This window comes from Amia ocellicauda, chromosome 2 (assembly GCF_036373705.1).
Source record: "Amia ocellicauda isolate fAmiCal2 chromosome 2, fAmiCal2.hap1, whole genome shotgun sequence".
NCBI lineage: Eukaryota > Metazoa > Chordata > Actinopteri > Amiiformes > Amiidae > Amia > Amia ocellicauda.
Window position 1 is genome coordinate 44,057,864 of NC_089851.1, and position 72,089 is coordinate 44,129,952.

At 39.6% G+C, this 72,089-nt stretch overlaps 3 protein-coding genes across 3 annotated transcripts in view; all 3 read right to left on the reverse strand.

The window, feature by feature from the left end:
- Positions 1–10,617: 10,617 nt before the first annotated feature.
- LOC136771608 (protein disulfide-isomerase TMX3) lies at positions 10,618–58,380 on the reverse strand. The gene is made up of 16 exons (XM_066724021.1): positions 58,290–58,380; positions 57,980–58,034; positions 56,920–56,959; positions 54,978–55,101; positions 49,414–49,459; positions 46,784–46,864; positions 40,177–40,276; positions 37,839–37,916; positions 34,993–35,059; positions 25,225–25,323; positions 22,614–22,671; positions 22,381–22,434; positions 20,504–20,560; positions 15,423–15,552; positions 12,829–12,897; positions 10,618–11,722 (listed from the first exon to the last, which is right to left on the reverse strand). Exons 1-16 carry the CDS (start codon positions 58,321–58,323, stop codon positions 11,456–11,458), a joined length of 1,359 nt encoding a protein of 452 aa, XP_066580118.1. The 5' UTR covers positions 58,324–58,380; the 3' UTR covers positions 10,618–11,455.
- A 3,241-nt stretch (positions 58,381–61,621) lies between these two features.
- On the reverse strand, positions 61,622–65,608 carry LOC136771617 (melanopsin-A). Its single transcript, XM_066724032.1, has one exon. The coding sequence runs from the start codon at positions 64,669–64,671 to the stop codon at positions 63,214–63,216; it is 1,458 nt and encodes a 485-aa protein (XP_066580129.1). The 5' UTR covers positions 64,672–65,608; the 3' UTR covers positions 61,622–63,213.
- A 2,176-nt stretch (positions 65,609–67,784) lies between these two features.
- LOC136771624 (PX domain-containing protein 1) overlaps positions 67,785–72,089 on the reverse strand; it is a 22,870-nt gene continuing 18,565 nt past the window's right edge. The window contains exon 5 of the mRNA XM_066724044.1: positions 67,785–71,764. Within this exon, the coding sequence (XP_066580141.1) occupies positions 71,644–71,764 (121 nt within the window). The 3' untranslated portion in view covers positions 67,785–71,643. The remainder of the gene's footprint in view (positions 71,765–72,089) is intronic.

Genomic DNA, 72,089 nt, shown 5'->3' on the forward strand with positions numbered 1-72,089 from the left:
TCTCAGTATCTATATCACAATAAAGAACTATGTGAAGCCACATCAAGATCCTGATATTGTTCAGAACCTTTTATCTTCTTTTCTCACAAGTTGGTAGTGATTGAAGATACCTTCTGGATTTTCAGCTGTTACACAGGGCAAGATGAAAGCACGATAATTTAGGATGATTTTATTTGCAATTTGTTAATCAAGATCGATCTCAAAATAGTAAAGGTTCCATGTGCAGGGATTGATATTCACGTCTTTGCAGGTTTACAGCAGCAGTTGTTCTGCTATGGCTTCCTCTTGAGAATCTGCATTCGGATATAATGATCTGGACCTGCTCCCAAACCTCAGCTGGGATTCATTCACCTGCAGATAGTACTGATGGGATTGATATCGATCTTAATTTCTTTCACTGGTGGTCATTCCCCTGGATTTTCTTGGCTAGTCTTTTGGTCCCTTCTGTGAATCACATAGGGAATTGGGCATATTTTCCCACTTTGTAAATCTTCAAAGGACTTCTGCCAATCTTTGTTGATCAAGATTTCTATGTCTTTAAACTTTTTCCCCTGGTATCTCTGATATCTCATAATTGCTTAGGCCAAACTTCAGTGTCTTCCAGTATCAATATGTACATGAATAAATATGAATTGATCTGATTTCAATTCCACTAATGACTCCAGCTTTAAAACATTATGATGACTTATTGAGCTTGCTGTGCCTGCCCTGCTACTTCAGACTGTCCTGTTTTCTCTTTGAATATTTGCACAATTTAAATCATTTGTAGATGCTTTTTGTTGTTGTTAATTGTGTACAATATTCATGGGATTTTTTTATGATCTTGTTTCCTATGGCAAGCTCATGTTTTGCACACTTTGATCAGGGGAATTCTTTACTGATTGACTAATTTCTTTGGCATGTACCTCCCCCACACACACAACTTCGTGATAAGTTATCCTGATAAGTCGGCAAGAGGTGGACACATGCCTCGATGCTCAATCAATCATATTTTCCCTAAAAGTTTCTGATCCTACAAAGCTCATAGAGCACCGAGCATACTGTGTGTAATAGAAGGAAAAATATATGCCATTTGTTGTAATAAAATAAATGCCAAATGTAGCGTGCTTAAATCTCTGAAGCTACAGCTGTGACTGATGCCAGTGGTTTTCTCTGGGGAAGGCCTTGAGGTCATTAGGATCTTCTGAAATACTGCCTTTCAAGTATTTGTCACTTAACAATCTCTGACATACTAAGGGGTGTGGATAAATAACCAGTGGAGGTATCTGTAAGGGGCATCCCATCACAATAGACTGTACTGACAGCACTGCAATGTCAAAAGACTGTAGGGCTGCACTTTCGCCCTCTTTCTTTTTCTCTTGTAAAGCTGCAATAAAAGGTATGAAGAGTTTTGACAGGGAGTGGGAACAGAGGAACCTGATGAGCTGTTTGTTCTCTGTATGCTATTTATGTCATTTATTTAGTGGTGTGGGGGAAAACACAACCAATCAAACAAGGAATCCTGCAGATACAAGAAAACAGTGTGCTTGGAGAGAAACAATCCCATTGGGGATGATCAAACAACCTATGGATAAACCTTCAAAGGCCACTTGGAGGTGTCAGAACCACCACACAGTTAGAGCATCAGTGTATCCCGGAGGTGCGACTTCTGACAAAACTTCCCTTCTTTGGAAACTGCCTTTCACATGCTCATCCTGTTCTGTTGTGGCGAGCATTTCATGCCATCACAGATTAACAATGCGCCGTTTCAAACTGGCTGCTTTCTGGAAAGCAAATCAAAGGCTGGGGATGATCTGTCAGTGCTCACTTCAAAAGACCAGGAGGCAGTGTGCATTATTAGAAGAGTGCCTGTGTGTGGATTGTGACCGACGATCAGGAATTACCAACCCACTGGACACTGCGGTAGTGCTGAATGCAGAAACACAATGTGTAAATTAAAAAAGGTTACATGAAGGGCAGCTCATATACAGCTTGTGTTCTATAACTAGCTTTTTAATAACCTATGCCATAAACCGTTTTCACAGTTATCTTCATGACATTCATATCTGTAGCACTTTTAACCTCTTACATGCATATCTCCTGGGTACCTTTAGTAAAAATAAAGTAGCACCCGCCCACATTTTTGCTCCAAAAAAAGTTTAATTAAACCAGAGACAAATCAGATGTGTCTCTGGAGTAATAAATGGAGCGTAAGTGCGGGCACTACTCTTTTTTTACTTTGGACTTTTTTAAGCATCTTGTAAGATTTTGCATGTGTGTGTTTCCTCTTTATATCCCTGTATTTTACCAGGAATTGATCAGTTTCATACAATAACCCAACAGCTTCCGTTGCTGTGCTTCGATGTTCAAATACACTAGCCTGTGTTCAATACTTCAATTCCAGTTCATCAATTCAATCGCCTCCATTGTTTCACAATTGCACAAATATTTCCAGGCAATTTCCAAAAAACTGACTTTAGCTGCTTGGTGGCTGTGTTGAAGGATGGGATAACATATAATTCCAACCAAGACATGAATCCTGTGCTCTGGGGTGCTTTTGCATACCTGGGTGAGATTATTTATTTAACCTTTATTTAGCCAGGTTAGTCAATTGAGAACCAATTCTCAATAACTGAGAGTGACAAGCAGTTCAGAAAATCAGTTGGTTTTGACTTATTTACACCTCCACCAGCCAGTGATTTACAGAAAATAATGATGTAACCATAGAATATTAAGGTCACTAATCCGTCCCACTGTTCTAAATGCAGTGACCTCATCAGCAAGTTGAGGGGGGGAGGTGGGAATAAAATAAGTGAACATTCACAGAAACAGAATTGCCAACCAGGGAGACCCTCACTTACTGTGTTTCTGAATCTATGAGTCACAAGTTTCAAAATGGCTACTCTCCTGCCAATTGCCCACCAATGATGTGGTAGTTAGAGGGGTAAATCATGAACTAAATGTTGTTGGTGTTTTATTTGTTGAATGCACAGATCGGCAAACCAGAGGTGATACAAAGGCCAAATCAAAACTGGCTGCTGGTAATGCTTGGACAATGATAAACTTCAGGCAGGGAGATTATGTTGTCTGGCACTCCCTCAATACTGTCTATTGTGATGGGATGCCCCTTATAGATAATTCCACTCCCAAAATATATTTGCAAGCAATAAGAAGGCGGTAACTTTTAAAAGTGTAGCATCTTCTTGTTTTTGTTTTCGCAGTGGCATTAGGAGGATGAATGCTAGAAGCTCTGTGTTTTAGTTCGCAGTACGTTTCAGGAGAGTAATCCTGAATTCAGTGCACTGACTTTGCCAATTTTAGTGTTTTTGTTTGTTCTTTTAAGTTGCGTCTTAAAATTTATGCCACAGGATGTTTGGAATTTATTTTCAGGACGAGGCCCTTAAGGCAATGAAATAAACAAGTGCAAATTAATAATTTATTCTAATGTGAGAAAATAACGTTCCCCCCCCCCCACCCCACACAAAATAGATCAATTTCCTGATGCCATTATGATAGGAAACTGCTCTGCAAACATGGATTGGGTGGCTTGGCAAAGGCTCAGAACTCTTTGGCAGAGGGCATTTGGGTCAATAGTGTGTAAGTGCCTTGAAAAGTATGAGGGAGCTTGGAAGACATGAAGAATTCACTGTGATGATTGGATAGTGTATTTTACATCTAAGAGCCAGGCCCCCCCTTCAAAGCATAAAACCAATATATTTTTAAATATATATATACATATACAGCTCTGGAAAAAATTACCTCTTAACATCGATTTCTGAACTTGGAGTGGTCTCTTAATTTTTTCCAGAGCTGTATATATATATATATACACATACACACATACACATACACATATCTTCTGTGGCCTCGCTCTCCCACAATACAAGGTTATGTCTATTAGCAGCCTCTCTTTGGTTTTAAACGGCACATTCTGACTCAATTATCTTTATTTATTTATTTTCCATCCTGTTACTCCAGCCCATTTGAGCTAAGTCAATAACTGGGATGTATACTGTGCTAAATGGCGAGAGCAGTTTTAGTGGATTGGTTTCATAGTCAGGCTTGGAATACAAATCCAGTTCTATTTGCCACCCTTAGTCCACACTACTGGGAGAAATCGTGTTCTCTTTTATGCAGTTTAAATTGCAAGAGCAGTGTGGAAATTCTGCCAATTGTCGGAATGTTGTCGAATGTGTATGATGGGGAATCGGCTCAGGAAGATGGTAATTTTCTTATGGTCCCATAACCTGGCTCCCCTGGAAGCCTTGCATGTCAGCATTGGTCTGAACCACCGTTAACTCTGGAGGCAATCTTCCACAGTTTGGGCATGCTTAAGCTTGCCTGACCACGGTGGATAACATTGGTGCCCCAGAGTGTATAAGCAATGGGCTTTTGAGATTTGTAGCATGGTGGTGCCTCCTGTGCTCTGAGATCTTCTGCCGCTCTCTGCAGTTGTTGTTGCGTCCTGCTGTGAACTGTGTACCCCAGGGGCTTCCCTCTCCAAAGTGTCTTCACGCAGACGTCACACTGTTGCCAAAGTGACAGGATGCATGTCTTTGCTATGCTCTCAAACAGTTTGGAGTTCATTGACTTGTCAATTAAAAAATAAAAATAAAATAAAAATAAAACACTTCCCACATCACGGTTCTGTAAAACTAACACATTATTTATATAAATTCCACCGGTTTTCCCTCAGGTGCCGTTTGTGTGTCATTTTTACATGTTTTCTTTTAAAGCATGTTCCTGTGTGAAATCCATTTGAAAAAATACAAATATACCATGTTTTTATTTTTCTTCCTTTTTTCTAAAAGCAGCATCAACATCAAGTTACACGACCAAAATGTTGATTAAACACATTTTACAAAGTCAGCAGCACTCCCCCAAACTGTCCTCCATGAACCGTAATAATCTCCTGAGAAACAAGGCCACCTCTGTTTATTTTTATTAAGGGCAGTGTTAACAGAACTACAAAGCAAGAAAAAAGCATCAGTGCAAAGTACATCTGTAGGGAAAACAAATGTCCATTTTTACCAAACTAGTGCGCTGTCACAGTATTGTTTATGATTAAAATATCATGACTCGGAAGTGTTCCTATGTCATTATCACAGGTTCAATAACTTCAAAACTAAAATCATCCCTGCTGCTATGGTTTAAAAAACACAGTCGACTTTGGTATAGCTGGATCATTATTCAATGCCACACTTTGGTATGACCTACAGAAGGGAACGAGACTCTACGAGTGTTCACCAGAATGTCCTTTCGGGTGGTTAGAGTCCGGGACACCATTACACTACTAAAGGAAGCATTTAGCAGTTGAGATAAAGCAGATTAAGCAGGAGCTGACAGATAATTTCCCAACATAGAAATTCCATTTCCAGTTAGGAAAATGCCCAGTTGAATTAAAAAAAAAAAAAGCACAAACCCCATACAAATACAATAACCCCACACCTGCCAAAAAACAAATCAAAGCTGCAAGCATGCTAAACCACAGCCATCTACTATTTTTTAGTTTTTTCTCTCCTCTAAACTTCAAATTACATACAGTTGTACATGTAAAGCATGGCTGCTATGTGCTTGAAGACCTCCTGGCAAACAAATGCTTTGTAAGCTATTGCACTGTATTATTGCACTTTGTATTGCTTCTGGACAAGGGTGTATGCTAATAAATAAATAAATAAATAAATAAATAAATAAATAAATAGAATGCTAGTACTATGTTCAAGTCTGTACCAAATATGTATGGTAATGCATACAAATAAAAAACTGCACAATTGCCCCATACAGTCTGTATTATTAGTTAGAAATTAGGACTGTCTAACTGCTGACTAAGGGCAGTGTATATTAACACTGCTGCTAACCATGAAGCTTCCCAGCCCTTCCTAATCAGTTTTACATTTTTTAATCCCTTGTAAATGAAGCCTCAGATACTTATGTAAAGTTTTGTCACCTCAATGTCCTTTTCTTCTTCACATCCCCAGATCAATGTATGCCGCTGCATTTAACTCAAAGGAGGCTTTTAAGGCCCATTAAGTCTTTAGACTTGTTGCTGCATGTTTTGTCGTGTGTGTGTGTGTGTGTGTGTGTGTGTGTGTGTGTGTGTGCGCGCTTGAAAATCTTCTTGTAAAAAGCAATCTGGGCTCTCAGCATGACAGCATATGCATTAAAGATACCACCTTATTGAGACATGGTGGGTTAACAGGCAGTGCATACAGATTTTTACCTGGAGTGGAAAAGAAGACTGGAACTGAAAATTATGATAGGATAACATCCTATCTAGGCTGAAAACCCTCCACCCAGGAATCCCCGCAAATGATATACAGGAATGGATGTTTTTTTTTATTTTTTTATTTACAGTGTAGCAACCGTTAAAAAAGTAATCCTAAACCACAGTAAAAGTAAACCACACAGGTTTCTGTCCTCTTAAATACTGCCTCCCAGACTGGAAAGGATATAATTCATGTTTTTGCTATCGATGAAACAGAAGCATCTCCGCTGCATCAGATTGCAGGAGGACTGAAAATCTGTCCACTTGTCCGATTAAGAAAAATACTTGGAAGGAAAAAAAAAATCAATATATGGAGGGAAAAAAATCATTTAATTATAACTGTGACTTCAGGAACACGTTTAAAACCATTCATGACTTTATTGGGAAACACATGGCAATTTTTTCACAATCTTTCCTAGTCACATGGGAGAAAAATGATACTGCATGTAAAACTAAGGAAATCTGTCCAGAGGAACTCAATGTTCTGACCACTGAATACTTCAACAGCCCGTCCAAATTCCTTGTTGTCTTGATATTTGTGGCCGGAGCCAAAAAAGCAACAAAAGCAAACATCTGAGGTTAAATTCAGTGCCCATGAAACATGTATCCAGATTACTAGAGTTTCTTCTTTACTGACATTCGTTCATCATATTTTTTTTCCACAGAACCACATGTGCCCAAACGTTTTGGCTTTGATATTTCACCATGATGGTGTTTAAGGGGGAACTGCAATCAAGGTCACAATTTAGAGAAAAAAAAAAAATGCTCACACACACAAGCAAGAAAGGAAAAATCTTGTATAGGACAGCTCTTTGGCGAGCTCCAGGAACTCCAAGTAAAGGCTTTGCACACTGGATCTGAGGATGCATCCTATTTTTGTACATGCATGAAAAGATTTAAAAAAGCAAACAAAAAAACAAACAAACGACATTGATGCGTCAATTCTGGAATCCGATTTTACATAGCTTGGTACCTATTGTTGCTAGAATTCTTCTGGAATCTGGTTAAGCAACGATAAACACAAAGTTTGTGTGCAGTAAGTTTTTCTTTTAATCATTTAGTTGAGGAGGTAAATAAACTGTAGCGTAACTTAAGACACACACCAGCCCAAGAACAGGGAAATGCTGTGTACCTGGTGCAGTTTTAACGGATGCAATGTGCAATTTCTTTGACGGACAACTTTTCAGATGACGGACTACAAATGACATCTCGGATCCAGTGTGCAACGCCCTTGAGAGAGAGCCGGCAGCCCAAAGTCAGTTTTCTGATCTCATTTAGTCTAATGAAGCTCATCGGCTACAGGCACATCAACTATCCTATCTTTCAGGGGTTCCACACCTCTGAAGAAAAGAGCAAGCCACCAGACTTTTAGATGTCAGATAATATTGTTGTTGTAGAGCATCTTCAGCAACCAAGAAACAACATAGTTCTTTTGTTTTGTTCTCTGCATTCAAGGGACTTTTTATTCTCTTCTTTACACCTATAACATTGTAGGTGTCATTAATACATTTCTATATGATTGTCACAGGAGAAAAAGAAAGAAAGGAAGGGGGGGGAGGAAGGAAAATTTCAAAGGCATTTGGAGGTTATGAGAAATAATATTTAAAAAAATAATAAAACCTTCCATTATAGCAAGATTTATTATGGGATTCTCTTTGCACTTAACTGATTAAATAATTCACCCAATCAATACAAGAAATCAGTGCATTATTTTTGTTCAGCAATCTGTCAATTAAAAAAAAAAAAAAATATATATATATATACACTCACCTAAAGGATTATTAGGAACACCATACTAATACTGTGTTTGACCCCCTTTCGCCTTCAGAACTGCCTTAATTCTATGTGGCATTGATTCAACAAGGTGCTGAAAGCATTCTTTAGAAATGTTGGCCCATATTGATAGGATAGCATCTTGCAGTTGATGGAGATTTGTGGGATGCACATCCAGGGCACGAAGCTCCCGTTCCACCACATCCCAAAGATGCTCTATTGGGTTGAGATCTGGTGACTGTGGGGGCCAGTTTAGTACAGTGAACTCATTGTCATGTTCAAGAAACCAATTTGAAATGATTCGACCTTTGTGACATGGTGCATTATCCTGCTGGAAGTAGCCATCAGAGGATGGGTACATGGTGGTCTTAAAGGGATGGACATGGTCAGAAACAATGCTCAGGTAGGCCGTGGCATTTAAACGATGCCCAATTGGCACTAAGGGGCCTAAAGTGTGCCAAGAAAACATCCCCCACACCATTACACCACCACCACCAGCCTGCACAGTGGTAACAAGGCATGATGGATCCATGTTCTCATTCTGTTTACGCCAAATTCTGACTCTACCATCTGAATGTCTCAACAGAAATCGAGACTCATCAGACCAGGCAACATTTTTCCAGTCTTCAACTGTCCAATTTTGGTGAGCTTGTGCAAATTGTAGCCTCTTTTTCCTATTTGTAGTGGAGATGAGTGGTACCCGGTGGGGTCTTCTGCTGTTGTAGCCCATCCGCCTCAAGGTTGTACGTGTTGTGGCTTCACAAATGCTTTGCTGCATACCTCGGTTGTAACGAGTGGTTATTTCAGTCAAAGTTGCTCTTCTATCAGCTTGAATCAGTCGGCCCATTCTCCTCTGACCTCTAGCATCAACAAGGCATTTTCGCCCACAGGACTGCAGCATACTGGATGTTTTTCCCTTTTCACACCATTCTTTGTAAACCCTAGAAATGGTTGTGCGTGAAAATCCCAGTAACTGAGCAGATTGTGAAATACTCAGACCGGCCCGTCTGACACCAACAACCATGCCACGCTCAAAATTGCTTAAATCACCTTTCTTTCCCATTCAGACATTCAGTTTGGAGTTCAGGAGATTGTCTTGACCAGGACCACACCCCTAAATGCATTGAAGCAACTGCCATGTGATTGGTTGGTTAGATAATTGCATTCATGAGAAATTGAACAGGTGTTCCTAATAATCCTTTAGGTGAGTGTATATTGAAGTAATTATTGCTCTACGTGAACCGTTCTTCATCCTCCAAAGCAATATATGACCAATTTCTTTTTTGAATGGAAAAACTGGATGAATTGCTTTGTGAGGGAACACAGCAGTGTGCAGAAATGTTTTTTTTTCTAACTTGAGTGATTTCTTAAATAAATTAATACAATCATTCAATGTATATAGTATTTCTACTGTCAAATGACCTCCAAAAGGATTTTAACAGCATCCATACATCACCTGATGAAATTGTATTTTCCTCTTATTCTATTGACAGATCTGCGAATAGACTGGCCTTTTTGGAAAAAAAAAAAACATTTACATTTAATTCCATTCTTTAGTTAGCTTCCAATTTGGATGAAACCACATTCAGTGCCTCTGGTTAAGACTGCTGTCCATTTCAAAAACACCAAACATACTTTGTACTCCCACCCCCCTCCCCAAGCCACATAAAAAAAAAACCTGCTTAGGCACAGTAGCTTCATAAATATAAAGCAATGTTCAATGTGAAAATCTAAAATCAATAGTCATGCAATTATCCCCCCCCCCAAACAAAATGCAATTTTAAGAACCAAAAAAATGAGACTAATTTTACACTTGTCTGCACTGATCCATAGACTTTCTGCTGAATACATTATGCTAGAGATCATCAGTGTAGGAGTGCAGTGAATATCATACCTGTTTCTATTATTATTATTATTTATGATACTTTACTCTAAAAAAGCAGTCTCTGGTCTCAATCAGTACCCTGTCCAGGTTATACTTTCTTGAGCTACTTATGTCCCCATGTCTGAACTCTCCACATCCTACAGCTCAGTGGAGCACAGTTGCGAGAGCGAGATCAGATTCATCATCAGACCCTTTTGGTGTCTTCAATCTTCAGTGAGGGAGGGAGAACAGGAACGTGTGGGAGATGCGTCACCTCAGCCACCATCTCTTGGACACTTCTGTGCTCTTGCTGTCATGCACTCTGATGCACTCCCTTCGGCTCCTGATTAATTATGTATCTTTAGCTCTTTCAATCTTCTTGCTGTAATGGTTTCTGGAACATCAATACTCATGCCTACCTGCTTTGCCCCGTGGCACACAGGGATGGAGCTCTACTGCATTTTGTACTTGTTTTAGCCTGAGGACATGTGCTTATCTTATTGTATTTTGCACTTATTGTATTTATTGTGGATTGCTTTGAAAAATGTTCCCAATGACAACTAAGTCGCCCTGGGAAAGGGCCACTGCTAAGAAATTATTAATAATAATAATAATAATAATAACAGCCACATACGCTAGCAAAAGGATAACATGCTGTACAAAATGACATTTGGGGCTTTTGTTTATGGAACGGGAGATTCAACCAAAAGTGAAATTACACAGACAAAAAAACAAATACTTATTTATATTTTTATTTTATTTTCGTCATTTTCTTTATAGCCTCATGAAATCCGGGATGGGAAAGCCCCTCAGAGCCAACACCGAGCACTTCTCCGGGACACTGAGGGCAGTCCCAATGCCATCAAAGACACGTCGATTATTGACAGCGAAGTAAGTAACAGACAACGTTGTGCACAGCCTTTCAGAGCTTGCAATACCCAGTGCTCATAGCATACTTAAAATATCAGTCATTGATTTTGCGGTGCCAATGTCTTTTTCACAGTCAAAAGTGTAGCTTATCTACCTTTTCACAATTGAGTGAAGGGGTTCCCTGGACGATACAGAGGCAGTCATAGGGATGTTCTCTTCCAATTTCACTGAAGCTGAAGGCAGTTCTGCAAGAACCGCAGCACAGCAAACAGTCAGCTACCGGAAATAAACTGGGGCCGGCAAAACGTCTTTGGCGTTCATACACAAGAGCCAACGGGACCGTAGTCCCATCTCTAAACATGAGTTACAATCATTTTTGGAGAGAGGCCACCTCCTGGCTTCTCACACACACACCACCGTATAGGGATGAGCACACCGCCCTTCACATCACTGCACTCTTGATCATCCAAACAGCTGTGACAGAAATCCCCCCACAATCCCCCCAGTCCCGCATATTTTGTAGAAAAGAGTCCAATCGAGCGATGTCATGACAGCCCACTGACTGCCAAACAATTTTTTTTTTTGAAAATGCCAAAAATAAACAACAACAATAACAACAACAAAAAAATAAATCCTAGAGGGAGGGGAAAGGGGAAAAAAAAAAGGTTTATATTCAAGTATGTTGTTTTGAAGCTAGGCTGGTGTTAATCAACCTTCTTGTCAGTGGAGCTCTTCTCCTGGAGGTCTTCTTCGCTCTGCTCAAGCTGGGTGTCTCCCTCTTCCTCCTCCTCCTCCTCCTCTTCCTCGCTGCCTTCATCCGTTAGCTCCCTGTCTTCCTTCTTCAGGAGCTCCATGTCCTCCGATCCGTCGTCAGACTCCGCCGTGCAAATACCGTAACACATGATGCTGATGACCCCCAGGGGCAGGCCAAACAGGAAGCAGCCCAGGATAGGGGAGCTCTTGAAGACGGACTGCAGTGGGGGGGGGGACACAAGTTTTTACAACTTCAGCAATTTCTGTTCGAATTGCTTGTGTAGTAGGGAGCTGGCAAAAAATATTTTCTGTACTGCACTGTTCAGAATGATTCTCCTGGAGTAAAAGTGACTGTGGTAATAGGATACATCTGAATTTTCTGTGGGGGACGGGGGATAGGCATAAAGTAGGATTGAACCAAAGCCCAACAGAAGGCAGCATACAGACAGACTGCCAGGAACACAAGGAAAGGCATTTTCAAGGCTAAGCAGTTTATATTAGAATGCGATGTTTAGTAAGGAACTGCCAGCCAATATATTCTATTGCCAAGACTCATGCGCACTTTCAAAGAGAGATTCTACCAAAGACAAATCTAGCCCCAGTAACGGGACATTGCTGAAGTAAACCGGGATTCAGCTACATAATAGCAGAAACAGAAGAGGAATAGCTGTCAGCATCAAGGCACGGGGGATACTCTTAAAGCCAGGCCGTGTGGTGAAAAGCAGGGGTGTTTCACAGCTAGGCCGAAAGACTTTCTGAGAATTTAATTGGTCAGTAACACTGAGATAATCAAACATATTCATGAAGCATTTACGACCACACTTAGTTGACTCCAATTAGGTTTTTTCACCCCCAACAATTAAAAAAAAAATATTCAATTAAAAGTCACAAGTGTTTCAAGAGGTCAAACTAAGAGACATTATAGTCAGTTCAATCCTTAAACAGTTTGTTTTCCACTACATAAATAAGAACTGACCAGTCTCATTTTGTGGGTTTGGCAAAAGCAGGAAATGTAATAATAAATACATGTATTCGTGTATATATTTGTAGGGCTGTCTCCAATACAGGTGATAATACTATCCACTTGGCCCCGAAAGCAGAGTGGCAGTGTGGCATCTCTCCTTTAGATCCATTAGATTATTAAACTGTTCATTAAAGGTGAAAACGCTCTGTAGCTCTTATTTATCTCAAATTAAATTTGTATTTATATCCATGCACGTTTCTAAATCAATACCATAAAACAACATGTTTTGACAGTCCAGTGTCTTCCATCAGCCCAAAAACTTAGGAAAGAGTGTAAATATACACATATATTTATACTTACGACTACAGTAGACTTTGCATCATAGGCCACTCTCTTGACTCGCTGGAAGATCCCATCACCTCCCTGTGCCTGGGAAATAGAGAGCAGGAGAGAGCTGGCTACATGATCAGACTCCAGCACCCAAAAATAAGAGGTTTAAACTCAGATGTGCCCAGAGTCAGTCACGTTGCTTCTAATTTGTCGCACCGCAGACAGTGTCATACCGCGTCTCCCAAGTGTCAAGGCAACAATCCCATTTTGTGGAAACAATACAATTACAGAACTATATTTTACAGTTAAAAATAAAACTACTTGTCTGTTTTGGGAAGACTCCACGGAATCATCAACAGATGAGGAGGAGGTGGAGAAGAAGAAGAGATTTTGAAGTCAGTGAATCCCTTGCCTAATAGAGAGGAAATTAAAGTGTGCAGCATTTGCACTTCATGAAGGATACAATATCTATAGGATACATATTTTTGTATGCATGTGCTTATGTTCTGTTTTGATCAGGACCCACCTACCAGTTAAAACAAATCTCCTGGCCGATCTGCGATTATAGAGTTTGCTAAGGTATAAACTCTGATGGGTGAGGAGATGGGAGATATTAATTATAGGCTATATAGGGATCAACTTCCTTTCCTAATATGAAGGAGACACTGGATACAAAACCCACAGGCAACTATGAAAAAACTGTGATTATAATAATTATTATTATTATTATAAACCACTTAATACATCTGGACCATAATGTTCAACATGATAGTGCTGATGTCACTTCAAAAATTGCTCTGGTAGAAATCTTGACGCAACGCCCCACAAATTGATGCGAAGCGAGTCCATAGACATCCATTACATAAAAAATGTACGCTAGGTGACGCGACGCACTGGTGTGTCCTAGGCTTTAAGCATTTTCCATTTACCTGCCAGTTTCCAATATGCAAGGCGATTAATTAAATGCTATATATAATGTGTTAAATACATACATACATAAATACATGTATAAAGTGTGGGACAGGAGTTCACAGGCCTTTTTAATTTCTTGTAAGTTTGATGTTAATGGCTTCACCACTTCACTGGAGAGAATTGTGCGATACACTTACAAACCCACAAAATCACAAAAGCATTCTATCGCAAATCTACACACGAAGTTACACACTTAAATTAAGGGACACATGCTTAGAAAGCGATAAGCAGCACACGATGAGAAGGATGCCCTCATTTGGACCAAGACCAAGGTTTGCAACTTTGTGTTTATTCTAACTGGGGAGAAAAGCTGGAAGGCCTGTACAGGGGATGTCATTTGTGGTTGATTGAATTTTAGCGAGCGTTTCATGCAGAGAGAAAAGCTTTATAGAAGTGGCGACAGGCCTGGAGCCATCCCACTCTTCAACACAGAGAGCGGTCTGGTGTTCCAGATGCACTAAACGACTCCATGACAGCTTGAGTGAGTGATCCAATTTCAAATACGAGTGAGTGGACAGGCGTGCATCCGGAGTGTCACTTATGCAGGTGCTGGGAAGTGAGAATTAAAACTGCACCCGATTCGGAAAGGTGGAATAGAGGAGGAGGGAATTTCTGGAATGTGGTCCATTAGAGAAATGGACAGCACCCTCCATGGAAGATGAAAACCCCGAACAACCACTCCAGCTGTTTACATAAGAATTGAAGTGACATAAAATTCAGAGAAATGGAAAACAGGCAAGAGATAATTCTTCTCTTTCAATAAAGCAATCCACATCACAGACAAAAGACAACTAGAGTACAGCTATAAACCTATAGGGCGGGCTGATCAAAGCCAGAATCTGAAGACAATAGTAACATAGAATGAGGCATCTAGTGTAGGTGTTACAATGCAAAGAAATTAGGCTTCAAAGTCAATACAGGCAGTAACATGAGAAAATAATGCAGTTGTTTAAAAATATTAATAATACGAGAACAGGTTGAGGGTAATCCAGGGAGAACAGATGTATTTTAAGTCTAAGGAGAGGTTCGGGCCGGTTTAACAGCAACTGCCAGAGTGTTTCAGTGATGGTGTGAAACCAGTAAAAGGAGGGAAGTCCACCCGATACCGAGGGACCCAGTGAATTGAGCGTTGGCATGACTGCATATCTGACACTCAAATGAAGGTTAGATTAATAACCTTTAACAGACTAATGACAAGAAATTAATCAAATAAATAACAAAATGGCCAATAAAAACCTAATTTATTAGGAGAGGCTGTTTTTTCATCCCTCAAAAAACAATGTTATAACCTGACACTAAAACTGTGGATTTAAACTTGGGGCACTTTGTAGTTCGACATAACGGAAAAGGAGCATTAGGTTTATAATTTTTATAACTACAGGGATTTAAAGGGAAGGTGTCAGGTTTTATTTAAATGAGCTTAATAAAGTCCCATTGAAAAATCCCCCTCTGGTGAAAATACAAAGCAAAGTAATTTGAATTGATTAATTATAGGTAAGGCATCAGATTCATAGCAGTCCATAATCGCCTGTATTTGGATCTAAGGCATCCCCTGAGTGTTCATGCGAACAGGACTCTCTGTTTTCAGCAATGGGGCATTCCCTTCCCAATCAGACTTGCTTTGCCACTTTCGCCTTATGGTAAAAACTCACCTCTGCTGTGCCATCCAGGACTTCATTGATAAACTGGACAAGATCTTCAATGCTGTCTATATCTTTATTTGGGAGGAAGTACTGCTGGTTTGAGGTGTTCAGCACAATGATTGTGGGAACGACCACTTCACTGTAAAATAAAGAGATAAATGTAAAAATGCTTAAAATATAGATATAACCTCCTCATATATGTAGATACTTTTAACATTGAAAATAAAAATTCAGTATTCCATTATGATCACAGCCATTCAAAACTTACAAAATTATTAATTAATTAATTAAATTACTAATTCAGTAGTGTAAAAACAGAAAAGATTTCTCAAAACTTTCCACAGTACTTTCCTTTTGAAATTACAAACTTTGAACAAATTATATACGAGTCTTATATAGGACAGGAAACAATATTGCAGAAACTAAATGTAGATAAACAAAAATGATAATTCCCTGAAAAACCTATCCTCCTAGATTTAAAATAAATCAAATTTTTTAAGTGCACTGAAAATAGATTTGTTCTCAGGGGATATAACCTTGCTGTACATAACTCGTTTCCAAATCCTACTTAGTAATTAGTACTGACAGCTGCCCGTCTACAAGGGTTATTTTGGTACATGAAAATATGCCCTTGCCCAAGGAGAAACAAACATTTTATTAGATGACTGCTATCTACTGTACAAAAATTCAGCACCATGACCTAACTTTCCAGAACTAAACCATCCTGTGCATGCCATTTCAAAGTAAAGTTTTCTATACTGACATAATCCCACCATCACCCAGATTGTACTGCAGGGTGCTTATAAAGTTGGTTGGCCCATTCAAATAATAGATTGAAACTGAAATTTGGTACACAAAGAGAAGCAACTAAGGGGGGCATGCCATCTGACAAAATACTGGCTTTTCGAACACTCTGAACAGCTTTACACGCCCGAACCACTGCAGCTGCAGAGGGTCACAAACTTTTATATCACGTTAAATTAACACCTGTTAATGGGGGGCACGGGGACAGACAAGAAATAAGTAGTGTGTGAGTGCTAATCTGATTTAACAAAAGCAAACAAAAAGCTTAAGTCTGTACCACAGGGTGTCTGTGCAATAATTTGAAAAAGGCAGTCAATGTCACATGATATTAAAAGCAGAATGTGGCTCAAGAGGTACTTGGCGGTGTATAATAACATGTTCCTGGGCAGCCCGTCTGTGCGAGTGCCACACTGCAGACGGCGCTCTCGAGTCACTCAGACTGATCAACGCAAAGTGGTCTGCTACATTCCATTCCAAACCGCGCTCCTCAGCTGCAAGATCCTGGGCACGTGACAGGTGTGGTTAAAAGATAGGCTCTTTATTACACCGACCAATGCAAATTTAGCTCTCTGACACTATTAAAATATGCAAACACTCAGTAATGATCCCTCTCTTGTCTTTGCCTCTGATCTGATAATAAAGGAGAGTTGATTTTTCTTGTCCAACACTTGCCTTTTGTCCAAAGGGTCTATTTAACTAGTAAAGAGGCACTTGAATTCGGAGCAGTGAGAAGAAGGTTTCCTTTGGCGTACCAAGAAGGCCTCCTTTAACCTTCTCGCTCTCTTCAGATAAAAGATCAATTCGAAAGCAAACAAGGTCAAAGTGCCAGTGTTTTTCAGCAGTAGGTCGACGCTTTCCATTCAGAAACACAGCGCTGATGTCGATTAATAGCCACCCAGGTTTGAAAGAGCAGCATCTCCTTCATTTTGGAAGAGAACTTAGCTCAGGCTTTTCCAGAACTGTGTAAGTGGCCCGTGGGCAGGTTCTTTGTCTCACGCTGTGATCGTAACGGACAAACACTCACTTCAGAATAACGAGCTGGCTGGCTGGCTCGCATATCTCTGTGAGGCTTTTAGTTTCATAGGAACAATATTCTTGAATTGGATTATTCAACATCTGTTTGTACTGGAAAGAGAAGGATGATAATGATGAGAGTGTATAAGTCAGGCAGGGACTGGCACTCAGGGGACAACAAACTACCCCAAAAAAACAAACAAATCTCAGACAAAAACAGTAATGATGTTATGAAAGAGCCCATCAGAGAGGTATTATGGAACATTACTAACATAAGAGGAGGCTGGATCTTCCTTACAGAGACCAATGTTGCTGATATATAGAGTTGCTGTGACTATCTTGGGAGCCGTGCAAATGAAGTGCATTATTTGAATGAATTGTAGCAATTAGGCCTACATAAAGATAGTGAAAAATGTTTGTTTGTTTGTTTTTTTCCCCAGATAATAGAAAGATATACTGTTTTCTCCACTCCCATTTCAAACAGTTGGTTTGCACAAAACACTAGGTCTCCCCACTTAAACAGTAGGTGGATAGACAGATTGACGTTTACCAGAAAAAACATTCACTTCCCATTAACAATGCAGTGCATGCAAAATACCAACCAAGCATGTCTTTTTTTTTTTAGGACCATGCTATTTTCTAATTATATTGACATCAATGTTTTATTGTCTGCAAAAACTCAAACAATCCCTCTGAAGTATTACCCTATGTTTGAAATATTCTAATTCTGACCAAATGGCCCAAATGGGGTAAAAAGGCTAACTGTTTCAAATAATAAAAATACAATAGTGAGAAGAAAACATGAAGGTACTGGTTCTCTTTTGTCCTCATCTTTACTTTCTGCTTCTTCTCAGATTTACTATCAATAATGAAAGCTAGCTCTCATGCTCCTAAAGCTGAAACATATGCCAGATGAAAATAATCTGTGAACAGACTTTAATTCACAGTTTTTACAATATCTGGTCAAAACTGCTCCAATTTTCCCATTTCCAAACCATCATGCAGTCTAATTGTCCCATGTTCTGCATGGCTGAGGCCCACGTCTTCATTTTAAGGCCATGGTTTGAAAACTGAAGACACTTAAAATACTTTCTTCAGAAGGAAATTCTGTAACTTATCCAGGAGGCATTGGCAACTGCCAAAAAATATCACTAGCAATAAAAAATAAATAAATTATGGTAAATAAGAGGTGGCCCATTTTGTAACAAAGAGAAATACAATGCATATGTTTATACAAAACAAGGGCTGGAACAGAGAAAATAGGAGATAAATACATAGATGCCACTCTCTGCTCCCGACTGAGTGTGCAAGGATGTAATTTCACATGCTGATGTATTATATACTCCCGTTCTATTACCCTGCGTATCCTCAGATCAGGTTAGCAAACATACTATTTCGCTACCGTTAGGGATGTTGATTGTGCATCTAAAAAGCACACTTATATTGCAGAAACACAGAGACTCTCAACACATTATGGATCCTAAAGTGAAATCGCAGCACCGCCTCCCGTTTTTAACAACCCAGCTGCTGCTTTGGACGCCAGAACAATAATTAGTCTGCATCAGCATGTCCCAGATGAGAGCGGAGCAGTAGCAGCTGGAGAGCGGAGACCGGTAGAAAGCAGGCCCGGACCAGTATGAATCGAACCCACGTTGGGAAATAAGACGTTTCACAGTGTCAGGTTGGTTTGAATAAGAAATTGAGACCAATAATGCATCTGTGGTTAGAAGAATGGAAAGATTAACATTGTAAATTTCAATTGTCGCAGGATTTTAGTTTATAAAAATAAATAAAAAGATGGCAGGTCACACGCAATGTTAATCCGCTCTGGGATAGGGCTTTTTGGACAAGGGTAATAATGGCTGAAACAATGATAATTTAGTAACTGTAAGGAAATTTGGCTTATGCCGTAAAAGTCTCAGCTGTTGTTTTTTTTACTGTAAAGAAAAAGTTAAACAAATAAACATAAAACAAGTATAAAACCCCAGGGCACATGGTCAAAACCTTCTTGAAAACAGCTCCAGGTAAAAACCTTGGTTTACAAAGTGTCTGCTTGTGAAAATTGTGGGGGACATCAGCTGTACTGCTTTTTAAGTAGTGGCCCTCACACGAGTTTCCTTGAAATGGACATAGGACTGAAAATTAAGTGGCCACAGAATTTCCAAAGCAGAGTCATTTTGATAGCTCAACAGCAGGAACAACCTCGATTTCTCCCAGCAGGCCTAGTGTACAGTGCTGAGCCACAATCAGGCTTTATTTTTAGACAGATCATAAGCAGTCTGAAACGTTCAATTTTTTTTTACTTTTAATTTGATATTGAAGTGTCCTTAATTCCGCCACCTGTGGATTCCGATTTCAAATTGCTACTTAACCAAGCAATAGTCACACACCAGGGCAACGGGCAGACAAGCTCCATTTCAATATGCCATGACTTCTGCGTCTCCTGGAACACTGTTACCACCCTGACTCCTGGCCTGTGGGCTGCACAGTGTAAGGACTACATACACTGTGGAGCAGCCACTGTGCCAGGCAAACATTTCTGGGAGACCTGAGCTGATAAGATGAACATTCCCAAAGTAGGTGGAAGTGTCCAGTTTCAATACAGTACTATCACATTCTGGTGTCTGCTTCTGCTCTGTTGCATCTGTATTATTTGTTGCAAGGTCATCTTATTATTTATAATTAAAATAACATCAACAATAATAATAGTCATTTAGCAGACGCCTTTATCCAAGATGACTGGCACAATTTAACAAACACTGAGACAGAATGCTCCAACTTCACACAGCCATACACGGGCAACACACATGCTGATTTCAAGAGTAACACAATCACTACCAAAAACTAAATTCAATTCTGAGTGCATCAGAGTTATCAGAGAAGATCAGAGTGGTCTACAAGTGTAATCTAAACAGGGGCATCTTAAGGAGGCGCTGAAAGGTGGACCGACACTGCAGTCCTGCCATGCATGGGCGGCTCACTCCACCACAGATGCGGACAAAGCGCCCCTGCAGTTGGACAAGTCAGGGCAGGCATAAATAATCAACTTCATTTTTGTATACATTTACATTCTGATAGGTGATGCTTGAAATCCTAACACTATTTTCATGGACTGTAGAGGCTGATACAAGATGTGTTAAAGATTCCACGTACTTCTTAAAGTGACCTACGACAGAACGGGCAGAATACATTTGATTTGATTCGCATGTACAGACTCTGATAGGGGAGACAGATATATAAATAAAAACATAAAAGAAGCAAATGCAACTTACTCCATAATCAGGCTGTTAATGTAATCGTTTCCATCCATGTGACCAAACTGAAAATCTCTGCAAAGACAAGAGCCAAAACTTAAAACACAAACCTAGCAAAACATTTATTCAGACCAAGCTTTTCTTCACAACACAGAACTTCACAGCAATATCTTCTCAGGGAAAAAAAAGGGAAAACTTAAAATGTTGGGAGCTGTGACACAAATACTGAAAACAAATCTGTAAAAATAAAGAAATCAAGGCAATAGGCATTGATTTATAAAGCTTTTGAATGTGTTCTGAGCTGTAAGAAAAAAAAAATCATAAACACAGCCCTTTAAAGGGCTTTTTTGCAAATCCAAAACTGGTGAGTTTAGCCGCATTAAAACGAGACCACCCCCCACCCCCCAAAAAATAAAATAAATAAATAGCAGCAAATAACTACTTCAGTCTTAATCATATTCATACTTAAAGCACATGGCAGCACTAGCAGCCAGGCAAGCATGGGCTGTCTTTGTTTTGCTTTTTGTTGTTTTATTTTTTACAACAATGTCATGTGCCATGGCACTTTCAGTATGAGTTATGCATATAATAGGCGTAAGGGAAACAACATCTAAACAGGAAAACGGTGTCACAGAATTCCCCTCTAGCAGGACATCTCTGATCCTGTCCAGCAATTTTAATTTCCCTTCAATAAACTCGGACAGCATCAGGACTCAGAGTCCGCAGTGAAAAGCATGCTGTCAGTCACACATGCAGTAAGTCTACATTAAGAAAAGCCTCCAGTCTCTCTCTTTAGAAAACAAAACTGAAGGCTTTATTTAATTTTCCCCAATATATTTTTCTCTACGGCCTTGGAAACCATTTCTATTTGTGAAGCGTCTTGAGATGTCTTGGCACGATAACGTGCTTTAAAAATTCAATTTGTATTGTATTGTGAAGAGAGCTGGAGCAGGGGCTGAGGTTCTGCAGGAAAGCTGCAGCTTAAAATTACACAGCATTTATTTATTTATTTATTCTAGATGTGCAGATATTATAAAACACTGGCCTATTCAACCAAAGTGTTTTCTCTCGAGCAGTTCATTTAAAACCATTGACTATGCAACACATCTGAGCGCTTAGTTATCTCAATGCATTTCCCACCTGCAGAAAGCCGCCATGGGTTAAGAACTGCAAAAGAAGTGAATTCAGCGAAAGCCACGGGTCAGATTTAATAAGCCTCCCCTTCCCAAACTGATGTAACGCAGTGAAACAAAGAGGGAAAACACATCCCTCTCCAAATCCCCCTGGAAAAGTGACAGCTGTGGGAGAGTTAGGACTGATGCCGTTTCATTTAGGAGAAAAAGAGACAACACAACGACAAGAACCCTCAATCCCTAGATGTGTTCTAGGAGACATTGGGGGAGAAATCTGATTATACTTCAAAAAGCAGAGACCCACAAGGCTGGGGAAAGCTGCAGTTGTGTCCCACAGGACTTCCATACAGATAAGTTGCCTGCACTGCTTGATACTGCTGTGTATGTGTCGGCTCCATTTTGTGACTAGGATTGTGCCATAGCAATATCAACTCTATGTTAAGCTCGTTCACTTTAACTTGGCAAGGCCCTGTTCGCAGATGCTGAAATGGCTTGTCAGAAATCCAAGGATCAGAAGTGTGACGTGCTGTACTGAGCCCTTGCATACCCTTAATCCCGAAAGGTCTTTTCAACACGCCGTCGCCGCCTCTCCATTGTAACGCATGATTTAGAGCAATCAAGTCTGGCAACAAGTCATATTGCAGCTAGTTAGTGACAAGTTGTTATTTAGATAAGAGGAGGAGGAAGAGGAAAACACTGCAGTAATCCTCTAATACCACATCTGACTCCTCAATGCGAGCTCGTCTCTGCAGCCATTCTTACCTGTTAAAATGATCCCTGTATTCTTTTGCCACTCTTTGAATGAGAGACTTCAATCTGTAAGAAGAGAGAACCAACTGTAATTACTTCTCTTATCAAGCCAAAACACTATTATAAAGGTGGATGAAATAAGGTAGGGTTTTATGCAGGGTACATAATAGAATTATGATTAATATGAAGATATGAAGTACATCTATAGGATGGACTGGGGAATAATTTATAGCAAAGACTGTTACCTGATGCTGTCCTCAGAGGGATTTTTCTCATCCACCACGGCAATGGCCACCAATTTGCCTACCAGTTAAAAGGAAAAGGCATTACAAACAGCTCCATTATAAACAGGACAGCAAAGAAATACAATAGAGAAAACGATAAACGGTTTCTTGTACTAATAACTTGCATATCAAGTGAGGTGGGACAAAGAAGAGAGCCCCCAAAGGAAACTGCTGGACACCCCATTAATCCTTATCGTCTCCCAGAACAAACAAAACAGGAAAACAAAACAGAGGACTTCTATCTGTACATCCAACCACATTAACGATGTGAATGCCAACAAAGGCATTCTTGGTAACTGTGCATGAGGAGAAGAACTCTGTGGATGCAATAGCCATTGAATGCCACCTACAGGTGAAACAGTACATTTCTCATTCTTTTCACACAAACTGATACGCAAGGCACAGAGAGCACTTGTTCATTTTCTTCATAACAGCATCAGGGGTTCCAGACGGTCACATTTGCATTTCAGTAGTTGTTAAATCAGTGTGATTTAGACTTGGGGACGTTTTGGCTTTTAAGGCTACTACACAATGCTTTCCTTAACTGATAAAGAAAGCAACAGTAAGGAAACCAGCTGTGTGCAATTCCTGTGTCAAAATTACAGTTCTGCGCTGTCCTCTTGATTCAGCAAGGAGAGTATAATTTACATTTTCTCTCTTCTGAACTGACTAAGAACAGAACAAAATACATTAATGGTCAGTTTAAATGTTTATCTATCCTAAAATAAACTATTTTCATTTCACAGTTAGTCATTGTTGTTTGTATAGAAACTACTCTGCTAAAGAAATAATAATTAATATTTAGAAAAGGTGTATAATTTATTTAGTCTTGTCTATGGTATGTGAACATTTCACTATATATCATGCAGAGATACCTACAGCCTGATAAACCAAAGCCTCTTCACCTCTCTCACCTCTACAGGATCAGAAACCTGAGGTATTCTGGCAGCTGCAATGAGTGAGTGAAGTCAAAAGGTCTGCTCTTTTCTTCACTCCACTCACCAAACTTTGGTTTATATTTATGATTACAGGATGTGAACACAGTCATTCCTGTGAATAAGAATCAGTCACGTCTAATGGTAATTATTTTCTCACACCTCCCGGAATACTTCCAGTGACAGATTTTGTTTTCGTTTTTTTTTTTTTTTCAAACAGACGACGTTTGGAAGAATCCACAACAAACAGGTGGCGGGGATCTAATTAGCACCTGTTTGTTTCTTTACTTGTCCCGCAGTGGTAGTCAAAGTTTTCACACCTGCTGTTTGAAACTATGGTAGTTGGGGATCCTTTTAGTTTATAAACACTGTTCGTGACACTATACTGGTCTGTGAATGGTGCTCCTTATTATCCCTTTGTGTAAAGTACCTACTCTAACAAAAGCAGATCAGATGGGCAGTTGCACTCTGTGTTCAGGAGGGAAATTGGTCTGGATATCTTTCCAGAGTTTGCTGAGCACTGAATCAGCCCCAAGCAAACTGTACAGACTGCAGCTGTGAAATATTAAATTTAGTAACTTCCTTTTTACCAACCAAAATCTAGTATCTCTTTATGTACTAAAGACTAGTTTGTGTATATTTATTTATTTATTTATTTGGGGGGGGGGGGGGGGGGAGCTAATAACAGGATTAATGTAATCTTTTGGGCTTAGACAACATGCTCAACATGCTACTTGTCTGCTCTGATTGCAAGCCCACGGTGGGGTGCCTATTGATAAAAGGCTCGTGTTGGAATGGTTAATTTAATCCCCATCGAGTTCCGAGAAGCAATGTGGCTGATACAAGCATGCGAGCGCTGGCTTATCTCAGGCCTCCCTTCCCGAGTTCTGCACATTGCTTGACTGAAGAGCGAAGCCCCATGCATAATAAGAACATGCACTATTTAAACTGACACAAAGGAGGGTTAATGGCATAGCCTTTCATGAATGGAGTCGAACCCAGCTCTTATCTCAACTAAAAGCACACCTCAGCCCTCTATGGCAGCCGCTCGGGTCTCAGGGCTGTGATGCAGCCAGGATTGAGAGAGGCAAGGACTAGGACCAAGCTTTTGCAGTATATTATTCTCCAACTGTAATGCAGCAGGGCTCAGAAACCTCACCTTGTAGGCCACACCAAGTCTCGATGAAAGAAAATGTGTGTGTTCATAATCAAGGGCAATTTAGAAGTAAGCAGAATCATCCTACGTTTTGATCCTAAATGAAGCATGTAATGTATAGGACAGACTGTGTAGATACAGACTGTGCTGGTGGAAGTGTCCAGCAAGCACTTCCTGGGAAAACTGAGAGGTCAATTTGGTCACTAACAGAGCTAGGCCAACTTTAGCTTGTTGTTTTCTAGAGGGGGACGATACTCAGCTACCTGGAAAAACTGCTCACAGCCCTTTGAAAGGTTGCACATAAAATAAAACAAATACAAACAACTTAAATAAATTTAAAAGTGTAGGTACCTAAGTGTAGTGCTATTTCTATTTTCTTCCCCCGCTGCAGGAACAAAACACTGCACTTTTAATAAAGGAAAAAAGAAAAAACATTCTTATACTAGCATAAGAAAGACATTGGTTATTGGCTTCACAGTACCTGTGTCTCCTAGTTCGTACAAAGTGAATCCATCAATCTGTAGGTATCCGAGAAATCGCTCCTTATTGACCCAGGAAGATAAGTCTCCATCTTCATATTCTGAAAAAGAGAGAGGCAGGTACTAGGTGTTAAAAAAAAAAAAATATTAGCACTTCTCTGAAAATAGTTATCGGTGTATTTTAGTCTAGTATTCGGTGACTTTGCAGTATCTCTGTGCTGCAGCTGAATGAGGCCGTCCCGGGTCTGTGGACACTGCTGTCTTTATCGGATCTTTGCTGTTGCTGTTCTTTCAACCAGTGTCTGAGCTTGGCTTTGTTTGTTTGGTTCTTTAAAATGCCCAGGGAAATCTATAAACTAAACAGATCTGTGATGTTAAGTCAGCTAACACTGAAGCTTGTACCAACATAGCAAGGAAAATGCTGACTAGACAATAGATTTTGACTTTGTTTTCAAGAATCGCTTAGAAGAAATACAGCAACACAATTTGTGGAAAAGAAGGCCTACATTACAAGAAACAGGCTGTATTTTAAAAGATGCACTTAGTTCAATATCACAAACTGAATTTACAAATAAATGCCATGACCACACTACTCCCATAGAATCCTATGAGTGCTGTGGTACAGAATTAAAGCGGCCAACAGGAGTCTCATTTTGACTGCCCAAACATCTAGCGAGTGCGACTTACAGTAAGGTCAGAAACCTGTTACCATTTAACAAAAGACTGAATTTGCATTTGTGTGTGCAATTCATTTAAAACAATAGTCACTGTTTGCAGCATCCAAATATATTGCATGTGTGAGAGTTTAGAAAGATATGACTCACATTTGACTTTGCATTATGGAAAGGCTTGATATTTTGTAACAATGGAGGGGGGTAAACAGTTTTAATAGCAGTTTAGGTCTGGGTTATACCAATAATATACGACTGTAAATGTAAAGGTAGAATTAACTGGGAATCTTCAGAATGCCTATTAAATTATACATTCTCTCCACTCAAGATCAGCACAGTTGTGTTTGCCTCCCCTCAGCAACAGTACTTTGCTACACTGGCACTCTCTCTACAGACTCTGCAATGCACATCTCACTTCTCACTGTACCCATGTCTTTACAAAATTTGAGATCTCCTGAGGATCCACAGTGAGCAGCAATACTTCATCCTGGTGTCGGCCCTGGGTGGTATAATGTAAAACCATTGACATCTGGTCTCAAAAACCAGCGAATAGGAGAGAGTGAGAGGGCGGGAATTGTGGGAATATGGGATTCCAAGCTACCTGAATATATATGGGGAGAAAAACATCAACAGTTGCGTACCACCAAACCAAGGTTTAAATTGGCTGTCATAACCTTTCAGTTGTAGGAAACTAATAGTGGAAATGAGACATGGGGATGCTTTTAACTAAAAACAAGTTCAATTATTGCTGCTTTTATGCCCTTAAGTTCAAAACTCTCAGCAGTGAAGCCTAAAAGATACTCAAGAGGAGTTACCAGGGAGATTTGTCTACTTCCACTTTAGTAACCTGGCTGTTAAGGATGTTATTCTTTCTAGAAGATCCTCAATAAAAAGTTAAAAACATAAAAAGTTCCAGTATGATGTGTGGATAGAAATATGCTCTGCAGTCACGTAACACGAGCCATTCGCTAGACAAAACCCCCTCGTCGGCGTCCATATATTGATACAAAGTGATTTTTGTTTTGTTTTTGTTTAATGTAAAATATATTTTGGGATTTACTTGGAATTGTTTATCTCCTTAAACAGGCAAAGAAACAAAGAAAAACAAAATGGACATAGAATTGCATCCAGAGAACTACTTTCAATGTCAAACTTCCTTTATTTTCCTTTATTTTTTTTTCTTCTTCTTTTAAGACACAATTCCGGCACAAGGTTAAACAACAACTACAAGAAAAGCATGAAAGTGTATTAAAAGTCTAAGTATGCTTCAAATCCCCTGTGCCGTTTTCTGGGTTCACCTCTGTACACCAATATTGCTTCAGCAGTTTCCACTGTCAGTATTTTAATTAGTCTTATGCTAATACTGCTGGGCAATGGAAGGCTCTACAACAATTTGTCACTGTCCCTAGCTGGCAACAATGCTTTTATACCAAGACTAATATAAATACTCAAAAGGCTCCAATAAATATTGCAGATTAAATTCATTTCCTGTTTATTTTCCTTAACCAAATCGCACTTTACTCCCATTTACAGTTAGGTGTGTGGAAGACAAAGCAGAGAACATTTGTGCTAGAACGTCACCTTTAAAGCCTTAAAGTACAACAAAAATCATGAACTCAGCACAGACAGAATCTCAAATTTGTAAAACCTTGAGAAAAAAAAAAAAAAAAAAAAAAGTCGTAAAGCCAGCACAATATGCAATTTAATGGATATTTTCTGCTGTATGTGGTTCACACAATGTGGGGGGAAACGAAACCCATCTCCAACAGATGGACAACTATTCAGAACCAATTTCAAAACACCTTTACGTCTTTAGATGCAGCCCTTTCCTTCTATCGCTGTCAAGATCTTCATTGGCTTCAGTTCCCGTGTATCTCTGCTTACTTTCGCAGGCATACTGTTTTCCAACACACTAGATATAATAACTGATTTAAATTTGAAATTTCATGAGCATTTACTGTTTTGGCAGAATCCTTACCCCCACCCCCCACCTTTTTGATAATTTCAGTCTTCTGTAGGGATTTGTGCTTCTCCCTAATCCCGTCGTCCTTAAGTGGAAACCTGTTATTTACAAAGTGGGAGGAAGGAAACTTATTTTATGCTTCTCAAACAGAGGATACTGTCTGGAGGCATCCTGTCAGCAAGGACTGAAGTTTAAAACACTAATGTATCTTCAGGAGGAAAATACATACCATATCCAGCTCTGAAAAGCCTATACCTGGATTATACACCATGGGTAATTAGGATCCAGTTAGAAATGCACTGCAGTGCCAAAGGGCAGTCTAGATCAGGCTGATATTGTCACTGGAGAAACACCTGGAAAGGCTCTCACTGACAGGACTCTGTCTACCTGGAATGTGTCTGTGAGCTTCTGGCCAGGACACGTTTGATGTTCCACCGAATTGTAAGTATGCCTAGAAATAAAACAAGAGCTTCACATTTTAAAGAGCTATGTCCATTTTCTCAGGCTGTTTAAGGAGACCTGCATCACAGCAAGTTCTTTGTCCTGTCTTCGGCAGTGCTCACCGTGAGTCTGAACTGTAATGAATACTTGGAAGTGTAGATTTGTTTCTGACACAAAAAAGAACAATTTCTTTTAGCAACAGAATAAGCGTTCTGACAGAGGTGGGTAATTTTAAAGCTTTTTACTCATACTGAGCTTTATATCTGGTTTTCCTGGGCTGTACTTCACTCTTCACAAACACAGAAAGAATTACAGAGAAAGAAAAATAGTCTAAGTATGGCTGTTTAAATATCACTGGACTGAATATTTGAATAAGTGGGGTGAAATGGGTCAGGTTTAGGAATCTCATTTAGAATAAGGTTTGTGAATTCGGCCACCAGGTTTCAGATGCTTGGCCGTCTGCTTGTGTGTTCTGTAACATAATACGGAAAGGCAGCATAGGATGTTTCTGCGGTTTCTCATAGAAATACAGCTTGTACAACGCTGAGAAAAGCTGGCTTCTTAGCTTTCTTTTGGTTTTAATTTTTAAAAGAGTTTTTCTTTTGGCACACCAGGCTCACGTTTATACTTTCAAAACATATTTAAAAACTAAAAATGCCTCTGTACCCACACAAGTACAAAATTACGAATGGACAAATGCAAAGGGTATTGCAAACTGTTTTCTAACTGGATTGTGGAGAGGAGGTTTGTTTTCCTATATATTTTTAAACCGATCCTTTGATCCATAAATTCTATATAATTGGACAACAAAAACAACAACAACAAAAAAGTAAAACAGAAGGGCAAGTTTTTATTGCAACCACTGCCTTGAATGGACACCACATGGGTTTCATTGGATGTCACTGAAAAGGCTGAGCAAGATATGGTTACTGTAAAAAGTGACCACAGGGAGACATATGCATGGACATCTGGCATATTTCAAACTGCACACTTTGGGCTGGTCTCTACCACCATTTCAATTCTGCCTCAGTACCTGTGGCCTTTCTGCTACAAACTGTGATATAGTGCTGAATTCAATGCCTGACAACTTTGGAACTTTGGCTGTGAAGTGAAGCATGGACTTTGCATTAGAGTTATGTGTGAGTCCCATTCACCTTAACACTACCGCAATCAGTGATGCATGCGATTTAATCATATTCATGCAGAAAGAAATTAAAGAGCAGACTAATACATGAGTGGCTGACAATTCACACTCTTCTGGTTATGAACAGGAGAACAATATGGCCAGAGAATTTGGTGCATCACAACTTCTTACAAAGTTTGCGTATGCTTCCAGGAACTCATTACCAAGCATTACCAAGAGAGACTAACATTCAAAGGACAGCTGATCACAGTTATTTAACAAGCAGGACCACCGCTGGTCTACCCAACAACAATCCTAAACTAGTTTTCAACACAGATCTGTCATAACAAGTATGGCATTGGTCATTCACTGTTGTTTATATATCCACATGCCCTGGACATGTGGATTAGAGCAGGAGTGAAATCGCAAAATACAGACTAATTCTAAGCTATTTTAAAAGTTCATGGTTACAATATGTGAGTAACGTGATTTGAAAGCACTACTTTTAACAGTGCAGAAGGGACTACTTCTTGACAGACTACTCACAAATTGTTCTGGGGCATCAGCCAATTATTCTACTGTTCTGGTGGTGTTTTTTTGAGAGGGGTACATACATTACTCTCAACAGGAAAGCTGCTATGTCAACTGGGGATTGACGAATGGGATGGGATGAAGGAAAGGGTTTCACTTGGTGCAAGAGAGAGAGAGAGACGGATAAACCCTGAAAATGCGATCATGGGAAAAATGTAGACTTCCCCCTCCTTTCTTCCCACACGGTGCTGCTAAATCAAAACAAATGTAACTGCGCTTCATTTTTAAGCATCCATCACCCCAGTCAGCGTTATTCTATCCATCTAATGCCATCCAAGCACTCAAATGTTGAATAATTATCCCATACTGCAAGTTGGGGCATGTTTTTCTAGCCCACAGAGCCACTCTGGCTTCACTGTTCTCTGCAATTCCTCTATAATTTGTAGGCGGCCTGGTCTAGGTTTTAGATATTACAGATTTTATTCTGGATTAGATGAAACGGGGCCCTGCCAGCATTGATGGGAGTTTAAATTGAAGTAATCTAGCAATACAATGAGGCACCACATCACAAAATCTGGAAGTATAAGACAAGGCGTAGATTAGCAGATGTGAAAAACACATGTCAAGACTTGCATGCACTTCTGATCTGTCCCACTAGACAGCTCAGGAATGAACTGGATGGCATATCAGGCAGAAACATCAGAAACCATCTTATCTCGGCGTACTACAAACTGCACTTCTATGAGAAACAGCAGAAAAATTCCCCAAACTGGCTAGGGAAAGGTGCATGATGCTGCCTTTCCAGATTGTGCCTGCTGTTTCAATGGTTCTGGTAATAGACCATGCATCTTGAGCTGGGCTGTTCAAGAAATACTATGAATGGAAAACAGCTTGGTCATAACTGGGTAATGGAATTCTAAAATAAATTAGTTAAAAGATGGAAAAGAAAGAAAAGAAAACTAGAAAGTACAATGGAAACTAGATATGGAACACATGCAAATCCTAGCCCTTTACCCGGACTGTCTGAATCTTTCTAAACAAAAGAGATCCATGTAAAGATATCAGCTTTTTTTTTGGTACAAGAGCAAGATAGCCCATCTGCCTGCTGTGCATCATATGCAAATACAAGCTCTGCCGGTTTGTCCGTTTTTTGTTTTTTTTAAACATCAGACATGCCTACCCACAAATGTGTCTGCCAATGAACACAAAGGTAGCAAATATAATGCAAGGCATTCAAAGCTTCACAACAGCCACAACACTGTCACGAATGATTGACGGTCAGCACTGAATAAAGGTAAGGAACACGCCTTCAGAAAGCTTCACCTATAATAGAAATAAAGAGTGTGTGCAGTTTTAAACAGCTAGCCTTCAAATATGTGGGTGATTGACAGGAAGAAAGAGAAAGGATCACTAAATTAGTATTAAGAATACATAAATGGGAGTATTTGGTTTTGGTGTACACCTCTTCAAGGTTACCCATTCATTTGGCTCATCCTGTAGCTTTTCTAAGGATTGTTTTATAGCGAATCTTCTACTTTTATCACAAAATGTTGTTGCAATGTTTTGACACTACTTTTTTTTTTCCTCTCTCTCTCTCTCTCTCTCTCTCTCTCTCTCTCTCTCTCTCTCTCTCTCTCTCTCTGTGTTTTTGCACCACAGAGAAAGATCAACAGCAGAATAGAAGATTTCATGGCTCTTACTCGAGGCTTGGATGTACTGTCCATCAAAGTGCTGGAGGACGACTACGAGAGTGCGATGTTTGTGGTTCAAATCAAGTGCCGCAATCCAGTGCTGCTGGAGTACTGGCAGAAGAAAGTGTTTTTCTACAATGGCCAGGTGCAGCAGACGGACACCATTTGCTCCGAGACGATGGACAGCATGGAGTTTGTGTTGCGAGTCCTCCACCGCTCCGAGACCTTATCCAACAGTGACTACTGGAGTCCCTTCATAGTCGCCATTTGCCTGGACGCTCTGTACTTTAACTACCAGCTTCCATCGAACATCATATGGAACGGTAACATTAAACAAGTCATGAAGGAGAACACGTTGTTCTTGACCAAGTGAGAAGCCCAGAAAGCACACACCACGTCTGGAAGAGTGCCCGGGAGCCCACTGCCTTTCTCGAGCACATTCCAAAAGCTGCGATATGTGTTTATCAAGACTGCGCCACCTGCGAATACAGAAGTGCCTGCAATTCGGTGGAATATAAATAATTTCATAGTTTGAGGACACTGACATTTTTATTTCATTTTTTGAATCACTTGGCTTGAGATAAAATATCTCTGGATGTCAAATGATTTTAAAACGGCAAAACCGCATTGGATTTCTGCTGCTGAGACTTAACAGGCCAGTGTTCAGTTTTGTTCCCACGTTATGTTAGGGAACCAGGAGACATCAGAAAGTGCCTTGAAATGAAAGCATTGCTCTATAACAAACATTGTTTAATAACCTGTTCTGGTCCTGGGAAAATGAGACCATGCAATGGAGAATACTCCCTAAAAGGCACTGCTAAAAGGTCCAGGTTGTGAAAGTGGGAGACCATAGAGTGCTTTAATATTCTTTTTCTTGGCACTGTACCAGAAAGCATTATGAAATATAATTTTTAGGGAGGGAGAAAAAAAAAAAAAAATCTCACGTTTGGCAGTTAAAAGGAAGAAAAAGAAGAAAGCAGCAGTATTACAAGTATGCTTCTAGGTGCGCATTTTCTATGTATTCTTAGAAGGGGGGAAAAAATTTACTATCGGGGGGGTGAAGGTTGTTTTTTCAGTTATGAATGATGTAAATCAGTGGTGGACAGCCCTGGTCTAGGGGAACCACGGCCCTGCACATTCAATAGCACCTGTAAACCATCAATAAATGACACCTGGGCAAGCAGACAGGTCTAGTTAAGCAGATGACTGATCCAATTCAGCCACACAGACCTGAGTGGTGACGATGGGCAGAGGGCATGGCAGTTTGGACAGACCAGCCACAGGGGACTCACATCACAGACTGAGTCTCATAACTGCAAGACATCACAATACGAATGTGCAGGACAACCAACAAGCGAAAACACAAACAAAACAACAACAAAAAACTATGTGTGAACATCAGTCCTCCTGACACTGTCCTTGTGTATTATTAATGTAGTGTTTTAGCAAGTATCGGCAGAAAAGAAAACAGAAAAATAGTGATTGAGAAACTTTCATCTCTTTTCATTGATGGCTCAAACTAAATGCAATAGTAGAAATGTTACATTGTATCAGTAAGTGGTCCATACCATAAGTTTGATACAAAATGGAACAAGCAGATTTTCTTTAAGAATGAATGTAAAAAATGAATGCAGGAAATAAAAAAATACTCTTTATAAGAGTGCACTTGAGAGCAGCGAACATGGTGATTGACCATGAATATAACTGCTCCTGTTCAAAACAAGCGGAGTTCCACAGGATTCACGATGAAAGAGAGGTGATAACCATCTCTCTTGATCTGAACTAATGTTATTATGTCAGTAAGTTATACATATTATAGGTTAACTAACATAGAAAGACCATCATACAGTAAAATCTAACATTGACCTTGTATAACTAACAAAAACAGACTTTTAATTAACAGCCAGCTGTGCTTAACTTCCATGGAAGTGTTTAAAACACATTCTGATGGATTCCTATGCAATTGAACAAAGAATTTGAATCCGTCTTTTTCTATGATTTCCATGTGATTTGTATTTGCAACTGGAACTGAAAGGACACCATCAAAAATAGAACAAACGGTGACTTAACCAAGAGACAATTCGCATTTTCAACCCATTGAAGTCCTACTCGGTGTGAAATACTTCTTCGAATGGACAGGACTGTGTGAGTAATGCAGAAAACAACTAAAACCAGCTTAACACACCTGATTGAGTATTTGGGTCTAAATGCTTCACACTTGGGAAGTGTTCCATATGTTGACAAATATTAGAAGCTACATTTAAAAAAGGAGTTGGAGACTTGACCTAATTACATAGTATTCACCAATACAGAAAATGAGTCACCTTTTTTTTATTTTATAATTACTGTATTTTGTCTCCAAAAGAAACACACTACTGCAATACCCTTTTGCGAATTTTTTTACAGTTAAATTTAATTGTTTAGTGTGTACCGTGTCCAAATTCAGTCCAAAGAAATACAATCCAACCTCCTTTCCTTTTCAGACAAATTTTACTCCTTAATTTTCACGATGGCTTCAAATATTGACACTTCTGCTTCAACATCTGTCACGATTTACATCGCCGGTCTCTGAACTAATTATGATGTAACTTTAGGGGATGACTGTAATTATTAAAAAAAAATATGTATTTAACTGAAGAACAACCCCAATAAAAAATTAAAATAAATGGTTTGAGCATAATATAAAAGAGTGCAGGTACTACAGCGTGATTTTTTTCAAATTAATCAAATCGTTTCAGTCGTTTGTACTTTCCTAACACCTGAAGTCTAAGAACTAAAATTTTAGAAGACTTCAGGTACATATTAGTGCACGAAGTGTATTTGAAAGAGGCCACAGAGCAACAGGTGTGCTCAATCTTCACAGAAACTTTGTAAGTCTTACTGCAGCATTTCATTTTTCGAATTAGACTGAGGACTGTATTTCCCATAGGTAATGGCACTACTCAATCAATAATGTGGTAGGCCTATGTGTTGATTTTTATTATTTCATGAACAATTCAAATGCTTCAATGAATAAAAATAAAAATAAAATCATCCTGCATGTTTTATCTTGCTTGGTTTCTTTTCTACCCCTGTACCTCAGGGGACTTTGGATGTGTTGCCACCAAAAATAGACAGGTATCCCACCAAAACTGCATTCTAGAGATGAACAGTTTGTGTATTTGACAGACTATCCCAGTAACAGGTTCCAACATAAAGGTTTACAAATGTTATTCACAAGTAATAATGTTTAACATACATTGAAACTTGCAGAAGGCACATCTGCAATACAATAAAAAAAAAAAAACTGTAGGACATCTACCTACTATGGTCAAAGACAAATAAAAATACTTGTACAAATGTATACTCACCATCGTACAAATAGTAGGTTCCATCCTTGAAGACCACCACAGCAGGCAGCTCTTGTAAGGTCAAATGCTGAATACAACAAAGGGATTGCTTTAGCGCACATACTTTTTGCTATTTAGACTGTCAAATAAAAACATCAGCATATTTACTGTGCATTTTCACACAAGCGGATAGCAACCTACGTGCAGGAGAAGAGTCCTGGGCCAATGCCAACGCAAACACCAGGCGCTGGATACAATATATTGGGTTGATACATGATGGTAGGTAAACATTAGAAGAGCATTAGGGCTCTCCAACCCATGACCAAAACAGAAGTCGCGAAGATCCCGAGATGTGACGTCATTAAACAGATATCCAAAGTTGCAGTAACACCTATTTGTTCAAGAACATCACACTGCCCTGTTACAGCAGGCGCAGCGATAGCCTCTTCTTATACTGTACAAAGACAGCAAAACATTTAGTCTAGACGAGATCCACAATTTTTATTCATTTTATTTTTAATGAATGGAACAATCTATTTTAAGCAGTCCAGTTTACAGAGACTTGAAGCCAAGACTTTATCAGTGGAACAGTGCTTGACCAGAGCATGTTGCGATGGGCCAGCAACTTCAAACAAATTACTTCCTTTGGGAGGCGATCAATGGCTTAGATGGGGAGAATTCCTACTGGAGAATTTAGTATCGGGCAGAGGTTGCTTAACTATCCAGTAGCCTAAGTTTTCAAAGCAGAAACCACGAGCAACAGAACACAATTTTCCTCATGTCAACAAATCAGCAACCATGCCTGTGAAGGGTGCCAGGGCAACAAAGAACCTCACATTTAGAAAACACGTTTCTATTTTGATCACTGAAAATCTTTTATCAGGATATTAAAATCAAGACTTACTGTATTTCGAATATGATGGTAGGACTAATTTTCCCTGTGCAGTTTGCCCAAAGGAAAATAGGGACATTAACACCGTTCTCCATTATATTTTGATAACTTAATTTGCGGATTGAGAACCTACTGAAAAGTGTGCTGCACATCTGCTTTAAACTGATTATGGACAATCTTGCATTTCAAGAGAGAACAGTAGGGCGAAGACAAGACAGCACTTGTGTGGCATTTGTTTAAATGGAATTATGAAATTAATAAAGGGGTACACTGACTGCTTCTTCCAAAAAAAATTAAATAAACGAACAACAAAAAAAACATTTGAGAGCCAAAATGGTCAAGTGTTGTTTCTGCGAAAAATGTGATGCAGAACAGTGATTAATGGATTAAACCAGTTCAATCAGCAAAGTGCACTGATGGATGAGCTTTCACTGGCTACATTTTAAACTATTTTTAACCAGTGATCATAACGTCATCAGTGTGTTGTTTTTTTTTTTATACATTCACATCAATTCTACTGTGTGCTTGGCATTCATGGGATTTCAATTATACAAATAAATGAATAGATAAATAAAACTCACGGCATCTTGCCAATTACCAGGGAGAAAATGCAATAATCCTTTTAGAGCAAAATAGAAGGGGGAAAAATAACATACTTGGTGAAGCATAATTTAAAATGAGCAACTTTTAATGGACTTCTACTGTTTATGTATGTATTTATTTGGGGGTATGTGTCAATTAAAGCAAACCATATTAATAACGTGGGCATAAAGCTTTAAAGGCTATAATTCAAGTTCAAACAGGCACTAATCATTTTGTCTATACTTTAACAAGTTTAGCCATGGCTCCCTGCACCCACATTTGGCTTCAAGCAAATTCTCAATCAATTTCACAAACTAGATTTAAGTAATGGACAATCGAGCAGGTGCCTCAAGCCACAATACGACTCCCAGTGGTGAATGGAGAGGACCCCAGTGACGGAGCCCCCTATAAGCCATAGCAGCCGCTGGGAATGGCTCTGTGGCTGACAGCTTTGTGCACAGAGAGAACGATTCCACAGCAACTAAATAAAATGCTGCATGAGCCCCTACACAAACTGTTTAAAGTCATTACAGTTTTGCGGCCTCTGGTTTTTTATTTTCCTTCAGTAGAGGCAATGTACTTGGCTGTGAGCTTTGCTTTTGGGCTTTTCTGGGCCGTACTTTCACAAGTGGTAGGAAGAATGCATGGGAAGCATGTCAGAAAGCCAGACAACAAACTGGTAACAATCTGTGTGCATTTGGTTTCGCCAATGAAACCAAAAGACAATGACAGAGAAACCAGACATCTCTCTAACAGTCTCTGTCATTGGCTTGTGGCATTAGCCCGAAGGCACCAACCATTCATATCCTAACATCACATTTTCTTTGGAAATTAGCTAAAGGGGATTTTCCACAAACTAAATTGTAACCTTGGAAGTGTGTGTGTGTTTTGCTTGCTACTCAATTTGTTTTGTGCTTCTGTTTGACATATTTGTTTAAAATGCACTTGAATTATTGTGAACTCTGAATTAGACATGGTAAAATCCCTTCTGCAGGTCCAATAATTAAAATTAAAAACTACGAACAACCTGCATTCATTCCTGCCATTTTCAGACGCTGCCTCCAGAGACCAGAGAGTATAAACCACTGAGTTTCAGATAAACTAAAGCATTTAATATTAAATTTAATGGTTTATTTACTTATTCGTTTGTCGGTTTATTTTCAATCTGTAAAGTGCTCTGTTGGTAACCTGCGAAGGGCACTACACTAAATAAAAATAAGTTGATTCATTGAGTGATTAAGAGAAAATGTATTTTAATGCTGGACTTGCTTAGTTAATGCCATGCATGACTAAATGTATCCACTGCAAAACAAACACCTTTAAAGCACAAAACACAGAACAGCCTATGACTGTAATGTGTAAAACAACACTAATACCCTGTAGAGACACATACCTTTGGCAAAACGTCTTCAGAAGCAGAGAAGAAGTACGTGTACACGATCAGCTCTGAGGCCACTTCGATGTATTTTTCCTGCAAAAGGCAAACGGGAACCAATTTACCTATGCCACACCACTATCAACTGCAGTAGCCCACCGCCTCCCAAAAAGAGGGGAGAGCAGCATTCAAGGACAATGGCATTGAAAACGTCTCATGGCCCTACTGGGAGACTAGCCATCAATCAAACTGAGAACACCTCTGGGAAGAACGTGGGACAGCCAATCCCAGAAGAGATCACAGAGCACTGGCCTCCAATCCTGGTCTTGGAGAGCCCAAATTCACGTAGTCTTAAATGTCACCCTAAATCATCAGTTGATAAAGACTGGGGAGCGTGTGTATTGATCACTAACTCACTTGTTCAATTAAGAGAGGTCTGGTCTATATGGGGCCAAAAGGTAATCAGGGTGGGTTAAAAATGTCAGCAAAACTGCTTGGAATCACTGAAGTGACCAAAACGTGTGCTCGATTGGTCTTTTAAAGTCTTAAAAAATTATTGATTTAAGGGTGATCTCTAAAGCAGAATGGGCCTGGGCTCCCCAGAACCAAGGCTGCAGACCCCTGGCACTTATGTCTCAGTCTGTAATGAAATCTGTGCTGCAGAACTCTGTCACTATGTGTGTTCTGGTGGTATAGTGCGTGTTCACTAACAGCTGTCACCATTTACAACTAGTGCAACATTTACACTTGCCTGCGGACATCAACCGCTAACACAGCACAGCAAATGAGGCCCTGTCAAGCTACTGTGGAAAAATCTTTTTTCAAATGCAATGTCTGTTCATTTGAATCGAGGTTTTGCTATTAATTATCTGCTGTTTTTTCAATGACATCTTATGTTAAAGTTGTATTAAATATATCATTTTGTTTATACAAAACTGTACTGTGAAATGTTCTACACATGCTCAAGACATCTTCATGAAACCAAAGAGGAAATTACCCTCTCTCTCTTCTCTCAGGATTTAGAAGGGCTGCATTTATTTAGCTCAAGATCAGCAGTCATTCATGCAAAAGAAGGGGATATGCAAACTAGCCATGAATACAGTTCTTGTGCTGTTGTCAGTGGAAAATGTGGGAATGTCGGTTACCATGCACTGAGAACAGTGACACGAGAGAAATTACATCAGGACACCCATGTGACTTCTTGTTGCCATGCCGTCTTGGAACCCAAACTAGGAAATGTTCCATGCTCTTTTAAAGGTATAGGAAAGGATCATATATACACTTGAAATGTGGAAATGAGTGTGGATTTTCCAAATGGTCTCATCTTCATCACTTCCTCTGTGGGTCTGATTCCCCTGAGCTGTCTTTACCATCAACACACGTCTGCATCATCCTTTCACCAGGGAATAAAATTGCAAATAAACTCCACCACTGAGCATTAAGATTGCCCAGGAGGACGATCAGTCAGTGAAAGGCAACTGATAAGGAGAGAGGCACCTATTTTTCTTTTTAAAATATTAAGGCTTACAAAATTTGCAAGGTCTGTCTTATGAAACCTTCAAAGTATAAAATAATTTATTTACAGAGCTCTAAAGTGCGCAGATGTTTGTTTTACATAACTATCACTCAGTCTAGTTTAAAGCTCAGTTGAGCTGGGCCGTTTTAAAGGAGACAGCTCCGTCTGTTCCAGTGAATACAAGCAGCATCTTGCATCTTGCTTGGTTTGAAACTTGCTTAATAAATTTAACTTGGCAGTGAGAAATTAAAGAACTTGGGGCAATATGTATGACTGAGGAGTCATTCAACAAAACACTATAAATAAAAACAATATTTGTTTTAAATATTGCTGCCAACACATTTGTCAACACACACATTACATCATTTTTATTTTTTCCCCATCTTTAGTTTGCTTGTTGGTTTGTTTTCCACCTCACAACTAAATAAACAGAGGCACCAGCAACCCTGCAGTTACACAAATGGTGTAATAACACATCTTTAGTCCACATTGTTGAATTCCATGTCTTCTTATGTGGGGAGAGAAAGAAACACTGGCTTAGTAGAGAGGCCCATGATGAAATGGAGCGCTGATCTCTTTTTATACCCCATTGTCCAAACACAGAACAGCAAACTCAGTTAAATGCTAGCTCAAACACTGGGGAGGAGGCTGTACATGGAAATTTGGCATGCTGATCCATCCGAAGGCAAACAGAACAGTTTCTGTTTGTTTATGTGAGCAAAGCAGTTCCAGGTAGCACAACCGCCAGTGTCAGGAAAAAAAACAAACAAAACTAACAGACTGAGGACACACAGTTATGCGAGTATTTTTAGGCCAACTCGAGACATGATGCTCTCATACCTTGAGGGGAGATTCACCTCCGATGTAAACGAAGAGCACATCGTGTCTCTTAAGGACGTGTTCAAACATCTGCTGGCTGGGAAGGGGGCGGACCAGAGGCCTAGGAGAGAAGAGGCACACTGAGCAGGTTGCACACACCCCTAGGCCCACTGATTTGCATTTGATCACAAGTCTGCCTGCAATACAACAGCAAACGGTACAGTCGGACATTCGACCAGTGTCTACAGCATGCAAGGGAGGGTAACTGAAACATCTCTGACCACAGCTTGGGTCCTTTCAAGAGTCAGCCTGTAGGTTTCTGAAACACTTAGCCCTAACACACACACACCAGCATTTTGGATTTATATTTCTGGGAAAAGGAGTGCTGCAGCCAAGATTGATGTATAAATTAAAGATACTAAAAGCTCCCCTAATCTGTAACCAGGAACACTAGACACAGCTGGACAGAAATGCCCCTTTGTGTGCCTTTTTTCAGCCAAAATGTAAAGTAATTGCTCATCCATGAACAAATGTCCACCTCATTAGACATTGCTAAAGTCTGTCAAGGTCTAATCAGGCCTCGCAGTGCGTTACCTTTTATCTCCATGATGTAAAAGGTAAAAGCAACAAAAACCTGGCAACATTTGTTCACATCACTTATTTCCTCACGTTTCTCAAGGCAATTGTTATGCCCTGATTACAAAACATCAAAACTTTGTCTCAATAAATCAGTCTGCTGACCTTCAACCATTAAAACCAACATTCTCTGCATTACATCAATAGAACCACTATCCTCTTTGGAGTTTGTCCTTGAGGGGTCTGAAATCCTTCTAGTTTACTTTTTTTTTTAATTCAATATGTTGCAAATGAAGAGAGAAGCAATTGGGAGCTGTGATGGCACCGAGTCGAGCGCACATCAATGCCATTTCATTTGATTTATCTTTTAACAGTCAAACAAATCCCACTTTCTATTCAATCCCGAAATAGCATTGCCTAACACATCATGGATTTTTGGCAATTATTTCAGAGAAAAGAAGGATCTTCTGCCCCCCCTGTTCTCAACTGGTATGCTGTGGACCTACATTTTCTCAGAGGAATACAATGGATTTGTAAACATTTTCAAATCTTAAAATCCATGTTGTCTTTTTGTTACAGCTGAGCTCTCAATGACTAAATTGAGCACTTTACTTGAACTGAGTTTGCTTAATTGGAACTTTTTAATTCCTTTTGGCATTTAACCAGTTCAAATTGTTCAGTTATAGTTATAGTTAAGCAGCTAAGAGCTCAGGGCATGTGCCTTGTTTACTACGATTTCAAATGTACTGCACATTTGACAAACAAAACAATGCTAACATTTACATTTTTCATGGATATTCAGTGCTTAGATTTAAGATGCACAAGAAAGTAAACGCAGAGATTCATGCTGGGCTCCGAAACATCTGCAAGCTACTGCACTGCCAGCGATCTGCAGTAAGTCATGCAGTTTAAAACACTCAAACAGTGTCTGCTGCAGGCATTTCCTGAAAGATGGGGTGTTAACTGAAAAAATCCTGAAATAACTCCAGCTGAGGTGAGAGGTCAGCATTTTAGTTTCTGAAACACTAAGCCCTGACACAACTGGGACAGCTTCTGGAATTCTGGAACAGTTAGAACAAAGAGGAAACGTGTAGATATGCCAATTTCTTTCCTCCTTAGCAACAAGTTACTATCCAAGACATTTGCCTGTAAGCCAAAAGAAAATATGAAAACAATAACCACATTGGATGAGGAGGACATAGAACTAGCCCACAGCTTCGTCAGTTTAAGGGTTGATGACAAGAAATGTATGGAGAATAACAAATAATAAACTGAATGAGCGTTTAGTCAAATAAAGAGCATTTATTTTATATATTGTGAAACCTATATCATAATACTACATCTTTCCTCCGCAACCCTCACTTTAAATTGACATAAAACCAAACTGAAATATAGAAATTACAAAGCCAGTTTTTATAGTGCCGCACCAAACGATTATGCGAATCGGGGGATATAGTGGGAGAGGTCAATATATATGAATGACACTTGAAATTGAATGGGCAGGGGCGGAATCGTAGAGATCATGTTAATTACATCCTGAATTAGTAAGAACGTAATAACCGATTCAGCTGGTGAGCGTGAGAGAGGGGTCAGTCATTGGCTTTATAAAGTCCCTCCAGAAATCACCATATAAATAGTCTAATAATATTTTTGTTCAGTTCTAAATATTTATAATGAGGCATTAGGAGGGATGGCATAACCTGAATATAAACACTCATGCATGCTCACAAACCCTAACACAGTGAGGCAGACGCAGGCTAAGAGAGAGATGCGCACAGAGACAGAGAGACAGAGAAACAGAGAAACAGATGGACACAGAGAGAGAGCGAGAGACACACCACCTTAGCACTAAAATAAATGAATGTTACTAAGTACAGTGATCAGTCATTACATTAGTCCTGCCGTCTTTGTAGAGGACATAATAGCTAACAGTACATGCATCTGCATATTACCAAAGAGCATATCATAATTAGAGCTCATAATGTAGTTTTTAAATTGCTAGGCATCTAAGAAAATTAGAGTGTAATCGCTTGCATATTTCAGCCACTTGGGTTCTGATATTAAAACCTCAATAAAAGAAGAAGAAAAAAAAGAAAAGTACTTTAAACAGTCACTAATATCCTTTTGCTTGGTTCTGTATTCTCCTAAATAAGACAACCACAGTTTAAGTTCATCATTATAAGAAAAAGCTCATTTTGAGTAATTACGTTTCAGTTGAAAAAAAAGGAATTAAACAAAAAAAGCAGAACGTCGATTAGGTTCCACCGCTGATGAGATCACGAGCCAAATAAGACATCTACAATTTAAGTGCCAGTGATTACTACATAACTGTATTTTAGAAATATGTGTGTTTGACTATGAGAAAAAAAAAATGAAAGAAAGGAATGTTAATTTATATCACTTTAAAACAGACAGCAAATTAAGTTGTTTAAGTCACAAATTACATGCACCTAGCGCCCTCTAGTGACCACCCTAACAACATACTGAAATGTGTACAATCATTCTGAGACTTTTTTCCCTTTAATAAACTGTGGCTCTTAAACCTGTCTAACCATCTCATAATAGGTTACCCACTAACGATGTACAGTAATTATACAGTAACAAACACTCGCCATATAAGCAACTCTGTATGGGCTCCACTGGTCACATTTCAGACCTGGTCATTGATCCAGCTCCCGGAAACAGCGGTGAATCGCAAATGGCTTTCAGGGCACATGCTATTTTCTACAGTAAAGTTATCTTATTAGCAGCAGGACTTAGTTTATTATAGCAATTAGCTTAAGCCTAAGTAATCAAGAGCTCAGGCAGAATATAAATCAGAAGACATAGTGGGCACCAAGGACCTGACTGGAAAAACACTCTCCAAAGTATAATTGTAAACTGTATGCGGATCAGAGTATGCACTCATTACGGTGACGTAAGCCCTCTGTCTGAGCTTGAGCGAATGTCTTTTAGCTGTCCCACGCTACAAAATGCTGCAACATAATGGGAAGAAGAAAAATGTTTAACGTTACAGAAGATGTTCAAATCTGTTTGTGTAAAGTATGACACCTTAAAAGTGCCAGTCTCAGCATCTCTCACAGCCTAATGGAAACTATAACTCCTTATAGTGGGAACACTGTAGCCAAGTGTCCTGCAATCTAATACTCTGATGTGCAGTGTACCAGGATAGTCAATTCCCTTGAATAACTAAGCCTGAGCACCTTAAGCCTTGGTTTTAAATTACATTTATTGCTCCTAGGTCTCTTCCAAGCAAGACTGCTGATTCACCATGTTATCGACCATTTATTTCTGCTTTGGTGAACTTTTTTTTTTGGTTAAGTCAGAGTAGAGATATTTGAAAAGTCATGTACAGTGAGGGAAAAAAGTATTTGATCCCCTGCTGATTTTGTACGTTTGCCCACTGACAAAGAAATGATCTGTCTATAATTTTAATGGTAGGTGTATTTTAACAATGAGAGACAGAATAGCAACAAAAATATCCAGAAAAACGCATTTCAAAAAAGTTATAAATTGATTTGCATGTTAATGAGTGAAATAAGTATTTGACCCCTTCGACTTAATACTTGGTGGCAAAACCCTTGTTGGCAATAACAGAGGTCAGACGTTTCTCGTAGTTGGCCACCAGGTTTGCACACATCTCAGGAGGGAATTTGTCCCACTCCTCTTTGCAGATCCTCTCCAAGTCATTAAGGGTTCGAGGCTGACGTTTGGCAACTTGAACCTTCAGCTCCCTCCACAGATTTTCTATGGGATTAAGGTCTGGAGACTGGCTAGGCCACTCCAGGACCTTAATGTGCTTCTTCTTGAGCCACTCCTTTGTTGCCTTGGCTGTGTGTTTTGGGTCATTGTCATGCTGGAATACCCATCCACGACCCATTTTCAATGCCCTGGCTGAGGGAAGGAGGTTCTCACCCAAGATTTGACAGTACATGGCCCCGTCCATCGTCCCTTTGATGCGGTGCAGTTGTCCTGTCCCCTTAGCAGAAAAATACCCCCAAAGCATAATGTTTCCACCTCCATGTTTGATGGTGGGGATGGTGTTCTTGGGGTCATTCCTCCTCCTCCAAACACGGCGAGTTGAGTTGATGCCAAAGAGCTCGATTTTGGTCTCATCTGACCACAACACTTTCACCCAGTTCTCCTCTGAATCATTCAGATGTTCATTGGCAAACTTCAGACGGGCCTGTACATGTGCTTTCTTGAGCAGGGGGACCTTGCGGGCGCTGCAGGATTTCAGTCCTTCACGGCGTAGTGTGTTACCAATTGTTTTCTCTGCCTTGAGATCATTAACAAGATCCTCCCGTGTAGTTCTGGGCTGATTCCTCACCGTTCTCATGATCATTGAAACTCCACGAGGTGAGATCTTGCATGGAGCCCCAGACCGAGGGAGACTGACAGTTATTTTGTGTTTCTTCCATTTGCGAATAATCACACCAACTGCTGTCACCTTCTCACCAAGCTGCTTGGCGATGGTCTTGTAGCCCATTCCAGCCTTGTGTAGGTCTACAATCTTGTCCCTGACATCCTTGGACAGCTCTTTGGTCTTGGCCATGGTGGAGAGTTTGGAATCTGATTGATTGATTGCTTCTGTGGACAGGTGTCTTTTATACAGGTAACGAGCTGAGATTAGGAGCACTCCCTTTAAGAGAAGCTCCTAATCTCAGCTCGTTACCTGTATAACAGACACCTGGGAGCCAGAAATCTTGCTGATTGATAGGGGATCAAATACTTATTTCCCTCATTAACATGCAAATCAATTTATAACTTTTTTTAAATGCGTTTTTCTGGATTTTTTTGTTGTTATTCTGTCTCTCACTGTTAAAATACACCCACCATTAAAATTATAGACTGATAATTTCTTTGTCAGTGGGCAAACGTACAAAATCAGCAGGGGATCAAATACTTTTTTCCCTCACTGTATCCTGAAAAGAGTTTTTGATACTAATGTGGTTTTGGTGTATCAAACTGAATGACTGAGGATAATTTGTATGTACAATACATATTTCGGGTTCGTTTGTTCTCCTGTGGGACGATGGAAACTTGCAGGACATGCGTCTCCCATGAAACTCAACATCTATACGTTGCTTCTAATACTTTTAGTGAAATGGATTTGACACTGGAGATCTCCTCTGCTCATTTTGAACTGAGGTTCGAGAGGACAACCCCAATCTCGCGGCTGACTTCCACCTTCCCCAGCATAAGTATATGGCAACAAACCCCACTTTTCCCAGCATACAACGCTTTGCATCCCTCCTTCACCACCAAACCACCAGCTCCTTCCATCTAGTGTTGGGGTTCTGATGGCCTCATCCTCAAGGCCAGATTGTCATTCCTTCCCAAACGAGTCTAGGCCAAAATAAAAAATGTCCCTTCTACTACACACAATTTTTGGGGTCCCGAAAGTAATGTTCTCACCATTGATGGATGTCGATGAATGTTAACCATGGAAACTAAAATGCTGTTTTAACCATGTAGTAAGTTGTACCCAAACAGTAAAAGATACTATCATAAGTTGAGTAAGACTGCTAGGGAATTAATCTGATTTACATTCATTCCTGGTCCAGTTGCCTGTTTCTTTGAGACTTAGAACAATAAGGAAGTAACACTGACTCGAAGAAACAACCAAGTAGAAGTTAAGTATTGTAAAAACATCTGTGACATCTCTGAATCCATACAAGGAAAAGCGCCAGTACAGGTATTTCACATGTAACCTTCTATAATTAAAGCAAGGGACTTCCGTGTGAATGCTGCAGACACTGACAAGGGCTTATGAACCCAATCTCACAAAATCTCCACCCCCAGGCGACAGGCAGCTTCTGTAAACTCATGTTCTCGTGGATGTGTTAATTTTGTCACAATCTGGGCACCCCGTTTGCACAAAACACACTTCACTTAGCCCTAAATCAAATGCAAAGGACGTCAGTGCGTCATCACTTTTTATTAATTGCCACTCACGCCTGAGGAAGAATCTTGCAAAATAAAGCTCATCTAGGAGTACATATGAATTGATTCCTAATTTTTGTCGAGAGAAAAGACAGAGTGAGCTTACCCGGCTACCCTGTTGGCAAATTCAACAATGTCATCTTTGGTCCTGGGCCCTTTGTAATTGTACGCCATGTCCCCCTTTAACCTTTTGGAAAAAGATAGGCAACAGTCACTTATCGATATATCAAAGACAGGAAACACAGAGACCTTTTACAGTACAATCAAACATACATCATTACTTTCATTTGAAGCCAAACCTGTGTGTGATGTCAAGGAAAACAAGGAAAGAAAAACAACCCTTATTAATATAAAATAGTTAAAGGGTTTAAGGGCTGGTTCGACTGACTGAAGAAGCAAAGCAAAGCAAATACATTCTCGATATGAAGTACACGTCAGTCTGTATATATTTACTCAGGATACAGCTAGCATCATTACACATTCAGGGCCTGGAGTGGAGCTTAAATCCCTCGAAAGTTAGGAGACTTCCTCCGATACATAATTTTTAGTCCAAATTCATAATGCATTTAATTAACAGGTTTCTTAGCGAAAAGGCAGAATATAGGTAGTGCTCATGTTTGGTCATAAATCATCATGAAACACACTTTAATATAAGAGACTCTGACTAACTGTCATGAGTACTGAATTAAAAGGTATACTTTAGTTAGGTATACTTCAATTTCTTTGCTCATTACAGAATTTTAAAAGAGATCTCGCTTTGTATATTAAATTACCTTCAAATCCAAACAGATCTCCATAGCTTGTTTGGATGATCTTGAGTCACTCTGGTGGACATGGGGTGGGAATAAGACACCTATTACAAAGGTAGGTGCAGGTGTGTGTGTGTGTGTGTGTGTGTGTGTGTGTGTGTAGGTGTGTAGGTGTGTACTTTGTGGTTTTTCTCAGCGGTTTCTAGTGCAGAAAGATGTACATTGTTGTTGTCATGTGTGGGCGACATCTACACTGAATACCAAGTTCTGACTGGCAGTTTACTAGCGGTTTGCTCTAAGGGGAAGAACTAGCGGTGATGTCTGAGACAGCTGAAAAACTAAAAATCAAATTGTAAAAAAATACATAAAAATCAAAAGCCACACAAGAGTTGCACTTACTGCTGTTTTTATCAATTTTATTAATTTTTTTATTTAAAAAAAACGAATGGTTTTACAAATGTATGGTTTATAGGACAGATTTGATACCGCCAAAGCTATACCCTTGTTTTTTATCCAGGTATAATATTTACTTTCACTTGTAGGTGTACTTTATTTTTAATATATTTCTACATACATTAAAATTTGTTAAACATGTGTACTTTCTTCTAACCATAGGAGAGAAAGTTTCACTTGTCTTTGACTCATGTCACGTTTCATTTACAAATATTTCAGTGTTAAATGTTGAAATAAGAACAAAAAAGAAACAATTTGATGTACTTACTGTGTTCCGTTCTAGACTTTTTACCACTTTACAATTGTATCTGGCTTTCTTTTATGCTGCATTACAGGAAATGTTCATTAATGAAAAATGTATGGCGGGCTACCAAAGTTTACCTTTTGCCCCACTGGACTACCATACATAACAGATTTGTACAACCCTGTATGTATATATGGCTATAGGAATGATTCACCTCACCTTGGATTTTCACATTTGGTTGTGTTACAACCGGACATTTAGTGACTTGTTCAGGCTATTAAGATACTGTTTTCATGTTGTTAACCAGGGTTCCTTCACTGGTACAGTCTAATGCATCTATGATCATCTTACCAAGGTTACACGCAAGTATGGAAATTAGTTACTTTAAATGGTCGTGTCTCTCAGTGGCGTTCCCAGGTCGCCCATCTCCGAGTTCCCCGTCTCGCAGGTTTCCAACTGACACCCTCTCAGAACAGGCTGAGGTGTTACTCAAGAGTCTGCGCCACGAGGGATATTAGACTGAAGATAACAGATGTAGTCTGGGGACACTCGGTCTCTGCTTTGCACCCAGCCATTAGTACTGGAGAAGGGATAACCCCTCGTGACAATTTAAGTGCAAATGAAGCCAGTTACTCGGTCCATCCCAGATAATGGTGCTGAAAAATGTATGTGAAAGCCACCTGGACAGAATGATTATTTCTCCTTTATCAGCCAGCGCATGAGGACAGAAATAAATTGGGACTTTTTGAAGAGGGCACACAAAACTAATTAAGTACTGCACAGATTCGATATTGTCTGCAGTCAAAGTAGTACAAGTACCAAGATTAATTAAAAAATGCATCACCAACAATTAAACCTGATTCAGTGTTTAAGGGTATTCTTTCTGATGTTGTGTGTTTTCATGACTGCAAAATATAGTGGGGGAAACATGAAAATCATCCAGCATATGTAGAAACAATGAGCTGATTTATAAAGGATGACTGACCAAAACCTGACCAAGTTCTAAATCCAGAGAGCCGAGGAAAATGGTAGCTCTGCTTCCGTGGTGAAAAATGTTGAAGTTACATATTCAGTGGAAACCAAATGACTCACTATTGGCTTCCTAATGGTTTTGCTAGCAACAGAATGCAATTTTTATTATCATTAAAGAAGGATTGCCTTAATCAATGTGGAGCAAAAACATTCTGTGAGTGGGAAATACAGAATATTAATCATTTAACGCTGAAGAGCAAAGAAGAAAAATAGTGTGAAAACTGATTCATCCATTTCAAAAAATAAATAAATACTCACAGTTTTATAGTGGGATATCCGCGCACACCAAATTCAGATGCAACACCTGCAGAGACAAAATGAACATGACACAGGTGTGCACACCCCACAACAGTAAGCAGATTTCCACACACTGTCTCCTGGTTCCCTAGAGAGATAAACAAATCAAGATAATCCGGGGGGGGGTCTTGGGTGTACTTTTTCTTTTTTGTTATTTGCAGGAAAATCCTCAACCCCTGATTGGCTGTGATCCATAACCAAATTTCACATTAGCCAATTTTGCTACAAAGGTTTTAAGTACTCTTGGGCTACAGCAGATCATGATTCATTAGACACAGTGCAAAGTTTGCAGAGGCATCAATCGTACCTGTAATTGGACACTTTAAAAGTTTGGATTACATCCAGTCTTACTTTATCTCCTTGAAGAAAATGTATGGTTCTGACCAATAACATAATCAGGTGTATCCCTTTAAAAGACTGCCAGACAGTTGTCCCATGGGCTATTACTATGGCAATAACTACTGGGGCAGTCGTGCAGCTCCTGAATTGTACCAAAACTGTCCTCAATCTTCTGCATGGGAGAATAAACCCATCTTTGAACTTGAAGGATAAAGCTTCTGGCTACTGGAAATGTTTATTATACAACTAGAGGATTTGTCAGGGGTCAGTGATCCTTCTACAGGTAAAGAAAAAAAATCAGACTATTTTATTTCAAACACCTTCCATTCTTTATGGGACAGCAAATGACTATTAGCGTTTAGCGCTGGAATAGACAGAGATGATTAGGACAGGATCCAGGTACTTTGTAGATGACTCACGGCACAAACAACCAGATTGGCTGTAATCAGCTGACTGTGAGGGGCTGCGAGCCGGATGGTTACTGTCCATTTATCAGCACAGGAACCTATGGACTTGGCCCAAAGACTTAGAAGAAGAAGTGAAAAGAAAATGAGCGAGAAAAACAGATAGTAGATATGCTTTTGGTGTAATAAACGATTGTATGAATGCCTGGGAGAGGTGAGGGATGGTTACCACGGGAAGGGGGGGCTGTAAATCACTGAGATTGTAAAAGCTAAAGCAGCAGGAGAGTCACAGATACTAGTGGAAGGGATGTCAGCTACAATAGGGCCAGAGGAATTATGCATACAAAAACTGCATGAAGCATTAGATGAGACAGAAAGAACTATTGGGGAGTAACGTGTGATGAACATGGGTGACAGCAGCAGGGTTAACGAGAATAGGAGCAACACCAAAAGAACCACAGGTTTCACATCCTTTGATTATCAATAAAAGGCCGGCAAAACTCAGAATAGCTCAGTGGGAGTGTCACAAATAGGAGCTCAGGCTATGATGTACAGATGGTGCAATAGGGAGGTGTTAAAAACACAAGACACAGATTTAACCATAAGACTCACACTCAAGATAGCCAAAATAATAATTATATCACTTCAGGTAAAACCATCTAGAGACTATGCACAACAACAAGGGGAATAAGGAGTTCCCATGCTTACCCCTGAATAATAAGTGTGAAAAGAATGGCATAAAAATCTTGGAACGGGCACAGAAAAAAAAAAGGCTCAATCCAAGATTAGGAAGATGGATGAAACCACAATAAATTGTTACTTTACACTTTCCAAACAATAATCGTTTAAGATATCTGGCAAATTCTGTGAATAAATGGGTCAGAAACCTATGCAAGATAATTATAAGACATAAAAAAACCTGTGCCCCCTGATGGAACTCCCCTGACTCATGGACGTATGACAATAAGACTTAAATTTTAAGTTAATTTTCTTACTATGTGGTGTGGCATCATCTTAAGAGTTAATTAAACTTTTAGAGCTCTAACAAGTTAAGGAAGGAAATGATGTAACCTCATCAGAGGCATCATCTCTATCAAAGCTTTATAATGAAGGAAGGCAGCATGCGGCGTATACAAAAAAAGAAAAGTAGAATAAAGGAATATAGTTTGAAGCATATAGAGGACTTAATGAAAATCTTAATACAAAATGGAACATCATTATGCAAACCCACAATTGCATAATCATGTTCCATTTATGCACGCATTATTTGGTACAAAATGAAAATGCAATAATCCCTTTTGCAATTTCATAAACTAGTACACACATTCACTGACAATATTAAAATGTTAATGCAAAAGCCAATTTCAATTGCATTTTCAAAGACTTCACCTGCTTTATGGTGGACTTTATTCAAACGATAATACAATTATGAAATGAGAGAAACAGTGCCCCTTTTTGCAAATGCATTTCTTAGCTCGTACGCCATTTTCCGGACAAAATGAAAATGCAAATGTCAAACACTATTGTAAATGCATATTGTACGCATATTGTCAGCAAATGTGCATACTAGCAGGCTATATGAAAATGCAAATGGATTATTGCATTTTAATTTTGTCCAAAATGCATGCATACATGGAACATGATTATGTAATTGTGAGATTGCATAATGATGTTCCATTTTGCATTAACATTTGAATTAAGTCCTCTATATGATACCATATGAAGCAGGTTACTCCATGTTAATTCACTCTTTATCTGAAAATGACCTGACCCCAACTTTCTCTGCACTATGGATCACTCAGCACTTATTAATTAACTAAGGAAGATTAAAACAGATCTGGCACAGGCAGATCAGAAAGCTGTCCTTGCATCGGTACATGAGTCAATCACCCAAGAAAAAACCACTATCATCCCCAGCTGAGCCTCCAGCTCCTGGTGAGGGACTGGGGGGCTGGTGGGATTGGATTGCTCGTTGGTTTCTGGCACTGGCCTCAAGCATCTCAGTTCTGTGTATATTACCCTGACACAACACCATGACATTGCCAACTTTGTGCAGTGTGACAGTTAGTTGTGGTGTGGGGAGGAGGTGTACAGGGCACAGTGTTAACATTTTGTTTTGTATAACGTAACAGCTCCTAAGACACACAATTGTTAACAGTTTTTTCCATTTAGCTAATAGCATAATGGCATTATGTATTGTTAACAGGAGGGATTAATGAGGGCTAATAAATTACAATATTAAATATTCTGTACTGTTCTTTGCTGATATACAAACTTTTTATTGCAGGGTCGGCAATGACCAGTCATGTTGGCAAGGATGAAACGCATGGTGTTTTCCTCGTAATTAAACATCTCAGGACAATCAGATAGGTGAGTAAGTGGAAATTTAATGTATCTATTCCGAGTTACGTTTCATTTATAAATTGTATCTAAACTTGATGTGTGCAAAGCTCAACAGAAATAGCGCAGCAGCTACAGGCACACGTGTTGCAGGAAATTACTCAAGGACAGAAATTAAGTAATTAACTCATGACGAAGCATCAGGAGATTCAGCTGGAAACTTCTAGTCCTGGAATTGTCTCTCTCAAAACAACTAACTAAAAAGGAAATCCTGTCAGCATAACTCGAGCTGGCTAAAGCCCAGAAGACCCAACCCAGAGACAGCAGTGGTGGTCTCAGATCTCACCTCTGGGCAAGTCATCAGCAGAGTTATACACCATGGAGGAGGGTTTGGGTCATCTTTTGACAAGCTATTTGGGGCATTTCTATCCTGAGCCTCTTGTACTAATAACACGCGCACACGCACCCCATTCTGCACAGTACGGCACTCAAACTTGAATGTGATTTCCTCTCCCTCTTTGCTATCTGAACTTGCTTCTTATCTAATCTGCACTTATTTTAGAACTGGGAAATTGCAACTGTTAACTATGCCAACTCTGATGCCACTGCACCCAACACTGATGCAACTTTTAGCACATCTTTACCTGCACTTGAATGGCCCCCCGACTTTATTTAGTTCAACAAGAACTTAAAATATATATCAATTTGACCTTTGCTGTTTTTGTGTTTTTCTTGTTATCTGAAACATGCATATTGTATGACAACTAAACTGAGCTGCATAAGTGCATCTGATATTATTGATATTATTATTATTAATAATAATAATAATAATGATAATAATAATAATAATAATAATAATAATAATAATAATAATAATGTGTGCTTGTTATGTTAATACTTTTATTAAACTGTATTCAGACAAACTACATTCAGACACTCCCAGAAGCATTTCCAATGCAGTCTTCCTATAACCAGGTTTTTATCCCCCTTGCAATTAGGCTAGTGTAAAAATAGCCCTCGCTAGACCATTCTGCCCCCACCCATCTGACCAGCTTATTGAACAAGCACAGCTCATCCTCCCTACTAAACAGGAACCCCAGACAAAGCCATTTAATTAACTCTCCGGAGAAACAAAGGCATTAGAAGACTTAAGACATGAAAGTACTGCTGAAGCATCTAACCACAAAAGTCAGCATATGCCATTGGGTTTCTCTGGATAAGCAAATTAAAACAATTTATTACCAACAAATACACCTAAAAGAGACCCATGTTGAGTATATACTAATAAGTCTTTTTTTTTTTTTAATAATGTTCAATTATCTTAGTGGACAGGCAAAATAATCAGTGCCTGACAGGTAGTATCTAATGTATACACCGATCAGCCATAACATTATGACCACTGACAGGTGAAGTGAATAACACTGATAATCTCGTTATCATGGCACCTGTCAGTGGGTGGAATATATTAGGCAGCAAGTGAACATTTTGTCCTCAAAGTTGATGTGTTAGAAGCAGCAAAAATGGGCAAGCATAAGGATCTGAGCGACTTTGACAAGGGCCAAATTGTGATGGCTAGACAACTGGGTCAGAGCATCTCCAAAACTGCAGCTCTTGTGGGGTGTTCCTGGTCTGCAGTGGTCAGTACCTATCAAAAGTGGTCCAAGGAAGGAAAGCGGTCAACCGGCGACAGGGTCATGGGCGGCCAAGGCTCACTGATGCACGTGGGGAGTGAAGGCTGGCCAGTGTGGTCCAATCCAACAGACGAGCTACTGTAGCTCAAATTGCTGAAAAAGTTAATGCTGGTTCTGATAGAAAGGTGTCAGAACACACAGTGCATCGCAGTTTGTTGCGTATGGGGCTGCGTAGCCACAGACCAGTCAGTGTGCCCATGCTGACCCCTGTCCACTGCCGAAAGCGCCTACAATGGGCACGTGAGCATCAGAACTGGACCACGGAGCAATGGAAGAAGGTGGCCTGGTCTGATGAATCACAAGTTCAAGGTGTTGAATTGGCCTCCAAATTCCCCAGATCTCAATCCAATCGAGCATCTGTGGGAATGTGCTGGACAAACAAGTCCGATCCATGGAGGCCCCACCTCGCAACTTACAGGACTTAAAGGATCTGCTGCTAACGTCTTGGTGCCAGATACCACAGCACACCTTCAGAAGTCTAGTGGAGTCCATGCCTTGACGGGTCAGGGCTGTTTTGGCGGCAAAAGGGGGACCTACACAATATTAGGCAGGTGGTCATAATGTTATGGCTGATCGGTGTAAAAAAGAGAATGCTGCATGTTGTGAATGCATGTGTGATTTTTGCTTTGTTTTAAGCATCTCTTCATCTGAGTTCAGACTGAATATATTACAAGGAAATTCCTACAGTCTTACAGCTTTAATGGTTGAGTTAGTGAATGCATTGTTAAGCTGGACCAGGCATACAACTTACTGGAATAGGCCGTAGCATCCATCTTCCCCACTCTCACGGGTGACCCTGAACTTCTCATTTCTGCGCCAACATCTTGCCACACGGGCTCCAGCTTTTTACAGTGTCCACACCAAGGAGCGTAGAACTAGGAGGTGAAGAACGGTACATTATTTTGTAGTTCCCAGAGGCTACATATTGCAGACACCACTTTAACAGAATGTAATTCTATGCATATAAAAAAAGATAAAAAATTAATTCAAAATACATCCTTCACACGTACTGAAATTTGTTTTTGTATAGCTGACTGAATGTTAATGTTTTGCATGTGAAGAGGCCATTAGAGAACAAATTCCCCCCTGGCTTTCAAATGACAATGTGTTTATGAAGCAGTTTCTCTGGAGGTATTTAATCTTCTCATGAGACTGCTTGCATTTCTATAATAAACCAGCAGCCAACTCAGTCTTCCAATACTCACTGGGGAGGGAAAATCTCCCCAACTGCCCAAGTAACAACAAACACACAAATGTCTTCGCAATAGCTGCAGGAAATTACTCAGCCATGTCTCAGACACATAATCAAGAGCTGCCACAATGGAGACAAGCAGGATTCCTTTGCAATTTGGCTTCTCCTGAATTCTGAATTAAGATGAGGCATTAAAGCAACATAGCTCCCAGACCCAAAAACATCCCAGTTTTACAATTCTGTCAGCTTGTGAGAATATACATCCATCTCCATCAACAGGCCAACCAAAAAACTTCAACCAAGACACCTGATGTACCTTAATAGCCCCTCAATATTCAAACTCATCTGTCTGAACTGCAGTGCCTCCATCCAGATCGGCAATTCGTCACTGTGAAAGACAATACTGACGCTTCGGGCGCCTGACCTCATTAGGCCCATGGTGGAAGATAACTAAGTGCTCTAGTTAAGTGCATTCAGTTAGAAATCATGTAAAATTGAGCATCAGAACAGGTGGGGGAATACACCAAATATGATTCTGGAACTATAGAGAAAAGTGAGATGCAAGTAAAGACAGTTTGGACAACTGGCGAGTAAGGGGGAGAAAACGTCAAAGAGAAAAATCATCTATAGTGTAATGAAATATGAGGAATGTGGACAGCTGTGCTCAAGTGACTGTAAAAATACTGATTTAAATCGAAGCCGGAGTCTGTTTAGTCTTGCTAAAGACATCACTTTAGCTGTGAAATATAAGTTGATGGTGTCCCTTTTATCAGTGTTTTTATTTTTTTTATTTTCTTGTTTTTCAACTATAACGTCCTTACCATTAGCTCCCTAGCAAGCATAAGTTCAAAAAGATTTGTCAGTTTTAGTTTTAATGAGCAATGAGAAAACAATACACTGAAACACGTTTAGCCAGATCACGATTTTAACTATACACAAGTTATTCCCCTCCCACCCCTCAAAACACCACGTTCCTGGGGGCTACAGTGATAGTCCAGTGGTTGCCTCCATTCCCTATCAACACTTACACAATACTCCATATCATGAAGGAGACGAAAGGGCTGCTCTATTTTAAATCCCAGATAGCATCTCCCTTTTGACTTATAGCCCCATTCAATATTAGTTTAGTAAAAAATTCCTATCTTTTTTTTCCACCCCTCTCTCTAAAGTTTTTTCAATGGTTTACAAAACCAACATGCAACAGTAGCGAGCTAAGTTGCACCATTTCGGAAGCTTATATTGTGATGTGAAGAGCACGCTGCCAGACAGACCAATATAAGCCAGGCTGTGGGAACATGCCAGCTCAATTCGTCAGGGCCCATTCAGTGTCATCAGAATAAAACTAGTATGCATGACTGCTCTTCTTCTAAACAAACAGAGAAGCCTATACCAACTTCCAGAGGGGATAACCTGACTGGTGCCGGAAAGGAAACTTGTGAAAGCAATTCACAACAGGTTGAGTTTGCAGATTATTCTTTGTTCCATGTCTCCATCTACTTACATCCACTAGCCACACATCATCCTTTCTGCTGTCTTTAAACCTGGAAAACAATCAAAAGTAAAATATGAATGGCAAAGGTCAAAGCACACAATGGCAGAAGATCACAAAACTGAAGCTGTATTTTCTGTGTGTGGACAAGGTAGCAATCATATTTTTCTAGATGCCTATTTCTTTGAAAATGTAAGATGTAAAAGCAAACACCATGTTAACTAACTTTTCACTACTAGACATTACATTTTATAAATATCACAACTTTCTTAAAAACACCAGACCAGATCATACAAAACACTTTAGTTAGAAAACCTGTCATGTCATAAAATATTTTTTGTATATAATTTTGTTAGTATTAGATTCACACAATGAATTAAACCAGTTTGATTAAGAATATAACAGTACAACTTTTAAGATAGGTTATGTTTGTTCTTTATACATTAATATGCAAAGAGAGACAATGGGTAATTTAAACACACTTTTAGGACAATCAGTCACTTCCATAAAATGACAACGTCCAACATATTTGTCTTAATAATATTATTAACAAAACAATAATACAAAGTATGTGAATTATGCTTTGTTTCTGGTAATTCATCTATTTAGGATATACGTTCACTGATGAGGGGTAGGCTTGATATTAATGGCATGAATGCATCATTAGTATATGGCTGTAACAGTTTGACAGTAAGTGTCCAATTGAAGACCAGCAAAGGGAGATCAAATAAAATATGGAAGTATTCAAGGAAACTTTTATTCACCTCCTCGGTTAAGCTTTAATTTGTTTATTTTTAAATGAAGTGCACAAGTAAAGCATAGCAACACAGCGATCTGCTCATTTGGCAGGACTAATGCGCACAAAATAAGTGGACCATGTTGTCTCAGGAAGCATCCCAAAGATCAGAGCAGGATTTTGCATTTGCTGTGCGGTTGTCTTAGTACTCTTCTCGGGCTTTAAAGCTTTGACTATTAATGAACTACCGTAGGATGGGTTAGAAAAGAGTGAATGAATGGCAAACAACAAACGTGAACCCAACTGCAAATATAACTAATGATGAGCATCACTTACGAGTCATCCAGATCCTCCACAAGAGCGAGCACCGCGGCAGCACTGAGAAGAGCCACTGCAAAATAAACACAACATGCATACACAACCAGGAAAGACATGTCTGTGGGTAGATGCACCAATGCCATTGCAATGATTACAGGCGTTATAACGAAGTGCAATACTGGCACACTCGTGTACATTCAAAACAGAAACAATGCAGTAATTGCAATAATTGAACACAGATCATCTAAAAAAATGAGTTTGCAAACTCCAGACCCACGGAGGCATGTGTCCAGCCACTGCACGAAACGAATTTTGAAACTGACATTACCTGCACACACCAAACTGAGCTTCACTTCTGCCATCTTTACACTGGGAAGCACTAAGCAGGAAACGCCGAACTGAAGCCACCCTGCCGCGCATGCGCAGCAGAGGAGCGGGGACAGGAAATCAGGAAGACGGAGGTCGCGCTCTGATAGCGCAGATTTGCGTAGGTCTGCACAGATCTGCACTGTGCTTGAAATTGAATTGGTTCAAACAGGCAGATCTGTGCGGAACTGTGGAAATCTGTGCTGCAGGAACTCGACCTGAGTATCTTGACACACAGCATGTGGAGCTCTGAGTCTAGCTCTCATGTATCTGTAGGCAAACTTGCGCATATCTTACTGGAGGGCTTGAGATAGCAATGCTCTGGATTCATGCCTTGGCTGACTGCACTGGCCCATTATTTTGATGAAAGGGCATCTTATTTAATTATGTAATGGTTCCAGTTTTATTGTAAAAGCAATAAGTATTAGTAGCATTAAAGACAAAGGTAAATGATTGGCCTGCTACCACTGTTCGTACATTTTATGTTTCTACAGATACGTTAATGTTGTAATACACCACAATAAACTTTATAGTGATCTTACCATAATAAAACACTGCATTTTACCACACTTGTGTTCTTACCATGTTGTGTGCAAAATGCACGTTGCTGTTGCTTACTGTACTTTCAGGAGCAAGTTTATCATTATTATTTATTTATTTTTATTTCTTGGCAGACGCGACTTACAACATAAGTGCAATACAAAGTGCAAGAATACAGTTAAGTACAAGGCATCAAACATTACAAATTCAAATTTACATTAAACAGAGCAATTCAAAATATAATACATTTCATCAAAGATGGTGGACTTAAATTTCAACAATGCTCATGCGACATCCTGATGCTAATACTTTTCTTCTTTATAGGTTATTGCCAGTCTCATCAAAATGCCTATGATTGATGCTTATTGTAAAATATCACTATAATACTGTGCTTTGCAGGGCACGCAATCGGACATTCCACCAACTGAAATATTTAAAGCGAATTTCACTTTCTCACGTGGAAACCATGCATATATTTTGTAGAAACTTTAAGGGAAAAAAATGAAAATTATGAAATATTGTAAAAATGTACAAACACAAACACAATAGGCTAGTTTTAATGAGATGTATAAAGATTATTACACTGTATCAACTATACCATTATTTGATTTTACAATCAACATTTAGTAGTTGGTGTAAAAAGTATGCAATTTAAAACTATTTTGTTTGTATAGGCTGTTTGTAATTTTTAACATTATTCCATTTATTTCTGCTATTTATTTTTTCAGTTTTCTACAAAATGTCTGCAATGTTTCCACTTGAGGAAGTGGTGACTGCATCATGTTATGGGGATGTTTCTCATCCACCGGAGTACTTGTCAGGATAGAAGGGAATATGAATGGAGTAAAGTATAGAAAAGTCTGAAGCACACAGCCAAAGCTACACTCCAGTGGCTAAGAAACAAAAAGGTAAATATCCTTCAGTGGCCCAGTCGGAGCTCCGACCTAAATCTAATCAAAAATGGAACTTTATAAGACAGAGCTTGAACAGTTTTGTAAAGAACAATGGTCCAATATTGCCAAATCTAGGTGTGCAAAGTTGGTAGAGACCTATCCCTGTTTTATATTCTTAATATATATATATAGAACAGCTTCAATGCACCTTGGCATAGATTCTATTATGTCTCAATAAAATATTATTGAATTTACCTTAGTCTTCTTTCACATAATTATTATTTTTTTAATTATTAATTTTTCATAATATCTGAAATAATAATCATTCAAAATATTAGTAAATGATAGAATATACTCTTGTAGCGTTAAGTATGGGGGTGTATTTTGATAAGAGCATTTTAGCTATGAGCTGAAGCACTGATCTAAAGAAGACCTCTCCCCCAAAGTTATCAGATTTCCTTAACTCATCAGCTGTGAACTGGTTTACATCAAAGTGACAGTCTTGGGAGGATGGCACCAAGAATGGGCCAAATAGCTTGGAATCCCTGCTGCGAGATGTCTGGGGAAGGGGGGCCTGTAGGTAATAAAACTCTTTGAAATGGACGAGAGACGAAATCCCGACACAGAGCTACGAACCCGGGCCAACCGGCATTTCCAAAAGATGGCATGGATTGACATCAGTCATAAATCAAGCCCCCCTCCAATAGGACACTGGGGGCTGAAACCGAAATCCAATCTCACAAACTCAAGAACCAATCTATTGATCTGACAGGCGTATAAAGGGTAGCGCACGGCATCTCTCTCTCTCTCTCTCTCTCTCTCTCTCTCTCGCTCTCTCTCTCTCTCACCTGAACCAGTAACTCGCTGCCACAGCTCAACTTGTAGCTCTGTTGCCAGAACCGAAACCCCAACTTCTAGGTGCATCGACTGAGTGGAAGTTCTTGGACAAAGCCGAACCGGACTGCCTTTGTTCCAAACCACACGGACCTCGTGCCGTGTGCTGTTATCTGAGCCCGAAGCCAGAGAGGCCTCTCTGCGACGAAGTTCAGATAAGTTTAACAGTTTGGAGTTTATCATTCATGACATTTGAGAAATCAATTAGAAATGTTAATCTGTGATTCATAACTCTAGAATGTGTAATATCATTTAGTTTTCTTAAATATAAATGTGTGTTGCATTAAACTGTTTTGTTGACAATTTAGAAATAAAATCTGTCAACGCCGAGAAATATCTTCTCATTCCTGTTTAACTGTTTAGTCAGAAATTGACACACGTTAATAGACATTAGATTATTGGTGGCCCTGCCTATCCTTAATCATTGAATAATAATCAGTTAAGGGAAATTGTGGTAACAAGTAATGATCGGATCTTTCTCGGCACCTAAACGTAAATGAGACTGATATATATATAACGAGAAGTTACCTGACATAAATACTAACCTGCGTAGTTATTTGATGTCCGACTAACAATACTAATGAGAGACTCACCTTCGTCTTACTAACCGGTATTCTAGTCAATGTGTTTATAACCTTTTTTGTTTAACGATTTGTGTGATATCATATGCGATCCCATGGTCTTTGATTTGGTCACGGAAGTGATTTGTCTTTGATTTGTTGATCTAGAGTTGAATTTTAATTAGTTTTTCCCTTTTGTATAATTAGTGTAGTGCTACATTTAGTCTTTGTTTTTAATACATTTGACAATTTATATCTTTGGAATTGGTGTCTGCGTCCAATTATTACGGAAATTGAGTTCTATAAGATTCCAGGATTTGTGATAAGGTGATACTATAAATTAACTTCTTTAATTGAAATTTATAAGTGTACGCTACACTCTCCACAAAACATCACCCCAGAACACCTCACAGAGATATATGTTTATTCATACATATTTATTTTTGTATTTAACAAAGGTGAATTTGACATTCATTTGAAATGTAGGTTTACAAACATATGGCTGTTAAATAAATACATGCCTTTGTTCGAGAGGGATCTATATGTCAACAAAGCAAAACAAAACAAAATCCAAAAGATGTTTATTTACAATTCCCTTTGTCCACAAATAAATACATTATATCCCAAGACTCAGACACTCTTCAGAGATACAAAAAAGACAAAAACAAAAATAAAACTTACAAACTAAGTTTCTAGAAAACTAAAAAGAGCTTTAAACCCACCTGATTGATTGTCTAATAATTAACACTTAGTCATTCTTACTATGTAAGAATTCCAAAAACTTAGTTATGATGTTTGGCTCTGACTCTCTATCTCCTTGCTTTCTGACTCAGTAACCGCATTAATTTGCAAGCTCATTTATCTACATCAGTTTATTGCAAATAGTTATCTTATACCTGGAGTAATCATTTTCTACTGTTTATTATGAGTCTGCCTGCCTTTAAGTCTATTATCCACTGTCCTGAAGTAATCTAATTCCCTATCCATCACAGTGGCGTCTATAAACCGCCTAGTTCAAACAAAAAACTAACTAATTCCTGACATTGATCCAGGTGGGTAGGGACACACAGTTTTAAGTTTTGGTAGTTTCGTTTTTGCGAGTTAGGGATCTGATACATACGGTGTCATGTGATGTATTTTTGAGTTGCATAGCAGCAGCTGCAGAGTGACACCAGTTAAGTCCAAGGAGCTTTGGTTTTCCTTGATGATTTTCAATGGTACGGAAACCAGATCACTCGGGCTTTTACTTTTAAATTCAAATAGTAAATTTGAAGCATATAGCTATTGTTTCTAAACAAAATTAAAAACATACAAAACAATTGACATTGGAATTATTACTTTAACCCTGGCATTTTGCTGAGAATCAATAGCTGTCAGTTTAAATTATTGTAACTTAAATAACTAATATTAAATAATTAATTATATTAAAATGTGAATTAGATTTTAAATGACATGAATCATATAAAGGATTGGTATTCAAATGATGTTCCCAAGACACAAGAGTCTTATGTCTCTTATGGTATATGAGCTCTTAATTAAATAATTTAAAAGTCATTTTTTAACAGAATTTATTTTAATTGTCTTTTGTACCGGATAATTTAAAACAAAGACCTAAAAAACAACATAGGATTGTTGTTGTTTATTACCTACTGATAGAGGTAATAAACACAAACAGTTCTCATAAAACTAGGCACCCTCTAATTTTCAACTTAAAATGTTATTTACCGATAACTTCTATAAGAAAGCTTAAAAAAGACAAATTATTTTGTAGATATTGTCTTATAAAGTCAAAATATAAATATCCAAGAACCAAAACTATACTTTTAAGAATTACCCCTTGCATCAAAACAAGAACAAGAACCACCAGAATTCACAAAAAAGTATTGAGGGCATATAACCCCCTACCACCCCCACCCCCAAAAAATTCAGAAAATCCAGGCATCCACACTTACGGATAATAGCAACCATAATCAAATTTCCCATTCACACCCAATCCCCCTCAGATCCCAGGCAGAAGAGAGACACTGCCATCTGTATGTTTGACCTCAGTCATGGGGATGTCATGGGCATTGGCGGGTATCTTGTTGAAAGTCACAGAGTCAGCAGGGACTGGGTGGGACTGGATGATGGTGTCTGAGGCTGAGTCCCTCCCAATCTCAATTGCCATCTGTCGACAGGAGGGGACAGAGCAAATGCTGGAGATGTCGGCTTCACTCTCGGTCAAGCAGGATTCACTGTCCGACGTGGAGGAGAGGCGGCTTTTCACGCAGCAGGGGTTGGTGGAGCTGAGATTGGAGGACTGGCTAGAGACGGTGGAGCAGCGGGCGGAGGAGTAGCTGCCCATCGAGCGTACATCCTTCTTGGGCACCCTGAGCAGCACCCGCAGGAAGGGGACATATCTGGCAATGGCGAGCCTGTACTTGGGGTGGGTGATGGCATAGATGATAGGGTTGTGGATGGCCGAAGCTTTGGCGATGACAGCCGGCACAGAATTGATGTACGGGCTCAGGAGGTGGGCATAGCCAGCAAAAGCAGTGAGAGCTACGGCAGCGTAAGGCGCCCAGGAAATGACGTACAGCAGGATCAGGAGCAGCGCGATTTTGGCCATCTTCCAGTCATTCCTCATCTTCTCGTACGTCTTTTGGGATTCCCCTCCATTGATCTTCTGCATGGCCTGGTTCGCCACCCGGATTGCCTTGAAGATGAAGAAGTAGCAGCACATGATGACCGCCAGCGGGATCAGGAAGACAAAGGTAAGGAGGAGCATGGTATAGGCACGGACTGAAGGGGTGAATGTCACGTAGTCCCATGTGCAGGACGTCAGCAAACCCTCAGGGACGTAGGCGCTCCAGCCGAAAAAGGGCGGGAGACTCCACCCCAAGGAGTAGCACCAGACCCCTGCGAGGATCAGCCCAGCCCTCTGAAGCGTCATCACCCCAATGGACTCCAACGGCCGTGTGATCACCAAGTACCGTTCCATTGCGATGGCCATCAGCGTGATCATGGAGCAGATCCCAAACAGGGCCCCACAGAAGGCGTACAGCTCACAGCCTCTCTCCCCGAACACCCACCTCTTGCTCAGGCTGGTGATGAAGAAGGCAGGAGCCTGCGTGAGAGACATCAGGAAATCAGACACTGCCAGGTTGATGATGAACATGTTGGCCGGCGTCCTCAGACTCTTGCTCCAGCAGAAAACGTACATGACCAGGAAGTTCCCCAGGACCCCCGTGACCCCTACAACCAGAATGACCGTCCCGATGGTGTAGTGCACGTGGGCGGGGACGTCCACTGTGGGGAAAGGGTGCACGTCACCCGGAGCTGGGGCTGCAGTGGCTTCTAGAAGCTTGTCGCTCTTTGCTCTGGAATGGTCATGAGCTGTGAGGGCTTCAAGAATCCTGCTGCAGTTGGGGCTGTGAGATGGGCAGGAGAGCCCTATCCCTGCAGAATGTGAACCCATTCTCGGAACAACTCGGCTGAAGCTGTGTAGACAGATAAGTAACCTAAAGAATTCCGTTGTTGGCTGTGGAATCACTCACCACATCCCTCAACACATCCTAAGATCCGTTAGCATCACACGTTCTCTCTATATATACAGTGCTTGCTTAAAAAAACTATTGGTTCCTGTCTCAATAAATCAAGGTTACACAGCAATTAAATAATTGATCAGACTGCCAACAGGCGTTTTAACTAATGACACATTAGACGTAACATCTCCTGCCGTCATGCAATCGTCAGTCTGATACCATGTCCTACTTTATTTGTTGAAAGAGAGAGTTAATTATATTCAGGTACGGATGACTAATGAACACCAAAAAACAAATACAGGGCAGGAGAATAATCATTAGATGGAGGTGCAATTTAAACATACTGATGGAAGCCGATGTAGGGCAGTTAGAGTTTAAACTTGTTGATTGATAAATTGTGCACTTTTTTTTACAACAAAAAGGTTTAAACAAAACCTAAATGCAACTGAACCACATAGAATCAATAGTGTAGTGCATTTAATCCTTCCAGCCAAAATGTGTTGTTCCTACAAAATAAAAAAATAAAAAACTGGATGCTCAAATATTCAATGCATGCCACTCAGTAATGTGAACACTTACCTACACTACACTCTTTCAATTCAATCGAGGGCTGCAAAATTAGCCCATTTTTGGTATCTTATTGTGCACGTTTTGCAAACTCTCCCTTGTGCCATCAACTATTTACACTACTATTTATATATGTAAGTTACATACACATTTTAACAACATATTTACATTCACATTTATCCAGGTTGTTTGCACCAGTGTAAAAAGTAATTAAGTACTGCAATGAATTGATAAGCAAAACAGCAACTGATTTGGGTTTGATGTAAGGGTAACATTTTACATCATGTCCTGAATTACTGTGTATTTACAATGTAATTACTTGTTACAGTGTAAATGCATTGTAAATAGGCATAATTACACTAGTAGTTACCACGTAAATACATAGTAATTAGGGAAACTAAATATAAAGTGTTACCCTAGCATAGTAAAAACATTGTAACCATACACAATTGCAGTGTAAATACAGTGTAAATATGTGTAACACTAGTAGTTACCAAGTAATTGCAGTGTAAATACATAGTAATTAGGGACACATAATGTAAAGTGTTACCCATATACATATCTCATCACAATACACAGCAAAATTAGAACATAACAAACATAACAAAGAAATACAGACTACCTGAACAATGTACGTCCACTGTCTCTGTATGTAACTGTAAACAGATGATTGTCTACATTTCCCTAAAGAAAATCAAGAAAATAACATATAGAAATAAAGTATATATTAACCTCCTTAATGTTTGTATGTATACTGAACAAATGCAACATGTTGAACATGCAAAGTGTTGGTTCCATGTTTCATGATCTGAAATGAAAGTCCCAAAAATTTTCTATGAGCACAAAAAAACTATTTCTCTAAAATGTTGTGCACAAATTTGTTTGCATCGCTGTTAGTGAGCATTTCTCCTTTGCCAAGATAATCTATCCACCTGACAGGTGTGGCAGAGTAAGAAGCTGATGAAACAGCATGACCATTACACAGGTGCACCTTGTGCTGGGGGCAATAAAGGCCACTCTGAAATGTGCAGTTTTGTCTCAGATTTCTCCACGGAGTGTGCAATTGGCTGCTGAATGCAGGAATGTCCACCAGAGCTGTTGCATTGAATTGAATGTTAATTTCTCTACCTTATGCCACCTCCAATTATATTTTAAAGAATGTATGTATGGTTGGACAGAGATATTTACATGGATATCTAGCCATTCCCTTAACACAGGCATTGAGACATGTCCCTAATGTATTGCTTGGGAACTAATGGGAGAAATGTCTGACATTTTCAGATTTGTGGGAAACGAATGCCCTTGTCCCTATCTAATAATATGCAATATACAGGTTTGAATTCTGAATTCTTGCATTTACCATTCACCATGTACGTAAACTAGGCTGCTAGTGGTCTTCCTTACGAAGAACAATAATCTTCATCAAATGGCCTCCTCAGTAGTGCCACAAGATGGCAGTGTTCTCAGACAGGAATGACTGCTCTTGAGGCCACTCGTCCAAGATCTAACTTTTCACAGCACCATGTAATGTGTATTGCGCAGGCTATGTTTTGCATAAACCCAACAGCCAATTAAAATGAAAACGAGGCCTGAAGTCACAACTGAATTAATTAATTCCTTTATATGGAGATATCTGTTTAAACGTGTATTCCCCCTCCCACCTCTCAAGATTATGGACATTAAAGTAGGCATTAGTCAGCTTAATCCAATAACAACCATGAAACATTAAAGCATTCAGTGCCATCTAGAATATTCTACTTCAGTAATTGATTAAATACAAACTCCAAGATGATGAATCTCAGTGATTTAAGATGGACTCTTAGTAGGCTAAGGATCTTGCAGTTTGTCTGATTTATTGAATATATTCAATGGGAAAAAAGGCCACAGATACACCGATCAGCCATACCATTATGACCACTGACAGGTGAAGTGAATAAAACTGATAATCTAGTTATCATGGAACCTGTCAGTGGGTGGGATATATTAGGCAGCAAGTGAACATTTTGTCCTCAAAGTTGATGTGTTAGAAGCAGGAAAAATGGGCAAGCGTAAGGATCTGAGCGAGGGCCAAATTGTGATGGCTAGATGAGTGGGTCAGAGATTCAGACCTTCAGAGGTCTAGTGGAGTCCATGCCTCGATGGGTCAGGGCTGTTTTGGCGGCAAAAGGGGGACCTACACAATATTAGGCAGGTGGTCATAATGTTATGGCTGATCGGTGTATAACTTAAAACTATGGAAGAATCTCTGTGTGGCTAATGCAGCATTAATCCCAGTTATTTTACCTTGTTTTACCTTCTGATAAATTGGCATACTTTGTTTTGCACAAAAACTCTACAATGTGTTCTAATGTAGCCTGTATACTTTTCACAAATTCTCCAAACTTAGTATCTTGCTTTGTGTGAATGCAAGGGAAGGCCAGAATAGCATTCTATTCTTTCAAACTTTAAACTGGAAACAAACACACAACGGAAAGAAGTGTCGTTATTATTAGAAATTTATTTTCTTAAACATGTTCCACTCTAATCACTGACAAAAGCATAAAGCAGTTTATTAGGTGCTGTATAAATATTGTATTGATACAATTTAAATGCCTGTAATAAATGATAAAAAAGGTGTGCTTATCAAACAATATCCTGGGAAATATGACTTTGAAGGTCATCAATACTGAACTGACAAATTGGATGAGAGAACAAAAAAAAAACAAGGAGCTAAGTTTACACTGTGGAGGGAAAGAATATTCAATATAAACCCAATAACAAATAATCTAAAAAAATAGAATCTTTCACATTATATTAATTTAACATCTTGGTATAAATGGTCTTTGTGTGTTGTGTCTCACTCAATACAATACCGTTGCAGGAGCTCCAGACCTGCAGATCGGATTCAGGACAATGGGGAAGTAGTTCCACATTAGTTTTCACTGTACAGGCATATGCAAACAGCCCACAGAAAGTGTGGTGCACCACAGAGCAGCACCACAGCGGAGTTCTGTGGCACAATGCATCCTCAGGCTGACTGACTCACGTGCGTTCAGGCTTGTCAGTTTGGAAAGTTCAAAAATCAGCCCAGGCTCACGCCACCCGCAGAAAGAGCCAGGCAGCCCCGAAACCCAGCTGAATCCAATCGGCCCAGTGGTCCAGAGATGGAGGAGAGAACACTGCCCACCCAGGACATCCAATATGTTTACGTTAGCTTGTGTACATCGGAGGTGGGATTTGAACACTTGGGACACCACCACCTAGGCCGTAGATACTAGGTTTCCTCAGCAAACTCAGTAAAACACCTCAGCCTCTCCAACATCTCCATTGAGCAGCATTGCTTGATAAATATAAATATTTATATGGGTCTATCTTTCACTGCCAACGTCCAGGCAATACAAACGCTGACGTGCATCTGCCTACTACTGTTATTTGCTAGTCAACCAAAGCATTTACAAAAATGTAACTAAAATGCATACACTTGTATTGAACTCCTAATTACACTCACACAAAAAAGATTCATAGACGTATTACTCTGTTGCAGATTGAATTATTAAATAACAACAAAAAAACAATAATATTAGAAACGTATGATTTATCACAAATCAAATATGTAAATAACAGATTGGGAAACCATGGGATTACAAAATAAAGTGTGATGTGTTTATTTCTTAATCTATTTTTACCCATTCTCTAGATATTCAGCTCTTTGATACAGTGATAGGGCTCTATGTACTGTAACTGACACCTGTGTTTCAGGTGTGCTTTTAAACACAGGTCCTCATACATGTTATATTACAGTAGTCCTCTTTTTTTTGGAGCAACTGAACTCAACCACAGGGACACTATTTACCCAAATAAACTAATTAATGAGAACCTCTCGGCCTGTGCAGGTAATTGAAGACACAGAGAGTGAGTTGCCATCCTGGCGTTTGCCCCATTTCACTCTGTACAGCTGTGTATTAAAACGATATTCTTTCTTCATATTATATCTGATGTTAAATTACCACCCTTGGGAGAGATCCTTTGGCAGCCATATTGCTGAGTGTAGCCCTTAGTCATGCAGTTCACACTGTCAGATGGAAAGCAGAGGGAAATCACAGTGAAGCATGTGGAGGTAAAGTGAACCATGCCTTGGAACACCATGGTAATGGAAAGCACTTGGTGTAACTAGGACAATGAAACATGGAGAAATATGGGAAAACTGTCAAATTACCATGTGTATATAACAGCAGTCACTTTAATCTACTTCTCAACCAATAGAAATCTTGTAATTGCTTCCCTAATTGCCCCACGATACAAGTTGGAGAAAGTTGCTGTTAGTTGTCAGTCTTGTTAAGAGTTCTCCATTTTAACACTGGATGTTTTTCTTTCTTTTTCTTCAGTTTGCTTTTGTGGTGTGGGCCTTTTCTCACACATTTAAATGGGCATGACTGATTTACTAAACAGTCACACAGGCAGTTACTGGAGAATGCGTGGGTGCCAAGGTCCATAGCACATGGTTCCCAGAGCCATCAAGCATACAATGAGGCAGACACAGTACAGCTGGGAACGCAGAGGCCTTTAAAACTCGAGGCCCAGGCCTTCCGGATGTGTGAACGGAGAGGAAAGAACAAAACACAAAAAAAATCGTCTAGCAGCACTGCTTCAAATTCCAGAAACAACCAACACCGGGCTTCAAGTTCCAGCTTAGTCAAAAGTTATCAACACTGACTGAGAGAAAAGACAAAATAAATATCCTTCAGAGCGCCTGTAGAATTCGTCATATTCTGTATACAACTGTGCGATAATAAAATATTCTTCATACTTATTTTAATAGTTTTGCACTGCAATATAATTGGAGTATGATCTTTTACTTTTATAGCTACAGGTTTGCATTTGTGTATTTATTACTTCTTCCAGTTTTATATATTTTAAGGTCTTTATATAGAGATATATTTTAATATATATCCTTAGTTTTTATTTAAACTATAAATGTGATAATTTATTAATACTTTTTTGTTTGCTGTAGAGTAAACGGAGAGAAAGATTCTTAACATTTGTAAGTGATGTGGAAAAAACAAAACACAAAAGAAAGAAAAACTAAAAAACTTTGAGGTCTTGAACACACATTTTCTATCAAACTTAACCGGGTGCCAGTTCAAAGATGTTAAACAGCAGCAGAGCAATTAGTAAGAAACCAGCTCTTACAGAATTAACCCCCCACACCTCTTCACACTTGCTCTTCCGAATCAGGAAAATATTGAATCAGTTTGTGATTTTAGATAAATTAAATTTGGAGTTTTTCAAGCGCTGCTGGCAGTTTGCAAACGGCTGTTAAAATAGCCTCAGAACATGCTTGGAAATCCTAACACAATGCACTTCAAAATTTGCTTCCATCACTTTGAGCATAAGACCCTCTGTTTTGTTGTTAGATGGGACTTCAAACAGTTTTGAATAAGTTCCTTGCGGCAGTGTCACATGGTCTTCTGCAACCTAGGACTCAGAAACCTCATGTTCGTGTTTTTGCAACTTAGTTACAAACTAGAACCCCCCCACCACAATATCTTACAAATTAAACATGAAGCAGGATAATGAAGATTCTGAATGCTACTTCAGTATATCCACAAAAGCTCGCGGGGGGAACCCTGGACCACCAATGGCGAGGGGTAGATTGAGAGGCCCTGAAACTGAAATCCTGTAAGTGACCATATTCCCACAGCTCCTGTGAAATCCAGGCTCAGATGACCTCTTCCTGCCTTTTCTATGCCAAGAGGGAATTCAGAAGGGGCCGTGTGGAGCCAAGAGGCGCTCCATTGTGTGTGGCTGTCGACAGACTGGCTTCCTTAAGGGATAAAAGATAAAAAAACGTCCGGATTTCCAGTCGCAGAGGAATCCAGGGAGGGCAGGGGAAACCAACGATGCTCTTCTGGAGACCAAAGTCACCGAAGAATGGCCCAGAGAGAGCTTTCGCATTGCTAAGAGGGAGCAAGCCTGGTCGAACGTTGCGGGGAGCACATCACCTCCCGGCACAGGACTCAGTGATCTCGCCAAACGACAGCCGAGTTCAATCCAGGCTGAGGTTCGCAGCATGGGGAGGCAAAGTTCAAAGCTCAGTCTTGGAAAAGGCTTCTCAGGCTGATTGTTCCCACAATAACCGGTCATCTGACCTGAAAGCTAATGCAGAATGGAACCTGGGCCAAGTGAAGACCAGGCCTGGGGACAGCAGCAAAGGGACAGGAGCTTCAAATTCATGTGAGCTGGAGGCACAGTGTTGAGAGCGTAAAGGCAACCGTTCCTTTGATACTGAGTCAAGTGTTCGAGGCAAAAGCCTTCAAGACCTCCATCTGAAGCCACAGCACCCACTCTCACCTGCGCCATCACTCCAAGATATCCGTCTCGAAGGGAACCAGGTGATAGTAGGACAGGTTGGTGACGTAGGCTTCTGGGTCATCGTCACTGTTCTCAGGCTCGGGGGTGAACTCGCTCCCATTCTCGAACCTGTAACAGAAAAAAAGAAATGCAGATCTATACGAAGAAATCAAACCAAGAATAGTCTGTGTCCAACACCTCATTGGTTGAGGATATATAGCCAGCAGCTAATGTAAAAATTCAGTGTTAGAAGACACCCATACTGAACAAACATACACCGATCAGATATAACATTATGACCACCTGCCTAATATTGTGTAGGTCCCCCTTTTGCCACCAAAACAGCCCTGACCCGTCGAGACATGGACTCCACTAGACCTCTGAAGGTGTGCTGTGGTATCTGGCACCAAGACTTTAGCAGCAGATCCTTTAAGTCCTGTAAGTTGCGAGGTGG

What these genes read in the sequence shown, in the direction of transcription:
- LOC136771608 (XM_066724021.1), bottom strand. Translation starts at nt 58,323, where the DNA reads ATGGCAGAAGTGAAGCTCAGTTTGGTGTGTGCAG. An exon ending in AACCTACTATTTGTACGATG is followed by an intron (nt 25,324 to 34,992) that starts GTGAGTATACAT and finishes TCTCTTTTTCAG; the next exon opens with AATATGAAGATGGAGACTTA. An exon ending in TACAGGGATCATTTTAACAG is followed by an intron (nt 20,561 to 22,380) that starts GTAAGAATGGCT and finishes TTGTCTTTGCAG; the next exon opens with AGATTTTCAGTTTGGTCACA.
- LOC136771617 (XM_066724032.1), bottom strand. Translation starts at nt 64,671, where the DNA reads ATGGGTTCACATTCTGCAGGGATAGGGCTCTCCTGCCCATCTCACAGC.